The sequence below is a fragment of the Dipodomys merriami genome, unplaced genomic scaffold, assembly GCF_024711535.1.
Source record: "Dipodomys merriami isolate MVZ:Mamm:240054 unplaced genomic scaffold, mDipMer1.0.p SCAF_3, whole genome shotgun sequence".
Taxonomy (NCBI): Eukaryota; Metazoa; Chordata; class Mammalia; order Rodentia; family Heteromyidae; genus Dipodomys; species Dipodomys merriami.
In genome coordinates, this window is record NW_027204492.1 from 70,413,006 (window position 1) to 70,485,094 (window position 72,089).

Below are 72,089 nucleotides of genomic sequence, written 5' to 3' on the forward strand. Positions count from 1 at the left end.
CCGGGGAGTGTTGTTTCCTGGTTTTCTCCCCTCTGTTGAGGCGTATGCTCAGCTTTTTACTTCAGTTGGGAGGAGTTGGTTGTGTTGTTCAGGTGCCGGATCCCCGGGCCTGGTTCCGGCCCCAGCCTGGAGCGCACTTGTTAGGCCTGTGCTGATGTGTGTACCACCTAGGTTATGCAGCCTGGAGCGCACTCGTTAGGCCTGTGCTGATGTGTATACCACCTAGGTTATACAGCCTGTGGGATACAGTTCAAATTTCTTCTACTGTTGGTAGTCTTGACCCAGGGGCGCTGTTCCTGGCTTGGGCATTTAAGCTCCCTTCCAGGGGTGCTCTTGCTCTAGCCTGGCCAGCTGAGTGTGCTCCACGGGCTGGTGGAGCTCTCAAACAGTTCCCAGTTTTAGTGGGTCCTGTGGTCCGGGTGTTGGGGTAAGGGAGTCTAGGTCAGGGTCTGGGGATTCCCTCCAGCTCTGGTCTCCCTTGAGGGATACACTTCCCCTGTGGGGTACTCACCCTGGAGCTAGTTGTTTCTGTGTGGTGTAGGTCATCAGTTGTTGTTGCAATCCGGGCTGGGTTGGGCGGTGGTGGCTCTGTGTGATTCTTTTCTGTCTCTGCCTCTGTCGAAGCTGGTGATCTGAAAGCGGCCCCCTGTGTCTCTGCTGTGACTCTGGGGCTCCCGCAGCCCCCGCCGGGCTCATTTTTAAAAATCATTTTCAACATAGTGTCTAGTGAGTACCACTGCTGCCTTTGTTACCCTTTGTCCCTCCATTTCTGTGCCCCCTTTAAAATTCATTTCAATAAATATTATTTTATATATAAGATGCACATAGGCATTGCATCTTTGTGCTCTCCCCTAAGAGTATCCTCCTTTTGTCTCACTGTGTGAATGCCTAGAGTCCTGTTTAATTTATCAGATCCCAGTGTATTTTAGATTTCGCTTCCATATATGAGCATGTACAGTTTGTTTCTGAGATTGAGTTATCTCACTTGACATGATTTGTTCTAGGTCCATCCATTTCCCTGAAAAATCACATTTTAGATGGATGGAGGGAAAAAGAGAGAGAGAGAGGAGAGAGAGAGAGAGAGAGAGAGAGAGAGAGAGAGAGAGAGAGAGAGAGAGAGAGAGAGAGAGAGAGAGAGAGAGATTTTTGTGAGCCAAGGAACTTGAACTCAGGGAGGCTGGGAAGGTGGCTCAGTGGTAGAGCACTTGCCTTGCATGCTCGAGGCCCTGGGTTTGATTCCTCAGCACCACATAAGAAAAAAGCTGGAAGTGGCGCTGTGGCTCAAGTGGTAGAGTGCTAGCCTTGAGCTGAAGAGCTGAGGGACAGCCCCAGGCCCAAAGTTCAGGCCCCACGACCGGACCCCGCCCCAAAAAAAGGAACTTGAACTCAGGGCCTGGGTACTGTCCTTGTGCTCTTTTGCTCAAGGTTAGCACTCTACCACTTTAAACCTCAGGGACACTTCAAGTTTTCTGGTGGTCAATTGGAGGTAAATCTCAGGGACTTTCCTGCATAAGCTGGCTTTGAACTTTGATCCTCAGATCTCAGCCTCCTGAGTAGCTAAGAGTATAGGCATAAGCCACCAGTGCTTGGCATATTATTCTTTCTAATGTCTGTGTAAAATTTCATTATGTATAGATTCCACAGTTTTTAATCCATGCATCTATTGTAGGACATCTGTGTTGTTTCCATAATTTAGGTATTATGAACAGTACAACAATGAACATGGATGTGCAAGTGTCTTTATGGTATCCTGGCTTGTGATATTCTAGGTAGACGCCCAGGAGCGGTATGGCTGGGTCATACAGACAATCTATGTTTAGTGTTTGCTTGCAGAACCTCCAGATGCTGTCCAGAGTGGTTGTATTACTTTACATTCCCAACAGTGTATTAGGTTTCCTTTTCCCCCCACATCCTCGTGAACATTTGTGGTTTGAATACCTTAATGTATTTTGGAGGGGGGGGGTCCAGTCATGGGCCTGAACTCTGGGCCTGGGTGCTGTCCCTCAGCTCTTCAGCTCAAGGCTAGTGCTCTACCACTTTAGCCACAGCACCACTTCTGGCTTTTTTCTTTTTCCTTATGTGATGCTAAGGAATCGAACCCAGGGCCTCATGCATGCAAGGCAAGCGCTCTACCACTGAGCCACCTTCCCAGCCCTTAATGTATTTTTATTCTTGAAAATCTACTATTGCTCACCATCCTGAATTTCTCTTCAATAAAAATATGTTCATAAATGGAAATTAAATTTTTATTGTGAGAATACTGTACAGAATTTTAAAAAGAAATTAAATTTTGATTTACTTGTGGCTATAAACCACCAAGTATAAAAAACTGAGTTGTGCTATAATTGCAATTATGAATATAAAATATAAAATAGTTTTCTTTGCCAGTCCTGAGGCTTGAACTCAGGGCCTGGGTACTGTCTCTAAGCTTTGTTTGCTCAAGGCTAGCACTCTAGTATTTGAGCTACAGAGCACCACTTTTGGTTTTTTCTGTGTATGTGGTACTGAGGAATCAAACCCAGGGCTTCATGCATGGTGGCAAGCATTCTATCACTAAGCCACATTCCTAGCCCATAAAATAGGTTTTTAAGGGATGAAAATATTTATATATTATGATTCTTATCATCAATAGGCTTTACAAAGGGTTTCATTTTAATATGTATATAATGCATCTTGATCAGTCACAGACTCCATCTTTCTCCTTCCTCCCTCTTCTTTTTATTAAACATAAATTTTTATTGGAAATGCAATTATTAGAGAGATGAAGGAAGATAAAGTTTACAGGCCCTGAGTTAAGAGAATGATCATTCACATCAATACTTGAGGTCTTCTTTCACTTTGTTTAGCCCAAGGTTTTTATTAAAAATTATTTTTATTGTTAATATAAAGGTGATGTATTGAGGGGTTACAGTTACATGTCAGGTAATGAATAATTTCTTTTTGAACAATGTCACCCCTTCCCTTGTTCTCTCCCAGTTTTTCACTCTGGTCTCCACCCACAAGTTGTATAGTTCATTGTAAACATAGTGTCTAGTGATTGGTCCAAGCGTTTTTAATACCTATCCTAAAACTACCAACATTTGACAGGTGAAATTTCCTTCTGAGAGGCTCACAACACTATGTAGGAAACGAACCCACAGAAGCTCCCGGGCAATTTTTTTCCTTTTCTCTTTTTCTTCTCTTTTTCTTTCTCTCTCACTTCCTCTCTTTCTTCCTTTCTTTTTTAGTTGCCGGTACTAAAGTTTAAACTGATGACCTGGACACTGTCCTTGAGCTTCTTTTGCTCAAGGCTTGTGCTCTGTCACTTGAGCCACATTTCCACTTCCACCCTTTTGTTGGTTAATTGGATATATAAGCCTGTTATAGACTTTTTTTTCTGGGCGGGTTTGAACTGCAATCCTTAGATATCAGTCTTCTGAGTAGCTAAGATTATAGGCGCAAGCTCGTGGTGTCTGAACCTGGAAAATCATTTTTAAGAACAGTTCCAAAGGAATGTTAGGATTTGCGAACTGATTCCCTCCAAGTTATAATGATCGGATAGTCTTAGGAAAGTGAAGCTTGCTAAGGAATGATGCATCCCTCCCTCCCCGAAAAAAGTCCTAGGCAAATACTACTGCAACAATTAGGTAAAAGGCCACTGTCCCTTTAAATGAGTGTGAGCACCAAGAAGTGCCTCAAAAGTTTCTTTTAGGTGCAAATAAGGTCCTCCACAGAAATTTATGAACAGCCAGTAAAAGTGTTGGCAAGGTGACTCAGTTGTAGAGTGCTTGCCTTGCATACATGAGGCCCTAGGTAGATTCCTCAGCACCACATAAAGCAGAAAAGCTGGAAATAGCACTGTGGCTCAAGTGGTAGAGTGCTAGTCTTGAGCTGAAGAGCTTGAGCTGAAGAACTGAATGACAGCGCCCAGGCCCAGAGTTCAGGCCACAGGATTGACACAAAAAGAAAAAAAAAAGCCCTACCCTTTCTAGGTGACTATTATTATAATAGTAAATCTCCTGCCATGGGACTGGCTCTACTCCCTTCCATTCCCATTTTGATCAGCAATGCTTGAAGCGTGATTTGAACTGAGCAAACTCAAAACTGCCTACCACTACTTAAGATGGAAAAAATTACATTAAGTGAAGTAAGCCAGGCCCAAAGAAACATAGGTCCCATGGTTTCTCTTATTTGCAATAACTAGTAAACGTCTGGGACAAGTAGAAAAGGTCAAAAGCTGTATACATATGACCAGATAAGATGAAGTTAAGCAAAATGAACCTCAAGATAGGGACACAAGTGTTTTTTTTTCTTGCTTGCTATTGTTTCTAACATATTTATAAGATGATTTTTTGTTGCTTTGTATGCCCCTCCCCCACTCTCACTGTATTTGATTTTGGTATAATTTGTGGAGGGGAAGGGAAAAAACAAAATGTTTAAACAGGGATACAGGTGGACCCATTACAACAATGAGATGTACAAGACACTATGTCGAAAAACTAACTTTACAATTTAGGAGGGGGTAGGGGGAGTGTAGTTGTGGAGATGGGAGGGAAGGGATGGTAGGGGAAAAACAAAGGAGGAGGCAACAATGGTTGATAAGAAATGTACAGTATTTTCACAATAAAATACTTATTTTAAAAAAATGACAAGTCTTTGGTTCATCGTTGCAGCAAGACCTACATGGGGTTTTTGTTTGTTTTTGTCTTATTAGGTCCTGCCATATAAACTAGAGTAGCCGTGAACATCCTTGTGCCTCTCAGCCTCCTCAGTGCTGGGATTATAGTGCTGGGATTATTATGTCTACCTAAACTGGACATTCAAAAAATTTTGACATTGAGCGGAACAAAAAGATTGCTTCATTTATTGCCTAGAGTTTAAGAAGCTGCATGAGTGGGACTCCAGTGGCTCATTCTTGTAATCCTAAGTACTTAAGAGGCTAAGATCTGAGGATAACAGTTTGAAGTCAGCTGGAACCAGAAAGTCTGTAAGACTCATCTCCATTTGACCACCAAAAAGCCACAAGTGGACCCATGGTCAAGTAGTAGAATGCCAGCTTTAAGCAAAAAAAAGCACAGGGACAGTGGTACAGGAACTGGGTTCAAGCCAGAGAGAGAGAGGAGACCAATATTGGAGGTAGAATTAGAAAAGGCTTTATACATACTTCTTCAGAGAGCCCTAGGAGGCTAGGGATGCAACTCAGCAGGATACTTTTGCCTGGGAAGTACAAAGCCATAGATTTGCCCCCTAGCACCACACACACACACACACACACACACACACACACACACACACACACACACACACACACACACACACACAGAGAGAGAGAGAGAGAGAGAGAGGAACATGCACAAGAATGACTCAATTTTAATTTACTATGTCAGTTTCAGCTGTGCCTCTGCATTTGAAACCACTGCTAATTTCTCTTATTTCTTGCAAAACTAGTTAATCATACACTCTTTTCCATATGGAACAAGGGTGTCACATAAAAGCAACTGGTCTGGCTAGAAAGAAAAGGTAAAATTTGAAATGTCACATTTTTTCTTCAGCAATCTATCAAGTGTGTTAGAAAAGCTATGTATTCTTCACATATGAAATATTTTCAGGTGTGTGTAGAGGGGGGAGGGGGTGCTGCTAACTGGGCTTAGGCTACGAGAAATCAATAATGAACAAGAACCTCAACATTGAAACCCAGGTGTCAATATTTTCCCCATTGCATTTACCATGCCTGCCAGCTTGACACATCAGTCTGGATTTTTCCTACTTTTGTGGCTGTACATACTTGAAACTTGAATATGGAAAATCTAGTCCATGGTCATTTTTTAGTAACCATAGCAAATGATTTTACATTATCCCAGGCTGAGTATTAGTGAAGGCTTTCCTGTTGGACTTTGCTAAGGAGCTGGCTGACAAGACTGGCACTCAGGCATGGCTTAAGTATAACTGCAGACTTCTGCTGTGTGGGATGGAAAAAGTGCAGAAAAGCCCTCAGCACCCCATGTTGCTAGTCCTACCCTTAGATCAAGCCTGGCTTCAGTCCTTTACTACAGTTGGCATCCTTCCCAGTTCCACTCTTGGCTCAGGTCCCTTCTTTGCTTTGACTGCACTTGGCCTAGTTTCTTTCCTCAGCCAAAGCCAAGATTTAAAAAGTTTTCAAAGTTAGAAATAGTGAATGTTTGGAGGAAGAAAAAAATCCTCTTCTATAATCCTCTGTAGATCAAACTGTCCACTGACACTTTTCCTTCAAGTTTCTTCTTACATTGTTTTTGGGTGAAAAAAGAGATCTGTTTATAGGTTTGGAAATTCATCTCTTAACTTGTCATGGTGGTACATGCATAGAATCCTAGTCATCAGGAAGCTGAGGCCTGAAGATTTGGAGTCCAAAGCCAGCACAATCTATATAGTAAGATTCTGCTTCAAAAGGAAAAAAAATCATGGCTTTGATCAAGAGATTAAGGCCAGAAAATAGCTTGGGCACAGGAATTTGACATTAGCCCAGAAACATACCCAAACTAATGCATCTGTTTTCATCTATGTGAATATATATCCACCAAAATACTGGGGAAGTGTTGTTTTCTGTCTTTGTTTTGGGGGGTACGAATGCATACAGTTGTGTGTGCCAATACTAAGGTTTGAAATTAGGGCCTCCAACTTGCTCAGTTTACTCATTCTCATTGAGCCGATGCTCTACCACCTGAATCACACCTCTAGCCTGGGTTCTTTTGTACTGATAATGAAGCTTAAATTCAGGAAATGTAAGCTGTTGCTGAGCTCTGTTGTTCAAGGTTAGTGCTCTACCACTTGAGACACAGCTCCACTTCCAGCTTTTCATATTTAGGGTTAAGAGTCTCTGGCCAGGTGCCAGTGGCTAATGCCCGTAATCCTAGCTACTCAAGAGGCTGAGATCTGAGGATTGTGGTTCAAAGCCAGCCCAGGCAGGTAAGTCGCTGAGACTCTAATTCTCCAGTAAACCACCAGAAAAATGGAAGTGACGCTGTGGTTCAACTGGTAGAGTGCTCTTCTTGAGCTGTAAGAGCTGAGAGACAGCACTCAGGCCCAGAGTTCAAGCCCCACAGCCGACAAAACAAAACAAAAAAACAGTCTCACTGACTTTCCTGCCTGGGCTAGCTTTGAATCACAATCTTCAAATCTCAGCCTCCTGAGTAGCTAGGATTACAGGCTACTTGTAATGAGCTACCTGTGCCTCATTGTGTGTGTGTGTGTGTGTGTGTGTGTGTGTGTGTGTGTGTGTGTGTGTGTGTGTGTGTGTGTGCCAGTCCTGGGGCTTGAACTCAGGGCCTGGGCACTATCCCTGAGTCTTTGTGTTCAAGGGTAGTACTCTACCACTTGAGCCACAGTGCGACTTCCAGCTTTTTCTGAGCTCATTGAAGTTATTGAAAGTCTCACAGACTTTCCTGCCTGGCTTGACTTCAAACCATAATCCTCAGATTTCAGCCTCCTGAGTAGCTAGGATAATAGGCATGAGCCATCCGTACCCAGCTTCCAGCCTAATTTTTTTGCTGGCTGTTTTAGAGATGGATTTTTGAGCACTTCTCTGGCAAGGCTGACTTGAAACCATGATCCTCAGAATCACAGCCACTTGGCTTTTGTTATCTGATGCTAGGGACAGAACCCAGGGTTTGCATATGCCACGTAGGCGCTCTAACCATTTAGCTAACTTCCTCTGCTCTCAGCCCTTTATCGAAAGTATTTGTTTGGCTTATTTTGGTTTGGTTTGGTTTTGAGTACTGGAGATTACACGCAGGGTATTGAGTTTACAAACCAAGTGTTCTACCAAGTAAGTCACGCCTACAGTCCCAATTCCTGTATGTATTCAAAGATTACCACTTTCAGCACATTTTCCTATCAGCAGGACCAATATCCAAAGTACCTAATGAGCAAGGTGCCAGTGGTTCATGCCTCTGAAGGCTGGGATCAAAAGGATCAAAGTTTGATGCTAGTCTGATCATGAAAGTCCATGAGACTCCCATCTCCAATGAACTAGCAAAAAACTAGATGGGGGGCATGGTTCAAATAGTAGCGTCCAGCTTTAAGCAAGCTAGCGAGCTTGTTACCTTATCTGATAGAGTCTTATAAGGCAGTATGATATATAGAAAAAAAAACAGAATCTTCTAAGCAGTGCCGGGGGCTCCTACTGAAGAGTAGAAACTAAATGATAATATTCTATTAATGATTCTTGAAATTCATTTTGCAAAAAGAACTTTTTGATGTGCTTGTTGGAGGGGAGACTTCCTTGGGCTCCTCTCTCCTAGATTCTGATGTTATGATATCCATGGGATAAGGCCAGAAAAGAACAGACACAGAAAATGGGATACTGGTTCTTGGTAGCCTTAAGTCACTGATTCTAGCTACTCAGGAGGCTGAGGCCAGAGGACCACAAATTTGAAGTCAACTTAGAGAGACCATATCTCAGAAAAGAAAGAAGGGAAGAGGGTAGAAGAAAAGAGAAAGGAAAGTGGGGAGGAGAGAGAAGAGGTAAGGCCTTGGGAAACCTGATATTTTTGGGGGGGTACCAGTCCTGGAACTTGAACTCAGTGTCTGGGTGCTAACCCTGAGCTTGTTTCTCTGAAGGCTAGCATTCTACCACTTGAGCCACAGATCTGCTTCTAGCTTTTTGGTGGTTACTTGGAGATTAGAGTCTCATGGACTTTCCTGCCTGGGCTGGTTTCCAACCTTGATCCTCAGATCTCAGTCTCCTGAGTAGCTAGGATTACAGGTGTGAGCCATCAGCATATGGCTGAAAATCTGAAATTTTAAAAAGACATTATTTAGGACTGGGAGATCATGAGGAAAGGGGTAATTATTTTTCCTAAAAGAAATGTGAGTTTTAGCCGGGCACCAGTGGCTCACACCCGTAATCCTAGCTACTCAGGAGGCTGAGATCTGAGGATCACGGTTCAAAGACAGCCCAGGCAGAAATGTGATTTTTACCTGACTTATGTAACTGTAACCCCTCTGTACATCACCTTTATAGTAACAATAAATAAATTTTAAAAGCTTGATTTAGGGCCAGGCACTGGTGGCTCACGCCTGTAATCCTACCTACTCAGGAGGCTGCGATCTGAGGATGGATCATGGTTCAAAGCTAGCTCAGGCAGGAAAGCCTGAGAGGCTCCTATCTCTAATTAGCCGCCAATAAGTTGGAAGCAGGTCTGTGGCTCAAAATGACAGTGCCTAGGCCCTGAGTTCAAGACCTAAGACCAACATACACACACATACACACACACACACACACACACACACACACACACACACACACACACACTTTGGATTAATTTTTTTTTCATTGAAGTGCTGAGCCTTGAACCCAGGATGTGTTAGACAAGTACTCTACCACTGACTCAACCTCCCAGGTTTAGCCTCCTCAATTTTTAACAAGAAACTGAGATGATAATGAAAGATGTCCATGAGCCAAACAAACATGCAGACTTATGTAGTCATACAAGTTTTATCTACTAAAAAGCAGCTGAGAGTATGATTTTCATATATATTTTTTGTGGTACTGGTGATGGATCCCATACCCTTGTGCTTGTGTTAGGCAAGTACTCTACCATTTGAGCTACACCATCAGCTCTTTTGGTTTATGTTTTTGAAATGAAGAATCATTAACTTTGCCCAGGCTGCCTCCATCTCCCGAAGAGCTGGGATTATAGGCATTTGCCACAACACCTGGCTACAAAAAAGGTTTTGATTAATAACATGAGGGAAAGTTTCCATTCCTTGAAAACAGCTAGGTTTTCTGTTTTCCATAATAGTTCATCTTACATCTGACTCTAGGCTAATAATTAAATAAATGTGATTAAATAGCTAGACTTTACATGATATTTTATATTAGGTCACTTCTATTATAAATAATCTGAAATACTTTCCAATGGGTCTGTAGCCCTAGGATAGGAAGATAAAAATTCTTAAAACATCTAAACCTAGAAAAATCTCTTTTAGTTTTTTTGTTGTTGTTGTTTTTTAGCCAGTCCTGGGGTTTGGACTGAGCACTGTCCCTGAGCTTCTTTTGCTCAAGGCTAGCACTCTCCCACTTGACCAACAGTGCCACTTCCAGATTTTTCTGTGTATGTGAGGCTGAGGAATCAAATCCAGGGCTTCATGCATGCGAGGCAAGCACTCTACCACTAAGCCACATTCTTAGCCCCTTTCCCAACTCTTTTAATTGATTAGTTTTAATTGATGTTGGTCTTGGGGTTTCACCTCAGGGCCTGGGCACTGTCCCTTGGCTTTTTTGCTTAAAACTAGCACTCTACCAGTTGAACCACAGCCCCATTTCCAGCTTTTTGCTGGTTACTTGGAGTTAAGAATCTCATAAATTTGTCTGCCTGCACTGGGCTGGTTTTGAACTATAATCTGCAGAGCTCAGCCTCCTGAGTAGCTAAGATTACAGGTGTAAGCCACTGGGCCCAGCTCCATCACTACCTTTGATGTAGGTATTGTTTGGTCATGCTCATTCTCATTTTCCAGATGAGGAAATCAAAGCTTAGATCAGTGAAGCAAGTGGTCCAAAGCCACACAGCTTGAAAACAATTGTAGTGGGAATCAAACTTTGTGCCTGGGACAGAGGACCTCATTTTTAAGTACTGTGCTAACCTCCTAGACTCTGCACTGAATTACTATTTTCTTTTGCCAGACAAGGTTTAGAAATTTGCTAGAAACTGATCAGGACATGAAAAAGAGCAACTCACCAAGGCAGGACAGTAGTGGAATAGGAAGTGGTATGGATATATTGGAGATTCATTGTTGTCAGTGTACCTCTTGACCCGTCAGTTATGATTTCGAGGATTTGTGCTGCAGATTTCAGTCCAGAACCGTACCCACAGGACAAGTAACTGGTGACAGCAAGGCTCTGTAATAGCAAACCCATTTTTTAGAAGACCATTTGTACAAATGATGGATATCCATAGAATGGAACATTACACACACACGGAAAATGATTTAATGTAAAAAATACATCCAACCATGCAAGTACACAAAGTCATCTGAAAAAAAAATGCTCGTACATTAATTAGATCTAGATTAGAATTATCTTGGTATATTTGTAAGATACAATACTTTAAAAAGCAAAATGAAGGTGGGCACTGGTGTCTCATAGAATCCTAGCTATTTAAGAAACTGAGATCTGAGGATCATGGTTCAAAGCCGGCTGAGGCAGAAAAGCCCCAGTCTTCGGGCTTGAACTCAGGGCTTGGGCACTGTCCCTGAGTTTCTTTTGCTCAAGGCTAACACTCTACCACTTGAGCCACAGAGTCACAAAACTTCCAGTTTTTATTTTCTGTTTATGTGGTACTAAAGAATAGAACCCAGGGCTTCAGGCATACTAGGCAAGCACTCTACCACTAGGCCACATCCCACACCCTCCTTTATCTCCAATTAACCACTTGAGGAAAACCAGAAGTGGGGCTGTGACTCAAATGGTAGAGTGCTAGCCTTGAGCACAAAGAGGCTCAAAGACAGTGCCCAGACATAGATTTCAAGCCCTACAACTGATTAAAAAAAAAAAAAAAGCTGAATTCTGGTGGCTCACGCATAACTACTCAAGAGCAAAAAAAAAAAAAAAAAAAAGCTGGAAAGTGCCAAAGGAAAAGGGGAATGATTCCCTGAGTGAGTTCAAACCTCAGTACTGACAAAGTAAATAAAACTAAAATGGAATTTTAAAATATATATGTGTAAACATATTTCTTTGGGAGTTACTGGAATGATTCTGATTTGAGGAGCAAAACTAGGATAGATTTTACTTTACTTCCTTCCAAGTTGTTTGAATTTTTTATGATTAGCATGTTTTGCCTGCATATTAAGAACAAAAATAAGATAGTGATGTAGCTTATTGGTAGAGAAATTTGTTCACTAAATTCTGAATTGTTAGCCTTTAATTTATAATTTATCAATTTTTTTATGACATGCAGTTTGATAAACATTTGAAGGAAATTAACAGAGAACTAAAATCAGGTGGCATTTAATCCAGCACTTCCATTTTCACCCCAGATACTACCAGTACATTACCAATTTCTGATTTTGAGATTCCAGTAAATCCAAAGATATTATATTATGTACTTATATATTGTTGTTGATACACAACTTTATTTTTTAAGTCAGAGTGTCACTAGATACTCCAGGTGACAATCCTCCTGCCTTAGCCTCTAAAGAGCTGGGATTATAGACATAAGCTGTGTTGCTTGGTTTGATGTGAGCTTTCAGAAAACTATTCTTCCCTCTATCCCCCATCCTCCCTCCCTTCCTCTTTTTCTTCCTCCCTTCATTCTTCCCTATCTTGCTTGCTTCCTTTCTCTCCCTTTCTAATCCCTTCTCTTTTTTCTTTCTTTCCTTTTCTTCCTTTCATTCTCTTTCTTTCAGTACTGATTTTATTTTATTTTATTTTTTTTAATTTTATTTTATTTTATTTGAGAACATACTGTACAGAGGGGCTACAATTACATGGGCAGGATAATGCATACATTTCTTACCAAGCATTGCAGCCTCCTCCTTTGTTTACCCTTCACCTCCCTTCCCAGCCTCCCCCCTCCCCCCTCAGTACTGATTTTAAACTCAGGGTTTCACACTTGTTAGGCAGTTGCTCTACCACTTGAGCCACACCCCCTAGCTCTCATAAAACTTCTTTCTTAAACTATATTAGAAAAGCAAAAAATAAGCCGGGCGCTGGTGGCTCACGCCTGTAATCCTAGCTACTCAGGAGGCTGAGATCTGAGGATCGCGGTTCAAAGCCAGCCCGGGCAGGAGAGACCGTGAGACTCTTATCTCCAATAAACCACCAGAAAACCGGAAGTGGCACTGTAGCTCAAGTGGTTGAGCGCTCGCCTTGAGCTGAAGAGCTGAGGGACAGCGCTCAGGCCCAGAGTTCAAGGCCCATGACCGACCAAAAAAAAAAAGAAAAGCAAAAAATAAATCAGGTGACATTGTCCATAAAAAGAAATGTACTCATTACCTGATTTATGAAATGGTAACCCCTCTATACAACACCTTAATAATAACAATAAAATTACATTTTAAAAATCAGTAGAAATTGAGAAAAATGGAAAATATTTTATTTTTAGCCTTTTTAAAGATCAATCTACAGTAAGCTGAAACGAAGTTAAAATAAATATGCTTTCACTCTTTACAAACTAATAACCATTTTAGAGGAGAACTGAAAATCTGCCACTCTCATGTCTAATGGATACTTTACTGCAACAACCTAAGACTGTTTTATGATACAACTTTACTGAGATATGCTTTGTATGGTGTATAATAAACCCCTTGAAAATGTACAACTGAATTGTTTCAGTATATCCACAAAACTAAGCAACTATTTCCACCATAATACATTTTACACCATTTTTTTTATCACTTCCAGTCCCTATTATAATAATTAAGTATCGTACTACATTTTCCCCAAACTCTTCTTTCTCAGTCAATTTCTCATAAGTACTAATCCTCTTTTGGTCTCTAGATACATGACAGTCTTGGCATTTCTTCTTTTAATAGGGCTTGAATTCAAGGCCTCATACATTCATTTAGCTTTTTTTTTTTTTTGCTTAAGATTAGTCTAACACTTGAGTGAGTCACATCTCCACTTCCAGGTTTTTAATGGTTAACTGGAGATAAAAGTCTCACAGACTTTCCTGACCAGGCTGGTTTTGAACCCTGATCTTCAGATCTCAGCCTCCTGGTAGCTAGAATTACAGGCATGAGCCACTGGCACTTGACTTTTTTATGGTGCTAAGGACTGAAACATGGGTCTTGCACTCTCCAAGTATTTTAAATGTACATGTTTGTAGTTGAGACACTAGTGAATCATGTCATTCCTAGAGCCAACAGGTCTAGGAAAATCAGAGGTTTCTGCACCCTTTGTTAGGCTCACTCACCCTATTTGCCCTTTCAGTTTTATTATAAAGCAAATTTACTTTAAAACAAACTCTATATAGTGTTTTTAAGTCCAAATCTATTTAAGCTGAGTGTGGTGGTGCATCCCTGTAATACCAGTAACTTGGTAGGACATGGGTTTCTTGAATTGAGACTTGACTGGTCAAAGTTAGCAAAATCCTATCTCAAAAACAAAAATTAGGGGCTGGGAAGGTGGCTCAGTGGTAGAGTCCTTGCCTTGCATGCATGAGGCCCTGGGTTCGATTCCTCAGCACCACATAAGCAGAAAAAGCCAGAAGTGGTGCTGTGGCTTAAGGGGTAGAGAGCTAGCCTTGAGCTGAAGAGCTGAGGGACAGCACCCAGGCCCAGAGTTCAGACCTACCACATCTGTAATCCTAGCTATTCAGGAGGCTGAGATCTGAAGATCATGGTTCAAAGCCAGCCCAGGAAATTTGTGAGACTCTTTTTTTTTGTCAGTCATGGGGCTTGAACTCAGGGCCTAGATACTGCCCCTGAGCTCTTTTGCTCAAAGCTAGCACTCTACCACTTTTTGAGTCACAGCACTACCTCTAGTTTTCTGGTGGTTAATTGGGAATAAGGTGCTCACCGACGTTCCTGCCAGGTCTGGCTTCGAACCATGATCTTCAGATCTCAGCGGCCCAGAGTAGTTAGAATTACAGGCATGAGCCACCTGAGCCCAGCCTGCTGTGTGACTTTTTAATCTCCAAATTAACCATCAAAAAGCCAAAATTAGAGCAGTGGCTCAAGTGGTAGAATGCTAGCCCTAAGGAACAAACAAACAAAACCCTCTGGGTCAGCGCATAGGTCCTGAGCTCAAACTCCAGAACCAGTAAAAATTACAATCTAGCCAGGAGGCTGAGATGTGAGAATTGCAGATTGAAGCCAGCCTGGGCAAGTAAGTTCATGAGACACGTATCTCTAATTAACCAAAAGAAAACTGGAAGTAGAACTGTGGCTCAAAGTTGTAGGGTGTTAGCCCTGAGCAGAAAAGCACAGGGACAGTGCCCAGGCCCTGAGTTCAAGCTCCATAACTAACAAAAAATAAGTTACAACCTAAAGGGCTGGGGACATAGCTCAAATAGTAGAGCACTCACCTACTATGTATGAGTAAGGAAGGCTTTGGAGAAGGAGAAGGAAAAGGAGAAGGAGAAGGAGAAGGAAAAGGAAAAGGAGAAGGTGGAGAAGGAGAAGGAGAAGGAGAAGAAGGAGAAGTCTCAACGACAATGCGGTCAGGGTGGGGAGCAGGGGTGTGTAGTACATTGCTCTTTGCTCTGTATGTAATTTTAATGACAATCCAATTGCATAGGTTTTGTTTGGTTTTCCATATGTGCACAAATATTGACCACACAAGTTCTATATTTTTTGTTCTTTCTGTTGACCGAGTGAAGGAATTCTTCCTCAGTGGCTCTTTCATGATTACAAAGGAGAAGAATATGGGTGCTAAGCAGGTGGTAAACTAGAATAAGAGGCAGAAGAAACAACCAAAGAAGGGGAAGAAAAAACTCCTGGCTGGATATCTTCTGGTCTGCTCCTCAGCTCCCTTCCTTTTTTAATTTGGCAGTACTGGGTTAATACTTAGGGCCTTGCACTTCATACACCAGTGCTATAGTACTTAAGCCATGCTCCCAGATCTTTTTGTTTTTTTAAATAGGGTTTCATTGTTTGTCCAGGGTGGTCTGGACTTTGATCCTACTATTTATGCATTATTGTAGCTGGGATGACATGTGCTTACCACTACACAGAGGTTTTTATTGGTTTAGATAGGATATGGTGAACACTTTTTTCCTCAAGCTGGCCTGATCTCATACTTTCAAGTAGCTAGGATTATAAGCGTGAGCTACTGTCTCTGGCCTAGGGATGAAGTGTGTATGTGTGTTTGTATGTGTGTGTGTGTGTGTGTGTGTGTGTGTGTGTGTGTGTGTATGAGTTCGTGTGCTCTAGTACTGGGGCTTGAACTCTGGGCCTTGGTGCTTTTCTTTGTGGTGCTTCACCACTTGTGCCACAACTTTACCTATGGCTTTTGCTAGTTAATTGGAGATAAGAGTCTCTCAAGTGTGTCTGCCCGGGCAGACTTTGAACCATGATCCTCAGATCTAAGCCTCCTGAGTAGCTAGGAATACAAATGTGAGCCACCAGCAATCAGTGTAATTTGTTGTTGTTGTACCACGGTTTGAGTTTAAGGCCTAGTGCTCACTATTTCTGCATCCCACTATTCCTATAAGTACTTTTTTTTGATTGGTATCAGTATGTAGGTCAGGCTGGCCTTCAACTTGTGATCCTTCTTCCTCAATATCCCAAATGCTGGGATTACAAATGTATACTACCACACCTGGCTTCAATTGTGAATATTAATGACTAACAATTCATTTTATTTTTTTGTTTTTTTGTTTGGTCCGGTTGTGGGGCTCTACCACTTGAGCCACAGCGCCACTTCCGGCCTTTTTTTTCTGTTTATGTGGTGCTGAGGAATCGAACCCAGGGCCTCATGCATGCAAGGCAAGCGCTCTACCACTGAGCCACCTTCCCAGCCCTAACAATTCATTTTAATATTCAAAATTGTTATTATATGCCAGGTGCCAGTAGCACATGCCTGTAATATTAGCTACTCAGGAGGCTGAGATCTGAGGATTGAAGCCAGTCTGGGCAGAAAAGTCCTTGTGAGTCTCTTTTTTTTTTTTTTGTCGGTCGTGGGGCTTGAACTCTGGGCCTGGGCGCTGTCCCTCAGCTCTTCAGCTCAAGGCGAGCGCTCTACCACTTGAGCTACAGCGCCACTTCCGGTTTTCTGGTGGTTTATTGGAGATAGGAGTCTCACGGTCTCTCCTGCCCGGGCTGGCTTTGAACCGCGATCCTCAGATCTCAGCCTCCTGAGTAGCTAGGATTACAGGCGTGAGCCACCAGCGCCCGGCTCTTGTGAGTCTCTTATCTCCAATTAACCACTAAAAAACTGGAAGTGGAGCTATGCCTCAAAACGGTAAAACACTAGCCTTGAGCAAAACAGCACAGGGATAGCACTTAGGCCCTGAGTTCAAGTTCCCATCACTAACAAAAAAAATTGTTTATATTACTTGAAAGATGATGGAAAAAGACATAGGCAGAGCAATGAGACAAAAATCACACAATTTAACTAATGATGAAATGGAACTTCAAGCCCAGATATTCTAATTTCGGAGTTTATGTGCTTATTCATTTTTCAGCTACTTCTCCTTTATTATTATTATTATTAATTATAAAGATGATGTACAGAGGGGCTACCATTTCATGTCAGTAATGAGTGCATTCTTTTGGGACAATGTCACCCCTTCCCTCACTATCTCCTAATTTTTCCCTCCAGTCCCCACCCACAAGTTGTATAGTTCATTTTCAGCATAGCATCTAGTGAGTACCACTGCTGCATTTGGCTACCCTTTGTCCCTCCATTTCTATGCCCCCTTCCTTTAATTATTGTAAATTCAAAAAGTCAAGTGAAGCTAGGGCTTGTGACTCAGTGGAAGAGTACTTTCCTAGCATGAATGAGAACTGACCTGAACCCTCACACCACAAAATGTAGGTAAAATAAGTGGGATAAATTCTTGCATTCTGTAGGGCAATAGGATATCTGTACTTCACAATCATTTTTTAAAAATCTTTATTAATATATATTTTTGTACAAGGTTGCATTGTGAAATAAGCATAGAATGCACCCTGATCACCTTCACCCCTTCCATCTCGCTCCCTCACCCTACTCCTGCTTTTTAAAACACTTACAACAGGGTTCGTTTTTCTGTGTTTGTAACAGGCATTTAAGGTACTTTGACTATAGTCACCTTCATTCACCCTCTGTGTTGCCCTTTCTCCCTGTTCCTACTGGTAACTGCTCCCAGCAGTCTGTTCTACTCTTATCATTTGTTTTTGCCAATATATACTAATTGAACAAAGGGGTTTCACCATAATAATTCACAAGAGCATATATTATAAAGTTGTTAGATTAACCTTATCTACTGTTCTCCTTTCCTAAACCCTACTCCTCTATTGTTCAATAGCTTTCAGCAAGTTTCCTTATGCTATCTTCAAACATAGACACCATATATTTCAATATTATTCATCGTCTAGTCTCTTTTTCCCCTCGAATCCACCCAGACAGTACAGTTACACATTTATAGTTACAATTATGTTTTCATATGTAACTATATAATATATGTTTATATACTCATATTCATGTTATATACATAATATAATTTATATATAAGGTGTATGTATATCTTTTAAATCTAGATTCTGCAAATAATTGAAAATATGCAAAATTTGGCTTTAGGGACTTGGCTTATGTAGCTCAACATAATGATTTGCAGTTTCACCCATTTTTCTGCAAATGACATTTTATTTTTCTTCATTGCTAAGCAAATATTCTATGGTGTATATGCATCATGCTTTATACATTCACTTGCTGTTGTATACCTTATCTATTGTGAACAACACTGCAATAAATATAGATATGCAGGTATCTTCCTTGTATATTGATTGACACTACTTTGCATATAGGCTCAAAATGATATGATAGAGCCATAAAGTAGATCAATTTTTAGTTTTTTGAGGAATCTCCATACTGATTTCCATAGTGATGTAATGGTTGCACTAGTTTACATTCCCACAGTGGATGAGTGACTTTTTCTGTGTGTGTGTGTGTGTGTGTGTGTGTGTGTGTGTGTGTGTGTGTGTGTGTGTGTGTGTGTGTGTGTTTAAGCTCCTGGAACTGAGGCTTGAACTTGAGATCTGGGCACTGTCCCTTAGCTTTTTTACTCAAGGCTAGTGCTCTATCACTTGAGCCACAGCCCAATTCTAGATTTTTGGTGGATAGTTGGAGATGAGTCTCTCAGATTTGTCTGCCTGGAATGGTTTTGAATCGTGATCCTAGAATTGCAACCTCGTGAGTAGCTAGGATGATAGATGTAAGCCACCAGTGCCCAGCTTGTGTTCTTCATGATGAGCATTCTGACTGGAATTTTTTAAGTTTCATTTCCTTTATGACTAAGTATGTTTAATGTTTCTTTATGTATTCAAAAATATTTTTGTGAACTTGGGTGTGCCAACATTTGGTGCATATGTTAATGATCATTGATTCCTCTTCTAATTTTGCATTACAATTTATTTTTTATAAAATACAAGTGTGGCTATTCCTGCTTGCTCTTGGGACACTTGTTTAGAGAAAATCATTTTCCATCTTTTCACCCTAAGCCTATATTTGTCTTTGTTAGTGCAAGGTTTTCTTACAGACAATACATGGCGGGTCTTATTTTTTTAATCCAATTTGCTGTCTCTTCTGATTAGAAGTTATAATCTTTAACATTCAGTGCCAATATTGAAAAGTATGTCATATTTCCTGTCATTTTGTTATTTTTATGGTTTACTCTTTTCCTATTTGTTCTTTGCTACTTTACTTGGGTAGTAGGGTTTATTCTTTCCTGGTTTCATTTGTCTTCCTATTCTATTTGTAATATTTCTTTTTTTTTTTTTTTTTGTCGGTCATGGGGCTTGAACTCTGGGCCTGGATGCTGTCCCTCAGCTCTTCAGCTCAAGGCGAGCACTCTACCACTTGAGCTACAGCGCCACTTCCTAATATTTCTTTTTAAAAAACTATTTCTTTAAGCATTTTCTATACTGCTGATTTGTAGTCATGAGTTAGTTATGGTTTTAATTTCTACCTCAATAATGAAAGATAATTTTGTTAAATACAATAATCTAAGTTGGCAATTATTATCTTTCAGGGCTTGAATTAGATACTTTTATTCACAGCTTGTATTTTGAGTTTGTATTCAGAAATATGCTGTAACTCTAATGGGCTTGGTGTTCTATGTTTGTTTGTTTGGTGCCGGTACTGGGGGCTCAAACTTAGGGCAACCATCTCTCATTTGATTTTTTTAATTTAAGACTGGCATTGTATCAATTAAATCATACCTCCAGGTTTTGCCTTTTGGTGATTAACTGGAGATAAAGAGTCTCATGGACTTTCCTTTCCCACACTGGCTTTGAATGGCAATTCTCAGAACTCAGCCTGTTATGTAGCCAGGATTATAGGCATGGGCCACTAGCACACAGCATTTTATACATGGCCTGTCACTTCTTGCAGCTTTCAATATTTTTCTTTATCTTGTATATTTAGTGTTTTAACTATAGTACATCTGAAGGTACTCAAGATGAACCCATTGGTTTTCTATTCTGCTAGTGTTCACACTGCCATTACAGTTCCCTACAGCTTAAACTTCTCTGTGGGGACCTGTAAGATCTTCTCCCTCTCTTCAACTAACTTTTGTGACTGTCACAGACCCAGATTCTATAGCAACATGTCCTAAATATCCTTGAGGTATAATTGTGCCTTGTTCTTCCCACCCCCAAAGTAACTGCACTTCCAACAATAAGCCCTCTCCAAGTATGACATCTTACTGTAGTCCTCTGAGGTATGGAAAACCACAGAATCAATTTCTTCACCAAGGTTACCTTCCCACACCAGAATAGTCACTGTCTCACAAGTCCTTTTCCTGGAGTTAAGGCTTGTGGGATGTCTGGGCTGATCCTGCTGCTAGAGTTCATAGTCTATTGCCAGGGCTCACTCATTTACCCTGTAATGGAGTCTTAGCTTCCTCTCCTCCTCCAAGAGAGTCAAGGATGAGCTGGACACTCACTGCTTTTCACCTGTAGGCTTGGTTTTTCTGTTGTTCCTTCTTTGCCACTGTCTCTATCATGGTTCCTGATTCTCCCTTTCTCTTTCTCTCTTCAGAATCAAGTCTCATTTGTTTTTACCATAATCTTCTTACTCACAGAGTCAAAATAATAGATGTTCCTAATCTGCCATCATCCCTGCCTCAGTAAAATGTGACATAATAACTTTTTCTGTTTTATGAAAACAATGTTAGTCAACTTTCTATTCCTGTACCAAAATACCTGAGGAAATAAAAAAAATTTTTTTTGTCGGTCATGGGGCTTGAACTCTGGGCTTGGGTGCTGTCCCTGTGCTCTTCAGCTCAAGGCGAGTGCTCTACTGCTTGAGCCACAGTGCCATTCCAGTTTTCTAGTGGTTTATTGGAGATAAGTGTCTCATGGACTTTCCTGCCTGGGCTGGCTTTGAACCGTGATCCTCAGATCTCAGCCTCCTGAGTAGCTAGGATTACAGGCCTGAGCCACCGGCGCCCGGCTGGAAATCAATTTTAATTTTTAATTTTATTTTTTTTTCAGGTAAGGGGTAGGTTTATTCATCGTTCTGGCTGGGACCAGGCCATCTTGGTCCTCCAGGCGGTGGGGAAAGGCCTGGGAGAGCTGGGAAAGAGAGAGAGCTGGGAAAGAGGGAGAAAAGAGCTAGAAAAGAGAGCTGGGAAAGGTGTGAAAGAGAGAGCTAGGAAAGAGAAGGGAGCTGGGAAAGAGAAGAGAAGGAAAGAGCTGAGAAAGAGCTAGAAAAGAGCAGAGAGAGGGTTTCTGGGCCTGGGCTAGGCCTTATCTAGGGTATGGGCGGAGAAAGGTGTGGCCACATCAAATTCAGATGTGACCTCAGGGGATGCAGATGTGACCTCTTCCAGGTGTCCCAGTTGCCTAGGTAACGCAGGTACTGGGTGGAGACTTTGCTGCGAGGAGGGTGGAGTCTGCTAGCCATCCAGGAGCAGACCTTACATTCCAGCCTTTTAATAATCATGAAATAGGGCGCGGATTCTCTCTGGCTACTTCCTGCTGACAAGGGGCGTTAACAATAGGGGTAAAAGGCTGGAATTTGGTCCCCTCCCACAGAAGGCAGCAAGAAGCAGCTGTCCCTTGGTGGCGTGAGTCCTTAGATGAAGTCTGGAGAAGTCTCATGAACATTGAGGGGCTGGAAAAAATACTAGAGAGCAAACAAATGGCAAGAGGAAGGACTTGGGGCTGAAAATGTTGGTAGAAATGTTCCTAGCTACTTCTGACATCTGGCGACTAGGTAGAGAAGTCAGGTGACAAAGGCAAGAATATAAATTCCTGTTCAGTTAATAGGTAGACAGGTATAGACATTGGATGGGCAGGCTTCTTACTTCTACTGACCTCCCGGCTCTGGTTAATTTTGAAAGGGCAGGCACTAAGTGGCTGATGTGACATCATCTCCTCTTACTCCTCTCCATGTTCCCTTGTTCCCCAGACTGGCTGAGTCTAGGTGCTCGTTGCTGGGATGGCTTGTCCCAGTTGGTATTCAAGGAGGATTGAACTCAAGGCCTGGGCATTGTCCCTGAGCACTTCTGCTCAAGGCTAGTGCTATACTACGTTGAGTTACAATAGCACTTCCAGTGTTTGGCTGGTTAGAGATAAGTCTTGAGCCATGCTTCCAGCCTGGCTCTTTGCAGGTTAGTTGGGAGATGGAGTCTTAGGGATTTTTCAGCCTGGGTTGGCTTTGAACTGAAATTTTTGCCATGGAAATCAATTTTAAAAGAGTAAAGATTTTTTAAAGAATCAAAATGGAATAGTCCTCTTTAATATTTTTAAATTTTGTATTAATAATGTATTAGCATACATTAATTGTACATATTTATAGAGTCTGTGTATTTCCGTACGTGTAGGCAGCATGCATTGAACAAATGTTACAAATGTAAAATGTGACAAATTTTCTCTAAATTGCAATGCAATTAACCTCTGAGAAACCACCCCTTCTTGGGCTTTGATGTGGCTAGCTACAGAAGAGAATATTAATTCACCAATCTGAAAAGGCTGTTTTAAAGCCATTTTCTACAACCTTCCATACTAAAGCTATTTTTATTTTATTTACTTCAATTAATAAATAATAATAACTTGAATGCACAAGGAGACGTGTTATTTATCCAATTATCCTACTTAAGCCAAATATTAGAGCTATGTAAAAATGTAAAAAAAAAAATTAAGTCAGACATCACTGGGTTAGAAAGGCTTATTTTGGCTCAGTGTTTTTAGAAGTTTAATTTCATGTTTGATTAGCCCACTTCTTTTGGATCTATGGCAAGACAACACATCAAAGTAGGAATATATGTCAGAGAGAGGGGGATTTGTGGCTTTAACATTCTACTCAAGAGCATGCTTCCAATGATCTAACTTCCTCCCATTAGGTTCAACCACCGAAAGGTTCTATCACCTTCCAATAGTGTTACAGCTGAGCACAAATTCTTGAATCATCAGCCTTTGAGTGGCAGTTAATACTTAAATATAGCAAACTAGAAGAAAGGAACTGAAAGGCTCCAACCAGAAAGAAATTATAAGAAAAGCCAGGCATGGTGGTACACACCAGTAATCCCAACACTTGGGAAGTTGAAGCAAGAGATCACACGTGGGAGGGAGGTCAGTCTGAGTTATATAGTGTGTTCCAGACAAGCCTGAGCTACAGGGCAGTATCGTGTCTTGAAAAAAAAAGTGCCCTGATGAGTGCATGCTGTATGTATATGTTGAAATTTTATCACACTTTTAATATATAAATAATTATTACATGTGAATCATTTTTTTTGTTGGTTATAGGGCTTGAATTCAGGGCCTGGACACTATCCCTGAGCTTTTCTGCTTAAGGCTAGCACTCTACCACTGAACCATAGCTCCACTTCTGATTTTTTAGTGGCTAACTGGAGATGAAAGTTTCATAAATTTTCCTTCTTGGACTGGCTTCGAGCCATGATCCTCAGTCTCAGCCTCCTAAGTAGCTAGGATTACAGGTGTGAGCCACCAACATCCAGCAATGAATCAAAAATTTAAAAGAACAGGCCCTGGGAAGGTAGCTCCATGGTAGAGTGCTTGCCTTGCATGTATGAGGCCCTCAGTTCGATTCCTCAGCACCACATAAGCAGAAAAAGCCAGAAGTGGGGCTGAGGCTCAAGTGGTAGAATGCTGGTCTACAGCTGAAGAGCTGGGGGACAGTGCCAAGGCCCCACAACCAACAAAAAAAAATTTTTAAGAACAAAAGTAAAAGTATTTCCTTGATACTTCTACTGCCACACTATTTTTTTGAGACAACTATCACCTTGGGTTTAAACACAGCATTGAACACCTTTCAGGTCTACATTCTGCCAGCCCATCATTTGTTAAGCAAGTGAAATCTGAGAATTCATGACTACCCTACATCACAGCTCACTTTCTGTTGCAGTGCTTCTTACCAGTAGGAAGCTACCTGATCTGCCTTTCTGAAGTATACTCAAGTCTGGACATACATGAGAATTAATATTCTCTGTAGCAACCCCTGACCAATGGTATATGGCAACTGTGGGGGGGGGGGGGGAGGGAAAGATTACCTTCAATCCCTAGTGGAAAATTCAGAGTCACATTCCATATAATAGGTTTGGCACTCCTCTCCATAATAGCTCAGCTGGAAAAAACTTCTAATGACTTTCCTCCTCTCCCTCTGTCCCTCTGTCCCTCTGTCCCTCTGCCCCTCTGTCCCTCTGTCCCTCTCTCTCTCTCTCTCTCTCTCTCTCTCTCTCTCTCTCTCTCTCTCTCTCTCTCTCCCTCCCTCTCTCCCTCTCTCTCCCTCCTCCCTCCCCACCTCTCCCTCTCTCCCTCCTCTCCTCTCTCTCTCTCTCTCTCTCTCTCTCTCTCTCTCTCTCTCTCTCTCTCTCTCTCTCTCTCTCTTTCCCTCCTTCCCTCCTTCCTCTGTCTGTATATCTCTCTCTCCTGTATAGCCCAAGATTTCCTCCAACTCATGATACTTCTGCCCCAACCTCCCAAGGACTGGAATTATAGGTATATACCACCATGCCTGGTTTTATATTACCCTTACAAGACCATGCATGCTGAAGTTTTTACAAGTGAAATTGTCCTAATGTCTGCAATTTAAAAACAAACTAGGAGCAAAGAGCAAATCAGTGGACTGATGTATTGATAGATCATTAAGATATAATAAAGGAGAGTGAAAAGTGAACCATGGAATTTAGGCACTATGTACAATGGGAATTCCTTGTCTTTTCATGTTACCCTACTATTCTTTCAATTTTACATACTTTTGAATATTTCTATAGTAAAATGTTGGAATCAAATTATGGTTAGAATGGAATTAATGAAACTGAAAAATTGTACATGTAAATCTATCAGTATAAAAAAATCATTGGAAGTCATTGGAAAATGATCTTTTTGCTGTAAAATTAGAATTGTGACACATATCAAGTTTGTATCATTTTATGGATTAAAAAAGCAAATATCTTGGGGTTCATTTTGCAAGATATTTGCTTTTTTAATTTCATGAAATGGACACAAGAATTTGTTGTTGTTGTTGTTTTTCATGTTCTATGTGAATTTTTTGTTTCTTTTGTATGTTCTTCCCCCTGTGATATATCCCCTGTTGTCACTGTATTTGATTTTGGCACCCTGCATTTTATATATACATGTATCTAATTTGGTGAGGAGAAGGGGAATAACAAAATGCTGAAACAAGGACACAGGATGACCCATTGCAACCATGATACTCACAAGAAATGAATTTTACAACTTTGGGGGCAGGGAGGAGTGAGGGAGGTGGGGGAAGGAAGGGATAGTAGGAGAAAAACAAAAGAGGGGGTAACAAAGCTCAACAAAAAATGCACTCATTAACTTACTCATGTATCTGTAACCCCTCTGTACAGCATCTTTACAATAAAATAAAATTTTAAGAAAGCAAATATCACAGGATGCCTGTGGCTCACGCCTGTAATCCTAGCTATTCAGGAGGCTAAGATCTGAGAATAGCGGTTCAAAGCCAGCCTGGGCAGGAAAGTCCATGAGACTCTCATCTCCAATTAACCACCAGAAAACTGGAAGTGGTGCTGTGGCTCAAGTGGCAGAGCACTGGCCTTGAGCTGAAGAGCTCAGGGATAGGCCCCAGGCCCAGAGTTCAAGCCCCATGACCACCACAACCAACAACAACAACAAAGGCAAATATCAAATATGGATATGCATAATTATAAATGTTCCTGGATATATTTGTAATTGAAAAAGTATCATGATCCTACTCGATTTGTTCATTATTGGTGCATGAAGTTTTTGTGGAATACCTCTGTGAAAATATGTTAGGTGCCCGTGGCTCACACCTGTAGTCCTACCTACTCAGGAGGCTGAGATCTGAGGGTGACAGTTCAAAGACAGCCCAGGCAGGAAGTCTGTGAGACTCTTATCTCCAATTACCTAATAAAAAGCCAGAAGTGGGCTGGGATGTAGCTCAGTGGCAAAGCGCTTGCCTAGCAAGTGACAACGTCCTGGGTTCGGTCCCCAGTACCAAAAAAAATAAAATAAAATAAAAAAAATAAAAAGCCAGAAGTGGGGCCGTGGTTCAAGTTATAAAGTGATAACTTTGAGCAAAAAGGCTCAAAGATAGCATTCAGATCCTGATTTTAGGTCCTAGGTGTCCCTCCCCCCCACACACACATACCCTGATATCTATCTTCTACCGTGTTGTTAAACAACGATCAGGTGTATGCAGACTAGAAGGGCACCCAGGTAATCTGAACACCAACTACACTCACAATTGCTTTATGCTTTATAACCCGACCTCCTAGCCCAGTGAAGTGCAGTTTTGAGCCAGAAGTGTTAAGAAAGTTCTTGCATGACATGGTTACGTAAATGGTAGACAGATTAGGGAGACCGATTAGTTTGGAGATTGATGTGGAAATTGAAGTTATAAAGCCTAAGGGAAATGGACAAGGACTAGGGAATAGGGTAAAGAGAGGGCAAGGCCAGAGCAGGAATGAAGGCAAAGACATGAAAGCAAACTGAGAAGAGGTTAGGGAAGGGTTTGTCATTAATTCTTTGAGACTGAAGAGAGGCTATGTTTACATCAGGAAGGGTGGAATGTTTGCACAAAGAAATGTGAGACTATTGGAAAGGCAAAGATGTGTGGAGTTCCTAGGACTAGAGGGTTGCTTGTGTGTTAGAGAAAGTTAAACTAGTATTAAATGGTGAGAGTATTTTGTGGATTCAATGGCCATAGAAATCATGGACTAGGCTAGACCTGGCCCCAAGAAGACAAAGAAATGTCTTTCCCAAGAATTTCCGAAGAAATTTCCCAAGCAATGCTAAGTAATAGATGGAACAGTAGGCACTCTTTTTCATGGAAAAAAGAATGCCTTAATATGAGAAATTGTTACTAATTGAATGCCTTCTAATAAGTTGGTATATATAATTTAAAGAAATGGAGGCAAGACAGGATCATGGTAAACTTTTAAACAGGAATTCAGAGACAAACATTGCATTAAGGCATAGTCTAAAGGCACAAAAGCACAGTTTTGGTGTTAAGCCTTACATAGCTACAATATTTAGTAAAAAGACAAAAAGTATAGATTTTACCCTATTCACACTAGCCAATCAGATTGTGAACCTGAGCTTAGCCAATCTGAGCATAGGGGCAGAGCCCACTGTATTAGGTATAACTAAGAGCCAGCCTGTTTGCTCTATGTGCTTGCTTGCCAAATTTTTGGCTGATGGCCCAGCCCTTCTGCAGAAGTAAACTTTGCCTTGCTGAGACAAAAGAGAGAGATTGAGAAGAAAAGAGTGTGGTGGGGAGAGCAGCTCTCTCCCTCTCACATTGCGTACATGCTCAGCTGATTAGTATGCTCTAAAATTGAACAAAGGAAAGATACTATTGGACACCCTCAGCTCATGCCTGTAATCCTAGCTACTCAGGAGGCTGAGATCTGAGCCCTGTAGTTCAAAGCCAGCCCTGGCAAGAAAGTCCATGAGACTCTTATCTTTAATTATGCACCAATAAGCTAGAAGTAGAGCTGTGGCTTCAGAGGCAGAGCACTAGCCTTGAGCAAAAAAGCTTAGACAGCTCTCAGGCCCTGAGTTTGAGTTCCAGTACCTGCACACACACACACACACACACACACACACACACACACACACACACACACACACACACACACACACACTAAATAAAGAAAAGACTTATTCTGGAAAAATGACTACTTTGGACACAAAAAGTGTTTGCTCAGAAAAAATATTTAGCTCAGGAATGGACACCTGTCCTGAAAGCAAAGTATGGCAACATCCATTCTTTTTTTTTTTCCGGTCAGAATAGTTTATTCACAGTTAAAGAAGTTCAGTTCCAGAAACAAAGGAGGGGTTGACAATGCTTGATAGGAAACGTACTCATACCTTACTTATGTAACTGTAATCCCTATCATCCATTCTTTGTCTGGAGAAAAGTCCAGCTACCCATGACTCAAGTTGAGAGAAAAGGGGAGGGTTTCGGCTGCCCGCGGAGCCCGCGATGACCAAAATAAAGGCCGATCCGGACGGCCCGGAGGCTCCGGCGGAGGCGAGCGGCGGGGAGCGAACTTATCAGGAGCTGCTGGTCAACCTGAACCCCATCGCGCAGCCCCTGGCTTCCCGCCGCCTCACGCGCAAGCTGTACAAATGTATCAAGAAAGCGGTGAAGCAGAAGCAGATCCGGCGCGGGGTAAAGGAAGTTCAGAAATTTGTCAACAAAGGCGAGAAAGGGATCATGGTTTTGGCAGGAGACACATTACCAATTGAGGTATACTGCCATCTCCCGGTTATGTGTGAGGACCGTAATTTGCCCTATGTCTATATCCCCTCCAAGACGGACCTAGGTGCCGCTGCAGGCTCCAAGCGCCCCACCTGCGTGATCATGGTGAAGCCCCATGAAGAATACCAGGAGGCCTACGACGAGTGCCTGGAGGAGGTGCAGGCCCTGCCACCACTCTTGTGAAGGACACAGGCACAACCTCAGCACCTGCTCCCGAAGCTGCTGGGCTGATGATAGGGGGGGCTGCTCGCCTTCTCAGCATCTGCCCAATCCCGAGACACAGATTCTTCCCAGGCAGGTCCAACAGCTGTCCTTGGAGGTAGAGCCAGCAGAGACAATGCCAGTGCTATTTCCTGTTGAGGAGCTGTCTTCAATGCAGACAGTTCCAAGACTGTGGGATAAGGGAAGTAAATGCTAAGACTAAATAAAATGTGCTGAGCCTGAAAAAAAAAAAAAAAAGTTGAGAGAAAAATCCAAACTATATCAGTTTAGCAGGCTAACTTGAGGTCTCTAGGCCCAATTGATAAAATAGTGTAAGAGCAACAATAATGAGATATGCTGTATGCTAGAACCAAAAGAAGCACTTATATCTTAAGGTGATTTTGACCCAAACTCCAAACTAATTTTCTACCAGAAACACCCATGATGTCAAAGTATTCCTTGCACCTTTCATCAGATGTAGATGCATTCAGCTTTGGGGTGTGTACCATCTTTCTAACTTTCTTTTACTAGCAAACTTTCTTGGTTTCTGACACAATGTGTTCCCAAATTTGTTTTGAAGAAAAAGATCAAGAACTTGATACCCACAGGCCAAAGATAGGCCTCCTCCCTTTTGTAGGCTGCATTCTGGAGTATCCTCAGTTGGGTCAATTAGGTAATAAAACCAAGGTAATCTTTCAGTAAAAGCTCTTCCACTGCTTTTTGTCACACCTTTGGTTTATCTCCCCAGAGGCAATCAGTTACTAATATGTTATATAACCTCCTGCAGTAGTTCATATTCAAGTTTATGGATATAGATATATGTATGTATGTATGCATGTATATCTCCACTGTACTTACGTTTTCACCCAGGTAACAGCACACTATACAAATTGCTCTGCAGCTTGTTTCCTATATAAAATCTTCTTCCGAGTTTTTCCTCAGTTGTGGGACTTGAACTCAGAGCCTGAGCACTGTCCCTGAGCTTTTTCATTTAAGGCTAGTGCTCTACCACTTTGAACCACAGCACCATTTCTGGTTTTCTGGTGGTTAACTGGAGATAAGAGTCTCACAGACTTTCCTGCCCAGGATGGGTTGGAACCATGATCCTCAGATTTCAACATCCTGAGTAGCTAGGAATACAGGCATGAGCCGGTGGTGCCTGGCCCAATGTTTTATTCTAATGGAATTTCCTACCTTTTGAATCAATGTTGACTATTTTCAGGAAACACTTTCCCTAGACTTTTCCAGTTATCTTAATCAAGTTGTGTATTACATTGTGTTAAAATATAAAACCAAGGACATTCTTCTTTTAGCTTAAAGATTAATCAGATTTGGACCACTTACAAAGTTTGTAAACAATTTTGGACACTTCCCATAAGTCTTACAAGTGTGCATGTTCTCCATGTTCTCACAGAACATGACTTGTAAGTTGGTTTGGCAATTTTCATTTAAAATGAAAAACAGACTAATTCCTATTTCAGGAGTTTGTCTCTATTCCATGCCCTTCCTTTACCTCCCTTGTTTCTTCCATATATACAACTCACCCAACCTGTAACTAACCTATTAAATGAAGAAAATGGGCAGTCAGTCTGAAATCATGTTGAAGTGTCTTGTTTTATGACAGACAGGTTGTTTTTATGGCTTGTCCCCCTCTCAACTTAGTATCAAAACTATCTTTAAAGAGTAGATAAGAAGTAGAAAGGGCTGGGAAGGTGGCTCAGTGGTAGAGCGCTTGCCTTGCATGCCTGAGGCCTTGGGTTTGATTCCTCAGCACCACAGAAGCAAAAAGAAAAAAGCCAGAAGTGGAGCTGTGGCTTAAGTGGTAGAGTGCTAGCTGTGAGTTGAAGAGCTGAGGGACAGCGCCCAGTCCCAGAGTTCAGGCCCCATGATCGGAACCAAAAAAAAAAAAGAAAAAGAAAAAAAGTAGAAAGATGAGGTTAAGGATAGTAGTTGGGAGCTTCATGGTTAGGAAGAGATAACTAATTTTGGAGGCGCGGAAGGAAATAGAAGTTATCAGTGGCTTCAGAAAAGTGGGAGAGTAGTTGGTGTTGGGACAAGTGTGGGAAGTTAGGGAGGTGGGAGGCTCAGTTTCCAGTGAAAGCTGCAGATGATAGTCTCTTGTCATTTTAAATAAAGTTTCATATCTCTTGGCCTTACTATTTTTTGTGGCAGTACTGGGGCTTGAGGTAGGGGTCTGAGTATAGTCCCTGAGTTTCTTTTTGTTCAAGCTAGCCCTATACCACTTGAGCCACAGCTCCACTTCTGGCTTTTTTTTGGGGGGGGAGGGGAGGCAGTTTATTAGCGATAAGTGTCTCAAAGATTTCCTACCTGGGCTGCTTTCAAACTTCGATCCTCAGATCTCAGCCTCCTGAGTGGCCTTACTTTTTTAAATACCGGTTTCGAAGGAAGTACTAGAAAATGTGCGTGGTCTGAAGAACTATTCTAACAATATTTAAGCCAAACAAAATGAGTACAACCTCCTGAAAAAGCTCCATTACTTTGAGAATTTTGTTCCTCTACATTCCATATTTTACCTAGTTCTTTTTTTTTTTTTTTTTTTTTTTTTTTGGGTCCGGACGTGGGGCCTGAACTCTGGGCCTGGGCGCTGTCCCTCAGCTCTTCAGCTCAAGGCTAGCGCTCTACCATTTTACCTAGTTCTTATGTTTACCACCTGGATACATGTAGTTTGCCAAAAAGTAAAAAGTACCTCATCTCATACCCATTTCCTAGCCTGTTGGCTACTTCAATAGCCCCAAAAGGCACCCGTGGAATGGTGACACTGTTAGAATCAACAATGGCTCTCTTGTTGACATCATTTCAGAAGGGTGGGTCTGTGCAGTCATTGGTAAGAACTTCTAAGAAAGCCCCAGTATGAGGTAGGGGGAAAGAGGTTGGGCCATGTGGCTTTTCATTTACCCCTACTTTTTTTGTTTTTTCTTTTTTTGTTTTTGTAGTAGAACATGAACACTTCCAGTTCTGGCCCCAATTTGCTTGGCTATTTTTGATGTCACGGAGAAGTCTGCCTACTGGCGGTCTACTTGTCCTCTTCAGGGGTGAGCAACGAATCCCTTGAGAGGAGGGGTGCCAGCCAGCCGGAAACATTACCGGTGTGGGAATGTGAGTCAGAAGACAAGGGGTCCGCGGGGCCGGAGCGGGGGGTGGTGGTGGTGGTGGCGGCGGAGGGGGGATGCTGCGGATCCGAGACAGACCGGAGACCGATGAGTTCTTTCCGGGGAAGATAGTGCTGAGGGCAGGTCCGCGGAGCCCACTCCCGGCAAAGGGAACGGATGCATCGGGGGAGTTGGCGGGTTGGAAAACCCGGAGCCCGACCCCGGTTGCACCAGGGTTGCGTGCAAAAGGGCGAGCGAGTGACCCACAAGCCGCGGACCTGAAGAAGCGAGGCTACGTGGAGGCCCGGCCCACGCTCGGAACAGCCGGCTCCGCTGGCTGGGACTGGATCCATCAGCAACGACTGGGCGCCTTTCGGTGACGCAACGTCGGCGCGCTGACGCACTGACCGCCCGCGACCTCCACGTCTCAGGTTCCGCAAAGAGTTGTGGGAGCAACCCGGATCTTGGAGAAGGAGCGCCAAGATGGCGGAGGCGACGGAGTCTCCCGGAGACCAGGAGACAGCATCGCCCAGGCCCCTGGTGAGCTTGGGAACTGCGACCAAAGGGACCGAGGGTGAGGCAGAGTGCCCCCTAAAAGAAAAGTTGGGGGACGGGCTCATGACTTGACCAAGCCTGAGCTCCTCTGCCTGGAGGACCCAATGATAGCACCAGTCCCAACATTGCACCTCTGATCTGAGAGCTACTCTCATTCCCTGCCCTGCTTGCTCGTTCCAGCCTCCTGGTGAAAGTCTTCTCCCCTCCCAAATCCTCGGGGCGCTTCCTCGGTCCTCTACACTGTGCCCAGTTCCCACTGTCGCCGCCCCCTCCCGCAGATTCAAGACCTATCACCAGCCCATGGAGTAGCAGGATTCTCCATAGAAGGAGAAATTGCATCCATGGATGATAGCTTGTTGCTGCTTGTAACTAAAGGCTTTCCTTCTGGAATGACCCCCCCACCCTGTGGCATAGTAGTTGCTCAATAAATGAAACTTGCATTTTTTTGTTGTTGGAGATCGGCAATTAAGCAGATTAAGGATTGAGTTTAGAAACAAGTGAATTTGTTTGTACTCCTAGTTCTGCTTAGGCGCTTAATCTGTTAACCTCCATTCAGCAAGTATTCATCGAGCACCATCCGTGTTGTAGGCACCTCAGTAAGGCACTTGGGACACAGCAATAAAAAAGTGAATTTTTAGGATTTGGAATGGAGTTCATGGGTAGAATGCTCATCACATGCAATGCTGTGAGTTCCATATCTAGCGTAGAGAAAAGAAATAAAAGAGGAAAGAAAGTAAACTGATTTATTTGAGCCACGTTTACAAGTATTTATGGAGCAGTTGTAACCTTGAGTAAAATCACTATATACCCCAGTTTAATCATTTGGAGAGGGTAGAAACATCACAGGAATCATGAAAGGACAGAATGAGCTAACATACCCATAATGCCTACTGTGTCAGAGTTAGAGATCCTTAGCTGTTAAGCTTTTTAGATTTTTTTTAAAGTTCCTGTTTTATATCCAAACTGGCCCTCCCCATTCCATGAAGGTTTTCTGCCCCCCTAAACTTTCATATAGCCCAACAGGCTGTTAATTAAACTCCTGCAGGGTGTAATGTATTATGCTAGTTACCTCAGGGAATTCAAAGGGCCTAACCCTATGGTTAGGCCTATTGTCTAGGCCTATTAGTCCCTATTGTCTAATTTGTAAGGACATTACAAACACACACTGCTAAAAATAAAGCAGTACAGAAGTGGAAGTTTAAAATATTAGGGGGATTTAAAAGAAGATGTACTGTTGGTTCATACCTGTAATCCTAGTTAAGCAGGAGGCCCAGATCTGAAGATCATGATTTAAAGCCAGCGTAGGCAGGAAAGTCCATCAGATGATCTCCAGTTAACCACCAAAAAGCCAGAAGTGGAGGTATGGATCAAGTGGTACGGTGCCATACATCAGCAGACAAACAGTGAATGCAAGGGATCCTGACTTCCAAGACCCAGTACACACACACACACACACACACGCACACACAGAGATGATATTGTGTTCACTTGCAGTTATCAAGCAAGATACAGGGAAGAAGTTATGTTTGAGAGACAAGCCTCCAAGGATTGGGAATATTTCAAATTTCAGGTGAATGAGTGTAAGAGTTCTCAGTGACTGCACACCTGCTATGTAATGGGTATATTTCTTACTTCAGTTACCTGCTGTTTAATTGCAAAAATGCAGGCCGAAAAATGAGAAAATGACTGGAAAAGAGACTTGATTTTTTTTTACCCCCTAAGATCTACATCCAGTTAGTGGCCAGACAGCACATACCACACCTTGGGTTTTATTCTCTGTACTACAAACAGAAAAACAAGGATCAATTATTGGTCACCAGTGGCTCACACCTGCAATCCTCACCAGGCTGAGATCTGAGTCTGAGATCTGAGGATCACAGTTCAAAGCCAATTGGGGCAGGAAAATCCCCATGAGACTCTTATCTCCAATTAACCATCAGAAAACCAGAAGTGGTGCTGTAACTCAAACTGGCAGAGCACTAGCCTTGAGCAGAAGAACTCAGGGATAATGCACAAGCCCTGAGTTCAAGCCCCACAACTGAGAGAGAGGGAGGGAGAGAGAAAGAGGAAGGGAGAGAGAGAGAGGAAAGGAAGGAGAGAGAAGGAAAGAAAGAGGGAGAGAAGAAGAGGGATGGAGAGAAGGAGAGAGAGGGAAGGAGGGAGAGAAGGAGAGAGAGAGAGAAGAGGGAGATTGGGAGGAGAAGGAAAGGGAGAGAAATCTTTGTGGTATTGGATATTGAATTTGGGGCCTCACAGATGGCACAGAGCTACATTCCCAGCCCTAAAGCACTCCTTTTTGAATTATTTTCTATGTACTGCTATGACACCATTCTTCCAAACTCTAGAATTGCTTGTTTTGTGTTTCTTTCCTGCCTGCTACAGGTAGCAGAAGCAGAGCAGTATAGTAGAAGGAACAAGCTCTGAAGCCAAAAGGAGCTTGTTCCCATTGGAAACAACACTCCTATAAGATTTAGTTGAGGAAAACAAAGAATTAGTGGCTCTGGTGCAGTGGTTCATACTAGTACTCCAGTTATTGTAGTTTGAGGGCAGCCCCAGCAAGAAGCTAGTGAGACTCCATCTTAGCCAACAATATATGAATAGTGCCTTATGAATTCAATTCGATCTATGTAGGAAGCCATAGCTAAGAGGATCACAGTGAAAGGCCAGTACTAAGCAAAATCTTGTCACCCTGTTTAAGAACTAAAGCAAAAACAAACAAACTAGGGGTGTGTGGCTTAATTGGAGGAGCACTAGCTTTGCAAGTGCTAGGTACTGAGTTCAAACTCTAGCACTACCAAAACAATTTGAGTGACATACACATAGCACACAGTCAACCTTCAACATGTGAATTCAAGCCAAATACCTTGGGCTCCATCTTTTATTGCTAGTGTAACATTTTTTTGTGCACTGGTACTAGGTCTTGATCTTTTCACTTTGAACTCTCATTCAGCATTTTTGTTCATTCAAGTGCATTCTGCCACTTGAGCCACACCTTCAGTTCTGGATTCTTGCTGATTAGTTGGAGATGAAAAGTTTTGGATTTGTTTCTTCAGGTAGGCTTTGAACTTTTATTCTCAGATCTCATCCTCCTGAGAAGCTAGGATTACAGACATGAGCAGCCAGTGCCTGGCTCTGTGTCACTTTTGAGCAGATGACTTACATATTTAGGCTTTATTTTGCTCTGGGCAAAATTATGATAAAGGTACTAACATGGCAAAGTTGCTGTAAGGAAGAAATGTGTTAACACATGTAAAACACATAGTATCAGGTACATAGCAGGAGCCAGAGACTCAGTTCTGCTTCTGTCCCGGTGGTACAGTAACAATCTTGACTACACTCTGCTCTAGTTCCTAGGAGGTGGCCTTTAGATGCTTAGAACTCCCTGAGTGGTAGGATTTACAGTATTCATTGTGGGCCCTGGTAGTCTTTGCTAACAGGCTCCCTAGATTGAAATGTTTACATGTTTAGTGTAGTGTGTATCTCAGCTTATTCATTTATGAAAAAATGCTTATTTTCCCTTTATGCTTGACAACTGTCTTTGCCAGTTCAGAATAGTTTATCCTTCAGCACTCTCAAAGTGTCCTTCTGGCTGGTGTGATTTTAGTGAGATAGCAGTGATTCTTATTTCTGTCCTAATGCTTTCTCTGGCAGCCTTTGAGATTTTCTCTTAATCCTTGGTGTCTTGTAGTTTGAAGGTTTAGCTTTGTGGATTTAAAAAAAAAAAAAAAATTGGCTTTGAGTGTTTATCTGTTGTGTGTGTATACCAGTACTGGGACTTGAACTCAGCCTGGGCGCTGTCCCTGAGTTTCTATGCTCAAGGCCAGCACTCAACCACTTAAGCCATAGCTCTACTTCTGGATTTTTTTGGTAATGAATTGGAAATAAGCTCAAACTGGCTTTGCACCAAGATCCTCATATCTTAGTCTCCTGACTAGATAGGTTTATAGCCATGGAGTTACTGGGGCCTGGCATTGGGTGTTTATCTTGATTGCAGCTCTCTAGGCTTAGATATGTCATTAAAAACATTTCAGGGCTGGGAATGTGGCTTAGTGGTAAAGTGCTTGTCTACCATGCATGAAACCCTGGGTTCAATTCCTCAGTACCAAATAAGCAGAAAAAGCCAGAAGTCGTGCTGTGGTTCAAGTGGTCAAGTGCTAGCCTTGAGCTAAAGAAGCTCAGGGGCAGTACTCAGGCCCTAAGTTCAAGCCCCAGGACTGGCAAAAAAAATCAGAGCTGGGCACCAGTGCCTCATGCCTGTAATCCTAGCTACTCAGGAGGCTGAAATCTTAGGATCACGATTCAAAGCCAGCCTCGGCAGTAAAGTCCCTGTGATACTTTTATCTCCAATTAACCACTCAAAAACTGGAAGTAGAGCTATGGCTCAAAGTGGTAGAGTGCTTGCTTTGAGCAAAGAGCTCAGGGACAGCTCCCAGGACCTGAGTTCAAGCCCTATGACAAAAACAATTTTCCATCATTATAATTTCAAACATTTCTTCAGGCTGCTACATCTCTCTTCTCATTCTAGAATTCTAAGTTTATAAGTAGACAGATGATAGATGCTCTATTCTATCCCCCCTAAAAATAAAAAGAGCTCTTTTTTTTTGTTAGTGTTAGTGTTGCCCAAGTGGACTTCAAACTTTGTGTTCCTTATCATCTGTTACTATTTTAATTTTTATTAGTGCTACTCTGTGTAGGTGTGCTCATGTACATACATACTGCTCTAGGGTTTGAACTCAGGGTCTGGACAGATTCTCAACTTTTTCACTCTAGGTTAGGGTGCTACCACTGGAACCACAGCTCCAGGTCAGTTCCAGCTTTTTCCTGATTAATTGGAGATAATAGTCTCCTGGACATTCCTGCTCAGTCCGGCTTCAAACAGGGATTTTCAGATCTCAGCCTTCTAAGTCTGTAGGATCACAGGCACAAACTACCCGCTCTGGTTAGTGTTGCATTCTGATTCTTAGGCTTTTCATCTTCTTGCATTCACCAACATTCCTGCATTTATTTTCCTTCTGGAGCACCTAGCATATTCATTATAATCCTCTTAATTTCTTTTCTGATCACTCCAACATGTGGGTTGTATCCAAGCCTGGTTTTTGGTGGGGAGAATTTAATAGAGCTCTATATTTTTCTCAGAGAATTAGTTGCTCCCTTTTCTATATCTGCAACCCATACTGTCCTCCCTCTCATCTTTCTGTGGGGAGCCTGCAAGTGGCTGCAAGTGAATATTCCTTCAGAGTATTGTTGTGAGGAGTTTGATACTTTCCTGTTAGCTTTCTAATCCCTGTGATGCCTGGTATTGGTGTTTTATGCTAAGCCAGTGCTAATGTCCTGTGTCTTTTTAGATTTTACATTCTGACCACTTGATTGCCTATTGTGGGTTCAAGGACAGTTAGGATTTTGTAGTTTCTGTAGTTTTTTCTTGTTCTAGTAGGGAGTATGTCCTTCTAAGCCTTCTAGATCTTAGAAGTTAAAATATAGTATTACCATGACCTAGGTACTTACAGTTGTTCTTGCCTGGACACTGATGGCTCATGCATGTTATCTTAGCTATTTGGAAGGTTGAGAATGGTAGGATCATGGTTTAAGGATAATCTGGCTGAAAAGTATGCAAAACCCTTTTCAAACCATGCCTGAGTGCAGTGATGCACACCTGTTATCCTAAGTTATGTGGACAGCTGAGATTGATTAAATTATGGTTCAAGACCAGCCTGGACAGAAGTCTATGAGAACCCAACTCAATGGAGAGAAGCTGGATGAGATGGCACTGCCTGTCATCCTAATGATAAGAAGCCGAAAGTAGGTGGATCATGGTCCAGGTGCATGCTCAGAGAGGAAAGCAAGATCCTACCTCAAAAAATAAGCAGTGAAAAACAGAGCTGGAGGTATGGCTCAGTTGTAGAGTGCTTGACTAGCAGGTGAATAAGCACTGAGTTCAAACCCAGTAGTACCCAAAACTAATTACTCTCTTTGTGGTTTTGTATCTAATTTGATATACAGCAAGTTCATTTGTTTATTTTTACTGTTTTCTTAACTATGTGAACCAGTTAAGTACTTTAAAGTAACATACAGAGAAAAACATTTGAGAAAGGCTAGCTTCTCTCCCAGTATGCTCCATCACCCAATTCCCTCCTTTCCTTTGGGAAGACATAAAAGATCATATAGCCTATTCCTTGATCATACAAAACAGAGTGGCTAGGAAGTTTTCCATTAGTTGTCTGAACAACCTCATTCTTCATAAAGTTTCATCATACTGTCTTGTGTCTCATTTATCTACAATCGTGGCTTACTAGGTTGAAATTGTATGAGAAGGGATTACTTCTGTTTTCTTAGGAATGTATAGATTCCAGATCTTGGGTCATAATAATCAAGTTCAGCAAATGAACATAGTTTCAAACTGCTGGGCGTTGGTGGGTCATATCTGTAACCGTACTACACAGGAGGCTGAGATCTGAGGATCACGGTTTAAAGCCAGCCTGGGGAAGAAAGTCCATGAGACTCATCTCCTATTAACCATCAGAAAACTGGAAGTGGTGCTGTGACGAGTAAAAGAGCTTCAGGGACAGTGCCCAGGCCTTGAATTCAAGCCCCATGACCTACCAAAAAAAAGTTTCAAACTGTATTATTTTTGTTGTTGTTGTTGTTGGTCATGGGGCTTGACCTCTGGGCCTGGGCACCGTCCCTGAGCTCTTCAGCTCAAGGTGAGTGCTCTACCACTTGAACCATAGCTCTATTTCTGGTTTTCTGGTGGTTAATTGGAGATGAGTCTCACAGACTTTCCTGCCTGGGCTGGCTTTGAACTGTGATCCTCAGATCTCAGCCTCCTGAGTAGCTAGGATTACAGGCGTGAGCCACCGGAGCCCAGATCAAACTATTCTTTATTCACTGGGAGTGTTTGATTGTATGTCTAATGTCCAGGAAATTTGGTAAAAAGAAGGCCAAATGAGACTTATTTTGCTGTCTCCCTGTTCCTCCCATTTCCCATTATGTCTCATGCAATGCTTTATCTCAGCCAGCAGAGGGCACTACCCCCTATAAGAAGCATAGCTGTTTAAATTTCACTTCTTTGTTGGACTGTGAGTTACCTTTCTGAGGACTTAGGTCATTTGAGTTCTCCCCAAGTCTACCATATTTAGGTTAATACACTGGTGCATACTTGGATACCAACCCAAAGTGTATATTTATATATTTATAGATTCAATTCTAGCTTTCACATATGAGGGAAAACATGGTGTTTTTTTTTTTTTTTTGTCTCTCTGTGCCTAGATTTTAACCATTTTTTTCCCCAAGTCTTTCCATTTCTTTACAAATAGCACAATATCATTCTTTCTAATGGATGAGTAAAATTGGATTGTATACCATTGTGTGTATGCGTGTGTGTGTGTGTGTGTGTGTGTATATATATATATATACACACACACACACACACACACATACATATACACACACACATATCCTGGTTTGTAATTTTTTGGATAAATTCCCAAGAGTGGAATTGCTGGATCATAGGATAGGAATCGGGTATTCAAAAGTGGGGGGGGGGGTAGGACCAAGGGGAGGAGGGTAGACAAAGAAGAGGGGGGAAATACAACCATAAAAATCAATGCAAATTCTACAAAATTAAGAAAATTGAGGGAAAAGGTGGGTTAGGAGAGATGGGAGAGAATGATGGAAAGGAGTGACATGGATTAAGATTAATCAAATTCATTCATATACTAGTTTGTTGATTAGTAACTCCTTTGTACAATTAAAGATAAAAATAAAAATTTTAAAAGATCACTTTTTATTTAATAGTTGCAGCTCTTATCTCAGTGTTGCTAATTTTTATCATGTAGACGTTTAATCTTGAAAGAAAGGAAATGTATGAGAGAAAGTGTCTGTGGCGTTTACTTTTAGTACTTTTTATTACATGCCATCTCCTTAAATTGAAAGGCGTGCTAGAGAATTATAGTTTAGCTTTATTGGTTAATGTTGTTGACCTAACATGTCCATTCACCCAGAAATAATTGGTCCCCACTCTAGGAAATGATGTGTTTGATGAATGCTACAGTTGATTGTAGGCTTAAATTTTTCTTAATTCTTCTTAGTTTGCAGGACTTTCAGATATATCCATCTCTCAAGACATCCCAATAGAGGGAGAAATCACCATTCCTATGAAATCTCGAATCCGAGAACGTGACAGCTCCACTTTAAATGAATCTGTTCAGAATACTATTGTAAGTTCGACTGATTGATAGAAAAGTTCTGTTCTTAGCATCATGAGAATAAATAGCTAGTATGATTTTGCAGTAGTATTTTTGATTGACTGAATTTCAGTATATTTTATTTATTGAAATTTAATATTTTCTCCTGATAGTCTTTCTGGGAGAGCAGTTGGGCTACAACTGATACTCAGCTGAGCTCTTTATTATAGGATATTATATTATAATATTATAGCTAGTATTATAGGCATAAGGAAGCTGATGTCTGGGGATCATAGTTTAAAGGCAGACTAGGCAGGAAAGCCCAGTTCCATTAAACACCAAAAAATCAAAACTGGAGGCATGGCTCAAATGGTAGAGTATTTGCCTTGAGCAGAAAAGCTCAGGGACAACATCCAGGCTCTGAGTTCAAGCTCCACAACTATTATATACACACACGTGCACACACACACACACACACACACACACACACACACAAGAATTTTTAAATGCTCAGAGTATTATTGCTTCTCTAAATGTAATACAATGGCAAAACAATTTTAAAGATTTTAACACAAAATATTTAGTATACAGAGTTCATTATAACATTTTTTTTGTAACACAGGAACACTGAAAATACACCAACAACACATGAAATACTGCTTGAATAAATCATGTTACATACAAGTGGTGAAATGCAAAAAAATCATCAAAAATTAAAAACTTGAGTTGGGCACAGTGGTTTACACCTATAATCCCAGCACTTTGGAGGGTCAGTCAGGGGAATAGCAAGTTTGAGGCCAGACTAAACTATATGAGACCTTGCCTCAAGAAAAAGTAGGATAGAATTATTTGTACTCTATTTTGAAAAGTTATATTTGCCTACAGTAATATATTGATTAATTTGCCAATTCAACTGTAAATATTGGAAGCCAGTTTAACTGTTACAAAGAATACCTTGTCACCAGGTGCCAGTTGTTCATGCCTATAATCCTAGCTGCTTAGAGGCTGAGATCTGAGTATCATGGTTCAAAACTATCCCAGGCAGAAACATTTGAGACTATCTCCACTTAATCACAAAAAAAGCAAAAGTGGAGGTATGGCTCAAGTCTTAATACACTAATCCTGAGTACAAAGCTCAGGGACAGTGCCCAAGCCCTGAGTTTAAGCCCAAGGACTGGCATACACATGCACATTAACACATGAGAATGCCATGTCTAGAAAGCAGGATAATTGTCCTGGAGGACCTCATGTATCAACTGCATGTCACATGCTATGTTTGGCTGAGCAGCTTTTCTTAGTGGTATATATTTACTTTCCCTAGGCATGGATATGTTTCTCTTTTTCAGAGTTTTCAAATTTGGAGCAGAACTGGGTAGATGGGCCTGAAGGCATAGTTCATTTGGTTTAGTGCTTTGAGGACTGGCTTTGACTGCAAACCCTGTTGGTGAAAAAAAAAAAAGGAAAAGTGTTGGATGTTGGCTTAAGGAGTTACTAGAGAAAATATCCCCTTCCTCCCTAGTTTTCTGGAATTAGCTCTGAAATTCAATGAAGAGCTCTGAGGAGATTAAAATAAATTTTAGCAAATTAAGCGAAGTGATTATCTTGTAGCCTTGTTTATTACAAGTTGTTTATATCTTTCAGATGCGTGATCTGAAAGCTGTTGGAAAAAAATTCATGCATGTGTTGTACCCAAGGAAAAGTAACACTCTTCTGCGGGACTGTAAGTATTTGTGGTTTTGTGAGGGTTTGCTGCATAACATTGTACCTTAGTATTATAGAGGTCATTTTGTCCATGGAAGAAATATGTAGATGGAAGTTTTAGAAGAAATTTTACAAAGTATCTGAGGTTGAAAGGGATTGCTTATTTTATCAATTGATATAGATTGTCTACCCTTATCTAGAAAATGCCATAGTAGACACTACAAAGCAATACTGCTACATGTTCAAGAGAAGGCAGGTGTGTGCACCAGTGGCTTATAGCTGTAATATTAGCCACTCAGGAGACTGAAATCTGAGGATCCTGGTTCAGAGCCAACAAGACAGAAAGGTCTTTGAGACTTTCATCTCCAAATAACCAGCAAAAAAGAATGAGTGGAGCTGTGGCTCAAGTGGTAGGGCACCAGTCTTGAACAAAAAATCTAAGGGACAGCACCTGGGCCCTGAGTTCAAGCCCCAGTATCAACACAAAACAAAAAGAATATTGAAAAAAAAAAGAATATTGATAAAATACTCAGTAATGATCCACGGGTTGATAGTACCTTTATGTGCATTTCTATCATTTCATCAAGACATTTTTCTGGGTGAAATAAGTTGTAAGAAAAAAAAAAAGAATTGTCTGAAGAGTCCAATGATTGTGCTCTTAGATTTTGTTTTCTTAAAATTATTGGGCTATTTGTTTTTGTTTTAAAGCAGTCTTCATTTTGTTACTATGTTGTTTGGTTTTTTTTTTTTTTGAGACAGTCTCTCCATGCATCCCATATTGACTCATTCTATTCAAAAAAATAAAATCAGAGCCAGCTGGTGTGGCTCATACCTTTAATTCCTTCCCTATATGGGAGGCAAAGCCAACCTGAGCAAAGTTAGCAGGACCACGTCTCAACAAAATAAGCTGGCATAGTGCTATACATTTATCATTTGAATTGTGCAAGAGACCATTAGGTCATAATCCAGGTCGACCCAGGGCAAAGATATTAGGCTCTATCCAAAAAATGACTATGGCAAAGAAATGAGGAGGCCTTCAGTTTAAACTCCAATACGGTATCATCACAAAGAAAAGCTAGAGCAGTCCTACATTGGAGACTGGATGCAGCAACAGGATCATTGGGTGCTGAGGGTTGCAGCTAACAAAGGCCTGGACATAGACTTCTTGTAGGGGAATCAGTGTGGGTAAATATGGATTTCCATAGTAGTTCCCTCAGCAGGGTGTGATCTTGGATAAGATAGTTAACTTTTCCAGGGCTCTAGATTCTTCATGTTACAGTGGAGATAATAGCATAATCCTTGCCAGTGTAGATTAGAGACTCTAAATCTGTAGATCATGTGGCACAGCACCTGGTACTTAGTAGGCATGCCACCGATGGCAACGAGAACAATGAAATTGTGTCACTTACAGAATGGATAAAACGAGATTAGTATGTTAAGCAAAATAAGCTGGAATGAATGTGACATGAGTATAAAAAGGAGACTATTTTCAAGGAACCAGCACGAGGGTAGAAGAAGGGGAGGCTATGGTGATGGAGTGTGAATGTGATTAAAGTACTTATTATGAGCATGTATGAAAAATCACCATGAAACCACTCAAACCCCTCACTTCACTCAATGACTGTACACTAATAAAACACCAGGGAGAACATTTTCCACTTACGTATTTAGGTTGATTATTTATGCTTATTATTTATGTTAAATATAATCAATTTATTAATTTTATAAATTTATATATTATAACAGCAATTTATGTATACAATGCATCTGGCATTCAAACAGTCATAAGTAAGTTAACTGAAGTATAATAGGCTCTATAAGAGCACAAATATACTGGACTGTGGGAGGTGGGGGAGGGAAGGGATAGTGGGACAACAACAAAGGAAGGGGTAACAATGATCGACAAGTAATGCACTCTTTGCCTTACTCATGTAACTGTAACCCCGCTGTACAGCATCTTTACAATAAAATAAAAAAGAGCACAAATAGTATAATTTTTTTAGAAAGACTAAGTCAAATCCCAACAAAATAAGTACCAGGAAATGGGTAGGGGAGCGGTATAGAAGAACGAATGGGAGAAATGAGTAAAATACAGGAAGAAATGCATTGTTTATGTCACAGAACTGAGAAAAAAAAGGGCAGGGGGTGGATCAAATGAGGGGGTAAAGATACTGAAGGGATGTCAGTTTTTTACAGTGCTTTCTTATGCACTTTTCTGTTCTTGCTTGCCTTGTAGGGGATCTGTGGGGCCCTTTGATCCTCTGTGTGACACTGGCACTGTAAGTACCACATGTCCTTCTATATGTGAGCTATGCTATGCACTTTTGTGCAATTTCAGAATTCAGGGTAAAACGGGGGAGTGAAGGAAGGGGTGACATTGTCCAAAAAGAAATGTACTCTTTACCTGAACTAAGTAAGTGTAACCTACCTTTCTTTCTTTCTTTTCTTTTTCTGTTGGTGTGGGTTTGAACTTCTGGGCCTGGGCTCTGACCCTGAGCTCTTTGGCTCAAGGCCAGCGTTCTACCACTTGAACTACAACACCACTTCCGATTTTCTGGCGGTTAACTAGAGATAAGAGTCTCACAGACGTTCCTGCCTGGGCTGGCTTTGAACCATGATCCTCAAATCTCAGCATCCTGAGTAGGATTACAGGCGTGAGCCACCAGCGCCCCGCAGCGTAACCTTTCTGTACATCACCTCTATAATAACAATATATATATATATATATATAATATATATATATATTTTTTTTTTTTTTTGGTAAGTCATGGGGCTTGAACTCTGGGCCTGGATGCTGTCTCAGCTCTTCAGTTCAAGGCTAGCACTTTACCATATGAGCCACAGCACCACTTCTGGTGTTCTTGTGGTTTATTGGAGATGTGTCTCACAGACTTTCCTGCCCTGGCTGGCTTTGAACTGCCATCCTCAGATCTCAGACTCTCGAGTAGCTAGGATTACAGGTATGAGCCACCGGCTCCCGGCAACAATAAATTTTTTTTTTTAAAGAATTGAGAGTAATTTTGATACAATATATCCTTTAGGACTTATTTTTGAGTCAGGATCTTATTATATATAGCCCAGGCAAGCCTAGAACTCATGATTTTCCTGCCTCAGCCTCCTGAGTGGTGGAATTGCAGGTGTACACTACCACACTTGGCTCATTGAGGACTTTGATGGCTTTTCTCCTACTAACTTTTGTTGTGGTTTTTGTGCAGCTGAGGATGGGACCCAGGGCCACCTGCATGTCAGCCAAGTGCTCTGCCGATCTGTGCTCTATCACCAAAACCTCTTCTAATTTGTTTTGAGTGCTGCTGGTGATTGAATCCAGAGCCTTGCAAATGCTAGGAAAGTGCTCTACCAACTGAATTATGCTCCCAGAGAATATGGGAATATTGAATATGCTCATTCACATCATAATGTAATTATTCTATATAACTTTACAGACATATCAAGGAAAGGTTAACCTTAAATATTATGTAGCTGAACCCCACTTTGTTGCAGAGAAGATGAGTCCTACATATGACATATTTAGTGACTGAACTTGGATGAACGTGTGGGTGTTCTGCCTTCCAGACTAGGCAGGACTGTTTTTCCATCTATATAGAAGCAATAGGAGGACATGCAGAAAACAAACCTCATATGCATCCTACTGTCAGAACTGGAGCTGGAGCATGTGCAGCCAGAGACATAAAAGCCCACATGTACTGGCAGACAGCATTGTGTGCAAGAACTACTGTGTGCCTTCTCTGGACTCTATAGGAGGAACGGATTATGAGCTTGCTGTTTTTTTTGTAGATAATGTAATACCAAATCCAAGTATTATAAGCCCAGAATTTGAAACTTTTGACAAAGAATATTTATGTTAGCTATCTCATTCCTTTACAAAGCAACCTCTTAGTAATCAAAGCATACACACACATATATATATAAGTACATATGTGTATATATATACATATATGTGTGTGTATATATATATATATATAAACAGCTTATTATATATATAGACTGTTTCCATTTTTAAGCATCTGAACTAAATCCAAATGTGCCTAATAGCTAGAGAATAACTTAGCACAGAGTAGTGTCCTAGTGACTCATGAAGCCCTTGATGCTCTGTCAGCAGCAGATGACTGCTGGCCCCATTGTGACATATTTTGGCTTTTCAAGGACATCCAGCCAGGCTGCATGCCAGTGGTTCATTGCTGTGATTCTAGCTACTCAGGAGGCTGGGGATCACGGTTTGAAACCAGCCTGGGCAGGGAAGTCTATGAGACTCTTTTTTTTTTTTTTTTTGCTGGTTGTGTGGCCTGAACTCTGGGCCTGGGTGCTGTGTCCCTGTGCTCTTCAGCTCAAGGTGAGCACTCTACTGCTTGAGCCACAGCGCCACTTCTGGTTTTCTAGCGGTTTATTGGAGTGGTTTATTGGAGTCTCGGAGTTTCCTACCTGGGCTAGCTTTGAACCATGATCCTCAGATCTCAGCCTCCTGAGTAGCTAGGGTTACAGGTGTGAACCACCGGCACCTGGCCTAAGCCATTTTTGACTACATGGCAAGCGCTAGGCCAGCTTGGTATATGTATTGAGACCTCCCACCCCACCTCCACCCCACCAAACAAAAATGAGACCCAACGATGGTGACACACAGCTGTTATCCTAGCTATTTTAGGAGCAGAGATTGAGAGAATCATGGTTCAAGGCCAGCCTAGGCAAAAAGTTAGCAGAAAGATTGCATTTCAAGCAACAATCTGGATATTATGGTATATATCTGTAATTACAGCATTTTAGAAGCTACAGGTAAGAAGATCATGCCCCTGATCCTTATTTATTTATTTATTTACTTACTTACTTACTTATTTGATGGTACTGCAGTTTAAACTCAGCATCTTATGCTTGCTAGTTAGTCATTCTGCCATTTGAGCCACGACCTCTCTTTTAAATTATTAAATTATACGCAAGTGCATGTGCACACTGGTTCTACAGTTTGAACTCAGGGCCTGGACACTGTCACTGAGCTTCTTTTGCTCAAGGATAGCACTCTATCACTTGAGCCACAACTCCACTTGCAACTTTTTTTAAAATTTTTTTATTTTTTATTTTTATTTTTATTTTTAGGTCCAGTTGTGGGGCCTGAACTCTGGGCCTGGGCGCTGTCCCTCAGCTCTTCAGCTCAAGGCTAGCGCTCTACCACTTGAGCCACAGCGCCACTTCTGGCTTTTTTCTTTTTGCTTATGTGGTGCTGAGGAATCGAACCCAGGGCCTCAGGCATGCAAGGCAAGTGCTTTACCACTGAGCCACCTTCCAAGCCCCGCAACTTTTTTTTTTTAAAGTGGTTCATTGGTGTCTCACAGACATCCTGCCCAGGCTGGCTTCAAACCTTGATCCTTAGTTCTTTTTTTTCTGAATAGCTAGTATTACAGGCATAAGCTACTGGCACCCAGCTATCTTTTTTTTTTCTTTTAAATTAGGATCATACTCTGTAGTCTAGGCTGGTATCAATTCCCAATCTGGCCTCTGCCTCCCAAGCACTGGAACTACATTACTCTTAGGTGAAATTATCCGATTTTAAAATGCTGTTAAAATACATTTAAAATGGCTTTAAGTTAATTGTATGAACCCAAAGCCTCACGGCTGTGAGCCACATTCAGCCCTTTATAACCTGTGCCAGAATGAAAAGGGCTTCAGTAATCCATTTAAACTTTGTAGTAAGCTCAAATACTGTTTTGAGGCATTTGTCATTTGAAGAAAGGGAGCCTTGCCAAATACGTACAGTATCTTTATTCCAGCAAGACCTATGTATTCCAAGTACCATACCTCCACATGAGATATGACAATACAATCTGGTTCAAAGTTTGAGAATCTGTGCTTTAACTTTGTTCTTCTGTGTAAAACAAACAGTTCTCATGCTGTATCATTGTCTTAGAATGCTGCAAAGAAGCTCTTTGGATGGTGAAGAAGATGGAGGGCCCCAATTTGCCGAAGTATTTGTCATTGTCTGGTTTGGAGCAGTTATTATTACCCTTAACTCAAAACTTCTTGGAGGAAACATGTGAGTACCATACCTTCAATTTTAACCTTAGATTTTTAAGGAAGCCATGCCACTTAGATATCTCTTAATGAAAATCAAACTAAGAACCAAACAAAAACTTCACTTTGAATAAGCCAGGCTCAAGTATGTAGTCTTAGCTACTTTGCTGTTGAAGATTCAAAGATTATAGTTGGAGGCCATCCTGGGAAAGACTGGTTGAGTTTGTATCTCAATCAGTGGTTGCATGTGGTGGTGCACATGTTATCATCCCAGCAAAGATGTGAGGCACAAATAAGAGGATTCCATTCCAGGCTGGCCTGTGTATAAAGTAAGACTCTCTCAAAAAATAAATGCAAAAAGGGCTAGAGGAGTGGTTCAAGTGGTAAAACATCTGCCTAGCAAGCATGAGACTGAGTTCAAACCCCAGTACCATGAAAAAAAATGAACCAACCAAACAAAAAACAACTACTGAGTAGAAAGATAACTTAGTAGAATTAAAATATATTATTTTGGGGTCCTTTAAAATATATTATTTTGGGGTCCTTTAATAATCTGCAGATCTTCTTTGTAGCCCTTGGAGGCACAATATATATTTGGGGAATTAATGGTACATAGTTTTAAACAAATTCTCAAATAGTTCCCTGAGCCTGAAAAGGATAAGAAGCACCATGTAAGAAGTTCAGCGGGGGTGGTGGGGGGGGTGGGGGGGGGGTGAAGAAGTTCAGCGGAAAAAGGAGATGTTTAGAGTTCTCTGTGTAGTGTGTGTCTGCATGGGCATGCACATGCCAGTCCTGGGGCTGCTTTTTGCTGAAGGCTAGTGCTCTACCACTTGAGCCACAGCTCCACTTCCAGCTTTTTTCGAATACTTTACTGGAGATAAGAGTCTCATGGCCTTTTCTGCCTAGGCTGGCTTTGAACCATGATCCTCAGATCTTAGCCTCCTGAATAGCTATGATTATGGACATAAGCCACCGCTGCCCAGCTAGAGTCAACTCCTAAGGAAGAGCATGGGAAGAGAAAATGAAAGTTCATGCTTTAACCCACAGGAAGTTAATGTTAGGGTGTAGCTATAATGTATGCACGGAGACAAGATCTATGGTATAAATACGCTATGCCACAATCAATTATACTAATGATCTTTGTGGATGCCTGTTGTTTGTAGATCTTTTTTTCAGAGCCTCTGTGTGCTGGGTTACTGTATACTTCCCCTAACAGTGGCAATGGTAATCTGTCGCCTGGTACTTCTGACAGAACCTGGACCAGTAAACTTCATGATTCGACTTTTTGTAGTGACCCTGATGTTTGCTTGGTCTGTAGTTGGTATGTATTTAGCTCTGTAGAATGGATTAAGAGCAATGATATTCCAATGTCTGACGTGAGTGTTATGATTCCTGCCAGTAATATCCTCTTCTAAATGAGTTCTGATTAGAGTGGGGTCCAATGTGTCTCAGTCATGTATCTGCACTTATAAAATACGGAGAATCATTGAGTGTGGTGGTCCCTGCCCATAATCCCAGTTCCTTGGGAAGTTGAGTCAGGAGGATTGTGAGTTCAAGGGCAATTTAGTAATACTGTTTCAAGATAATTTTTTTTTAAAAAAGGTCTGGAGATGCAGTATAACTGATAGAGCACTTGCCTGACATGTATAAGGCCCCAGTACACCCCCCCCCCAAATGAGATGACAAGTCACATTTTTTTTTCTTTTTGAGGCAGTCTTGCCATAAAGTCCACACTAGCCTTCAATTTGCTGTCCTCCTGCCTTAGCCTTCTGAGTGTGGGATTAAGGTATGTCTCACCAAGCCCAGCCAAGAATCATACCTTTCCTTAAATAATGTTTGCACTAGATTCTACTCAATCCTAGTATATACAAGGCATAAGTTACTTGTGAAATTGATTCGGACCTTTTCTTGACAAAGTCAGTTATTATAAAAGTAATACCATCTACAGATTGTTTATTATGGGCCAGGCACAAATTATCTACTTTACCTCTCACAACAACCTATTAGACAAATGCTAGTCTTAGTCCCATCTTATGGGCAAGGCTCCTTTCCCTAGGACATATGCTGAGGTTCAAACACAAGACTTTGCCCTTGGTAGGCAAGTTTTCTACCACTTGAGCTATGCACCCAGCCCCTAAAATTCTTAAAGCTTAAAGTAGCATTTCATTGGCTTAGTATGCAATATTTTTAATACTTAATATTTTTGAGTGAGATTATATGTCATTACTCTGAAACATGGATTAAAAACTAAGAAATAGCCTTGGACACTGGTGGCTCACGCCTGTAATCCTAGCTACGCAGCAGGCTTAGATCTGAGAATCACGGTTCAAAGCCAGCCCGGGCAGGAAAGCCCATGACACTCTTATTTCCAATTAACAACCAGAAAACTTGAAGTGGCACTGTGGCTCAAGTGGTAGAGTGCTCACCTTGAGCTGAAGAGCTTAGGACAGCACCCAAGCCAAGTTCAAGCCCCATAACCGACAAAAACAAAACCTAAGAAGTAATCTAAGAAAACCCCAAAGAATTGATTTTTATCGAAGACTGTATATTAAGTTTGGATGCTTTCCCCTTCATTCTTTCACTTAGAGTCTGTTAATTATATGGTTATTATATATACTATATATTAGTAGTACTCTCTGTATATTTGTTATTTTATATATAGTTATATATTAGCCCATTAAATAGATGCAATATAAAATATATAATAATATATTGTATATCATATATAGTTATATAGTACAGTCTGTTAAATGTGTGTGTGTGTGTGTGTGTGTGTGTGTGTGTGTGTGTGTGTGTGTGTATGCATTTTTATTAGCTTTGTTATTTGGTGTCCGGGCCCACAGATCAGAAACCAGGATCTTGGGCTGGGAAGGTGGCTCAGTGGTAGAGCGCTTGCCTTGCAAGCATGAGGCCCTGGGTTCAATTCCTCAGCACCACATAAGCAAAAAGAAAAAAGCCGGAAGTGGCGCTGTGGCTCAAGTGGTAGAGCGCTAGCCTTGAACTGAAGAGCTGAGGGACAGCGCCCAGTCCCAGAGTTCAGGCCCCATGACTGGACACAAAAAACAAAAAATAAAAAAACGAAACCAGGATCTTAAGTCAGATGTGTATGGTGTTACACAATCTGTAGTCCCAGCACTTGGGAGGCTAAAGCTGGAGGGTAGCAAGTATGAGGCCAGCCTATTCCACAGAGTGACATCCTGTCTCAAAACATGTAGAATCTTAGGAGAGAGAGGCTTTAATTCAATAACTCCAAGCCATGTGCAGACACTGTGCTGGAGCATGGTCCTTGGAGTACACAGTGATAAAACAGGCACCCATGTAGACATGTAGAGTCATAGTGTTGAAGTAGGAACTGGAAGTCTGTTCCAGTCACAGGAAGGACACAGAAGACAGAAGTGGGTACTTCTACCTAGAGGATGCTAGGTGGTTGTCCAGGGAAGATTTCCTAGAGTTGTTACTCATGATTAGTAAAAAGATAAGTGGGTTTTTCACGGATGTACAGGGGGATACCATTCAGAAGAGCATGTAACTTCAGAAAAAGAACTGAAAAAAATGCCACACTACTATAGGAACAAAGAGACTTACCTATCTTATAAATCTGTGTAATATAGCCCAATAACTTTCCACAGAAGAATAAGAAATGTCTTCTAGAAAGCTTCCTCTCCAAGTGATTGAAAACTTTTGAAAGCTTAGTACTTGGAACCACAAGCCCTCAGCTGTCTAGAGATCACAGTATTTAAGTGGACTTTCTTCTATTTTGTTTTTTGTGATGCTGGGAATGGAGCCTAGGGCCCTCTGTGCGTGCTAGGCAAGCACTCTACCTCCAGCCCACTAGCCCACTTACTAAAGTTTTACTGTGATTCTTTGAGGATCACAAATATAAGAGAACCTTGGTGTAGTTCTACATTCCAAATTGTGCCCAGTGCATTAAACTTGTCTGTGTTTGTGGTTGTGACGATATTGTACTAAGTATTGCTTTTGTTTTTGCCTTGTCTTGTTTAGCTTCTACTGCTTTCCTGGCTGATAGCCAGCCTCCAAACCGCAAAGCCCTCGCTGTGTACCCTGTCTTCCTCTTCTACTTCGTCATCAGTTGGATGATTCTCACCTTCATCCCTTAGGAAAAGAGGACAGAGTTAAAAGCAATGAACTGAAGGCTTGTTGGAATGATCCAGTTTACTACATAGCTTTGACTCCAGTCCTCTGTTATCTGAATTGGAGGTATGAAGAGGGAGCCATACAGCATACGGCACTGCTGTCACTTGTGTAAGGAATTGATATTTGCAAGGCTGTCCTTTTCCCCTTATTACTCCTTTCCAATGCACATAGTATGATACCTCCTTCAGGCAGCATGGTGTCACTGTGATTCAGGTAACAAGCAGACTCTGGAAGCACATGGACACACCCTACAAGTTGAATCAAGTTGGGAACTATTATAAGCTTTGGGAATGCCAGTTTAGGTGCAGCTCTTAAACACATTGCCTTATGACTATTAGAATATGCCTCTTTTTTCCTAAATAAGAATGGATAGTCTGTATCAATTTTCTTTTTCTCTGAAGTTTAAAAAGGCAATGAAGGGTTGGGAAAGGGTTTGTAGATGTGGGAGGAGCAAACATGCATTAATCAATGTTCTGTGTCTGTTGCTATTTTTTTTGTTCTGTCATGGGGTTTGAACTCTGTGCCTGGATGCTGTCCCTGAGCTTTTCAGCTCAAGGTGAGCACTCTACACTTGAGCCACAGCCCCACTTCTGGTTTTCTGAGTGGTTTATTGGAGATAAGAGTCTCACGGACTTTCCTGCCCAGGTGGCTTTGAACCACGATTCTCAGATCTCAGCCTCCTGAGATCTGAGGCATGAGCCATTGATGCCCGGCTCTGTATCTGTTGCTTTAAAAAACAAACAAACAAGAGCATAGGAAATGTAAATAAATTGGTCTTTTTGCAGTGACCTTTCTGTTGTGCTTACCAGAACCTTAGATTTCGGTCTTGCTCCCCCAAGTTCTAATAATGCCATGTTACCAGTCGATGTGTAATTTTCCTTTGTCTGAAATTCCCAGTGATCTGATGTTGGAGCTTATCCACATGGCTATCTCAGAAGTTTTGATTGGTAAGGTTTGTAATATGTGTGATCATGTTGCTACCTTCTGTTAGGTGCAGTTTCCATGCAGCATAGCTGTAAGGAAGTCTTTATTATTTTGTGCATTCCAGCCATTGTCTAGGAAGAAATACTGAATGGCCAGTCTATTTTGACAAGCAAATGAACATAAAAGGATTAAGGATCCTGACGGCTGCTAAACAGAGTAGGTACTACAGCTACACATGCCAAGTTGTGCTGTAACTGCCACCTTTCCATAGGAGGCCTAGTAGATTTTTCATTAGATGTGACTACTAGGCTGGGGACGAGCAATTTCTTTTCTGGGTTTTCACCTTCCTTTGGCAAAAGACAATTAGCTCCTCTCTTAGACAAGTACGTCTTGCATATGTGTGCCTCCTTGTACTCTGACATATTTGTGCACACAGTGCAAAGGCTTTTCAGGTAGCAGAGCATCTGGGACAGGCTAGTCTCAGCTCAGAGAGCTCCATTAAGGTAGCTTTTGCCTTCTTGCACATTGAGGAACTTGAGTAGATAAAGATGAGGAGTCAGGCAGGAAATGTCCCTTGTATATATGCCATTAACATATAAAAGGAATTTCTTATTCCACATGTTTCCTGATTATATTAGATTTAAGTATTTATTTGTTTTGTATTTAAAGATTACTTACATAGATATATGAGTCTAAAATGTAATTTCTCCATCCCCAGATTAAGTAATGAACAATTTAGGCCAAATGGTTTGTTGGAATGATCGTCAAGAACAGAACATTAGAGAGCTGGTCCCCTCTGTCCCATCTCCAGAGTTTAGGGTTATGTGTGTTTCTTTTTTTCTTTTCTTTTTTTTTTTTTTTTGGATCAGTTGTGGGGCCTGAACTCTGGGCCTGGGTGCTGTCCCCAAGCTCTTTAGCTTAAGGCTAGTGCTTTACCAATTGAGCCACAGCGCCACCTCCAGCTTTTTCTGTTTATGTGGTGCTGAGGGATTGAACCCAGGGCTTCATCCATGCAAGACAAGCACTCTACCACTGAGCCACCTTCCCAGCCCCAGAGTTAGTGTTTGTACTTATACAATTTAGCTTTTAAACTATAATGTAAAATCCTTGTGACAACAGACCCAGTGTTTCATTCCTAAGTTGATAAAATGGTTGGAAATTGGGCCTAAATTACCCTCCATTTCCCTTATCTGAAAAAAAAAATCTCACTTGCCACTAAAATATCTCCCTCCCAAAGTTACTTGTAAGATATCCCAGTGATTATAATGTAAAATAAAGGAGTAACTATACTTCTCAAATGAAGTCTTTACTAGATTTTACTCAGGTGAAACATTTGGTCAGAAATTCCTAAGGCCACACTTGGTGGGGGTATGTGTGCATGCGGGGGTTATATATATTGGGTGTTAAGGCAACTTAGTCTATTAATCTGTTGCTCTTGGGAAATTTGGTAAATGTTTTTATATGTTTAAAATGAAGGTGTAGGGTTTAAGTGGAACTGAATGATCAGTTAGAAAGTATAAATACTTTAATATATGTAAAAAAGTGCATTGCTTCCTGTAACAGAAGACCTGGGTGTCTGGAAATTGTCAGCACAGCTTTTCTGGATTTGCTGCAAAGACGTGGCTAAGCATAGAAAGGAGGATGAGTTAGGGCAGGGCTTCCGGCACTGGAAACATGTTTCATGCCTCAGCTGAGATTCAGGCACATGAGCATCTGTGGAAGAACATGGGGCCTTGTCTGTATTTGCTGCTCCCACTTGTGATACCAAGACTGCTTATATTCTTTAGCAATAGAAGCATGAAAATTTGATTCAATGATTGTTCAGATGATAAAGACTGAATTGATGACAGCATGCTTAAGTTTGCAGGAGAATGGTCTTATTTTTTTTTTTGGAGGGTCCAGTCGTGGGGCCTGAACTCTGGGCCTGGACGCTGTCCCTCAGCTCTTCAGCTCAAGGCTAGCGCTCTACCACTTGAGCCACAGCACCACTTCCGGCTTTTTTCCTTTTGCTTATGTGGTGCTGAGGAATCGAACCCAGGGCCTCAGGCTTGCAAGGCAAGCGCTTCTACCACTGAGCCAACTTCCCAGCCCAGGAGTATGGTCTTAAAAGTAATCATGAATCATTAAGTCTGATTTGCCTCTTAAGTTGTTTATGGCTTAAGGTGATTTGATGTTTTCAGTGGGATTTTTCTTTCATTGGGCAAAGATTATGGGCAGAAAACTGGTAAACATTTCACTGTTGATTTGTCTGTCTTTTAAAAACAGTGTCCCCGAAAATGTGATTAGAAAGCTATCAAGCTTGTGATTGGAGAGGTCTGAAATGTACAAACTTGCTGTATGTGAACTGCCTATTTAATTGTGGAGATGAAAATGAAAATATGTCAGCTGAAGTTCTTGAATAATATCAAGTCATTGGGATTTATCAAAAGCTTATCATGAATAAATAAGACATTAATTTGCATGCAGCTATTTTAGTCTAGTTTAAACCACTGAAATTGTGATTCTTGACTATTAGTTTCTGAGACATTTAGAGGAAAATAAATGTATGAATGTTAATACATATATGTAAGTTAGAAACACTTTTCTAGATTCGGTGGGCTTTTATTAAAAATGCAGAATTTGTAGGGATTCACTTAGGCTATAGAATGGCCAAAATAATAATGACAATAATATCACTATGAATAATAGCTAACATTTAATGGGCACATGCTGTGTGCCAGGCACTATTCTATTTTTTTAAGAATTTTTTATAACAGTTTTATTAAGATACACTTTACCTTGAAAGTCACCAATATTCAAGTGTACAACTTAGTAGTTTTAAGTAGTCACAAAGTCACACAACCATCACCAAACTAATTTGAGAACATGTCCATCACTGCAAAGAAACCTGGTGTCAATTAGCAGTCAAGCTTCCTATCAGCCCCAGTCTGCTTTCTGTCTCTGCTCACCTGACCAAGTGGCTGCTTTTCCATGCTTGGAATGTCACCTCTATTCCTTCACAGAAAATGCTACAATTCTCATTTTATAAAGTAGAAAATTTAGCCAGGCATAGTGGAATCCTAGCTACTCAGGAGGCTGAGATCTGATGATGATGGCTTGAAGTTATCCCATTAACCAAACCAGAAGTGGCACTGTGGTGTGAAAAAAACTCAAGGACAAAGCCCAGGTCCCCACGACTAACCCAGAAAAAGGTAAAAAATTAAAATATAGAAAGGTTAAGTCAATTAATTTGCACTGGATGAGAGCAGGTAGGACTCAGTTGTAAATTGCACAGTTGTGTACATGAAAGAAATAGACCGCTTTCTGGGCTGCTTCCTGGTTACTTGCTTCTGGCCCCACATCTGACTGCACGCCCATGATTGGTTCTTTTCTCTACTAAGTGGCCTCTGACAACATAGGAGCAGCTGAACATGGGGAGAGGACTGGACCCAAACCTTTCCTCCAGCCCCTTTGTTCTCCCTTCCCTTTCCACATACATCCCTGTTTCTCAAAGTCTTTTTTTTTTTTTTTGTCGGTCGTGGGGCTTGAACTCTGGGCCTGGGCGCTGTCCTTCAGCTCTTCAGCTCAAGGCGAGCACTCTACCACTTGAGCTACAGCGCCACTTCCGGTTTTCTGGTAGTTTATTGGAGATAGGAGTCTCACAGTCTTTCCTGCCTGGGCTGGCTTTGAACCGTGATCCTTAGATCTCAGCCTCCTGAGTAGCTAGGATTACAGGTGTGAGCCACCAGTGCCCGGCTGTTTCTCAAAGTCTTAAGAATCAAATTCTGCCAGAGGCATTGTTAATGCCTCAAAATGTTCTTGTATCTTCCAATGTTCAAAGACAGGGCATGCATCTGGTAACTCACAATAGTGGTTATGTTCTGAAGACCTGAGCACAGGGCTGGCAACAGCATGTCTTTCTGTTTGAGCTAAACTAGGTGAGAGCAACGAGTGACAGCAAAGGCAGCCTCATTGGTCTCTGTCTTCTGCTAGGAGGTGGCCCCACGCTCTTGGCATGGTTGTCCTGTTTGTAGCCTTGATATGCCATCAACAATGCTGCTAACCCTGGGTTTGTTCATACACCATTTTCATCCTGATCTTTGTTAGAAATGGAAACTTGTGCAAAGAAGAGACCTGGAAAATGGTTTGTGAATGTCAAGTATGTAAATAAAAACACTGGAAAAGGAGAATGTGTGTGCCTGTCCTTTAGCCAAGAGTACTGTTAGTAGTTCCATGTATTCTCATAGACAGTTTAGCTGAGAGCTGATTAGGGGTTGCAGAGAGCACAGCAGAAAGGGAAGGCCTATATACAGAGCAAATATTATATGCTAGGACCTTTCTTAGGACTTTATAAACAGTCTCTCTCACAAAAGAAGCCTTTTTAAAACTGAAGTGCAATGCATAACCTGGAGATTTAAGAGTGGGCAAAGGTTTCTTTTTTTTTTTTTTGCCGGTTGGGAACCTGAACTCTGGGGCTAGGTGCTGTCCCTCAGCTGTTCAGATCAAGGCGAGCGCTTGACTGCTTGAGCCCACAGCGCCACTTCTGGCTTTTTCTGTTTATGTGGTGCTGAGGAATCGAACCCAGGGCCTCATGCATGCAAGACAAGCACTCTACCACTGAGCCACCTTCCCAGCCTGGGCAAAGGTTTCTTATTTGCAGCTAGTAAGGAAAATGCCAGGGATAATTCCCAAAGCAGTGTTTTCTCTCTCCGCAAAGAAAGCAAGAGGCTTTTGTTGGGAAAACTCATACATATTTATAAAGGCAATGAGCATGCTCAGTTCTTAGACATGTTTCTTTGTACAGCAGGTGTTCAAAAAATGGCAGATGAGAGCACCTCTGAGGGGAGAATTCATATTATGAGCAGTTTACTCCATGTCACCTAAAAGGGATGGGTCAGAGTGACAGATTTTGGTATTCTTTATTCTCTCCCTTTCTCCCTCCCTCTCTGTTGCTGGAGTTTGAAGTTGGCCTCAATTGCTAGGCAGGAACTCTACCACTTAAGCAATGTTCACAGCCTTTTCTTCTGCAGTTATTTTTTGATAGATTCTTGAGTTGCTTGGGGCTGACCTTTACTGTGATCCTTCTATCTATAATTCACACGTAGCTGAGATTACAGATGGACACAATCATGTCCAGCTTGTTGAGATGGGATAGGTTCCACTAACTTTTTTCCTGGGTTGGTTTGGAAACAGATTCTTCCTGTCTCCACCTCCAGGGTAGCTGGCATGCACTATCATACTCAGCACTTATTTTCTTGTAAATATCTTTGAAAGGTCTTGTCTGAAACCAAACATCAACTTTAGAGGCATCCTTACAGTCATTTAAAGAGGCAGTATTAGCTGGGCATGGTAGTTTCTACCTATAATTCCAGCACTGAAGAGGCCTTAGGGGAAACTGTCTAAAAAAGTAGTACCTGGGCACTTGTGTCTCATGCCTGTAATCCTAGCTACTCAGGAGGCTGAGATCTGAGAATCACGGTTCAAAGCCAGCCGGGGCAGGAAAGTCCATGAGACTCTTATCTCCAATTAACCACTAGAAAACTGGAAATGGTGCTGTGACTCAAATGGTAGAGCTCTAGCCTTGACCTGAAGAGCTGAGGGACAGCACCCAGGCCCAGAGTTCAAGCCCCAGGACCAACCAAAAAAAAAAATAAATAAATTCCCCAGCCAATAAGCATTAGGTGATTGTCAAAAACTAGGTGCCTAGGCTGAGAAAAGCCATCTTTTGTATTAAAAAAAATGAGCTTATTTTCTAGCCAGCATGCCCGGAGATAGAAGCCAGATGCTCAAGAGAGCTCATCTGCTTTGAGAATATACTGTGGGCTGAGACTTGATTATAGTGGGATGCTTAGAACTTACTCTGCTGGGGGGAATGGAGTGGCTTCTGTGGACTGACTAGCTGAAAGTAATTTCAAAGGACCAAATTGGAACATGATAAGGAATGGTTCTGGGAGAAAGGTGGGGAGAAGAAAGTGCCAGTATATTTCTCTTTTTTTTTTTTCATTTGAATAGTTGTACAAAGAAGTTTCAATTTGATGTGAGTATAATACATCATTTTTTTTTTTCGGTTGTGGGGCCTGAACACTGGGCCTGGGCACTGTGCCTCAGCTCTTCAGCTAAAGGCTACTTATGTGGTGATAAGGAATTGAACCCAGGGTCTCATGCATGCAAGGCAAGCACTCTACCACCAAGCCACCTACCCAGCCCCGTAATACATCTTTTTTAACCAAAAAAAACCCCCAATAAAACCTCAAACCAAAAACCTTTTCATTTCCTGGAGTTCATTTCTAGGTATAGATAGAGATATGTATGTATATTATCTCTATCTATATCTCTGTGTGCCCAGTCCTGGCACTTGAACTCTAGGCCTGGGCATTGCCCAGGATCTTTTTTTATTCAAGGTGAGTACTCTACCACTTGAGCCACAGCACCACTTCTGACTTTTTTTTTGTCCGTTGTGGGGCTTCAACTCAGATCCTGGGAACTGTCTCTGAGCCTCTTTGTACTCAAGGCTAGCACTATACCACTTGAGCCACAGTGCCACCTCCAGTTTTTGAAAGGTTAATTGGAAATGAATCTCACGGGGACTTTTCTGTCCAGGCTTGCTTGAAACCATAATCCTCAGATCTCAGCCTCCTGAGTAGCTAGGATTATAGGCATGAACCATCTGTGCCCAGCTAACTTCTGGCTTTTTAAAAATAGTTTATTGGAGATGAGTCTTTTGGAGTTTTCTGCCCGAGCTGGCTTTGAGCCATGATTCTTAGAGCTCAGCCTCCTGAGTAACTAGGATTACAGGCATAAGCCACCAGCACCCAGCTTTGAGACAGATATAGATATAGATACAGATATAGATAGAGATTGTCAGTTGTGGGGATTGAACTCAGGCCACCAGTGCCTGGCTACAATATATCAGATGCACATAGGCATTGTACCTTTGTGTTGAGTATAATACATCTTGATCAATGTCACCCCTTCCATCATTCTCCCCCATTTCTCTCAACCCTACTCATGCCCTCCAGTTCCTGGACCCGTTTTTTGCATATGTACATTGAGGATTATGATTATTTACCCACCTTTCTTTGCATTTGACTGTTTCCATCCCCTGAGGCTCCAATCACCTCAGACAGTGTTTCAACTTCCTGGTATCCAGTCTTTTCAACTGTTAATTGTTCAAAGGGGTTACACATAACAACCCACCCATGCATATGCCATACTTTAGTCAGTTTATGCATAGTGCCAATGCACTTGTCATTTGTAAGCTGGAAGCCTGGTAGGGTGGTTGCTTCTGGGAAGAGCTGGGTAGGCCTTGGCAATGGCCAGCAAAGTGGACCACTGTAAAGAGTCTAGGGTAATAGTGACAGCTTACAGAACATGGTATCACCGACAGCCTGGATGACAACAATTGTGATGTAGACAGTGGAACCCAGGGCCCTGTGCATGCTGAGCAAGCTCTCCATCACTGAGCTTTGTCTTCAGCAACTGGTTTCTTGAGACAACCCAGGTTGGCCTCTGACTCCCAATCCCCCTGTCTTATTCTTCAGAGTGCTAGGATTAAAGGTGTGTGCTACCATGCCTGTCTGTGATTGTCATTTTACTTTTCAGAGGAGGAAGTTTAGAGTCAAGTCTATGTCTCACAGTACGCGAGAGAGCCCAGCAGAGTACTTCTGCTTGTGCCTCATTGCGAGGGAGCTTGCTCAGATGAGCGGCAACAGCTGCAGCAAGAGCCCGAAAAATGGGCTTTTGGTGATTGCCATTGTTGCCTTGAATAAACTTGGAGTATTAAGGAGGAAGGGGAACTGGATGTTGAGTGCAGAGGGCATTTTCCATAGAGCTTTCTTTAAATCAGTTTTTGTTATATGTTAATCCTAGGGCTTGAACTCAGTCTGAGTGTTGTCCCTTAGCTTTTTTGCTCAAGGCTGGCACTCTGCCACTTGAGTCAACAGCTCCATTTCTGTTTTTTTTTTTTTTTTGGTTAATTAGATATATGTCTCATGAATTTTCCTGCCCGAGCTGGCTTTGAACCATGATCCTCAGATCTCAGCCTCCTGAGTAGCTAGGATTACAGGCATGATCCACCAGCACCTTACTGTTGCTTAATGAGCCACAGCTCCACTTTGGCTTTTTTTTTTCCCTTTTTTTCCCTCCTCCTCCTCCTCCTCCTCCTCCTGCTCCTCCTCCTCCTCCTGCTCCTCCTCCTCCTCCTGCTCCTCCTCCTCCTCCTCCTCCTCCTCCTCCTCCTCCTCCTCCTCCTCCTCCTCCTCCTCCTCCTCCTCCTCCTCCTCCTCCTCCTCCTCCTCCTCCTCCTCCTCCTCCTCCTCCTCCTCCTCCTTTTTTAAACCAGTTCTAGGGCGTGAACTCAGGGCTTGGGTACTGTCCCTGAGCTGCTTTTGCTCAAGGCTAGCACTCTACCACTAAGCCACATTCCCCAGCTACTCAACTTTTTTTTTTTCTCGTTATTTAGAAATGAGTCTCACAGACTTTCCTTCTCTGGGTTTCGAACTTTGATCCTCAGATCTCAGCCTCCTGAATAGCAAGGATTACAGGTTTGAGCAAACAGCTCCTGGCAGAGCTGTTTTAATTTCTGCAAGATATTTTCAACACCTCTGTCACCCAAGGTGCATCTGTTAGATTTTTTTCCCTTGTAAATTTTCTCCTGGTTCTTCATATGCTCAGTAACCTTGGAATATATTCCAGATGTTTTAAATGATGAAAGTTAATCTTTTTGGCAGGCAACTGCCAGGTGGCTTCTGACCAACCAGCCTTTTGTGTTTTATTGTGTTGGTGTTGATTGAATCTATGGCCTTGCATATGCAAAGGAAGCACTCCACCATTGAGCTACAACCCCAGTAACAGCCTTTTGTGGTTTACAGCTTTCCTGTGCATTGTTTTCAGTTTTTGCAATGCTGTTCAGATGTGTATGTGTGCGCCACCCAGTGGCCAGCCTGGGACATGGCAGTGTTGTCTCCTTTTCGACTCTCAAGCCACACACAGACATGTTTTCTCCTTATGTGAAAACTAAAAAAAGTAAGCCCGGTGCCAGCGGACATCCAGGCTCACACCTGTGGAGGTTGAGAGCTGAGGTGCAAGATGTAGAAACATTATCCTGAAACCCACTGATGTGTGCAATAAATATCTGCATTAAAAATAAAACCTTAAATTAAGAAAATCTGTGTATATTCATGTGAGTCAGATCCATCATATACAGCTTGAGATTTAAGCTAGGAGTTCAGAAAAGTTAGCAGAAACTCTGCTTGCAACTCTGCTCACCTTTGGACCCAGCTGAAAGATGAACAAGAGAGACAAAATGCAAAGGAGATCTCTTTGGTGATCTAGGACTACAGGAACCCATATGGCCTGGGGAACCTGGAAATGGGAAAGAGAAAACTAAAGGAAAGCAATTGAAATGGATCAATCCTGCATTGCATGTGAATGCTAAGAGACCTCTTTTCAGCTCTCAGCACCAGAACTAGAGGCCTTCCCCAGGACTTTGTTCTCCACAATACCCACCCCTGGTTGAGAGGCTGTACTGAATACAGGCTGGGAGCCCTAGAGGGAAGAAAAGGGTCACATGCCTCATGCATGTGAGGCAAGCTCTCTACCACTGAGCCACCTTCCCAGCTCCCTGGTCTGGCTTTGAACTGTGATCCTCTGATCTCAGCCCCCTTAGTAGCTAAGATTACAGGCAAGAGCTGCTACATTTCTGGTTTGTTAGTTTTGCCTGTAAGGAAGAATCAGTACTTAAAGTGATTGATATTGCCATATCAGAAAGAAACATGACAATTATTATTACTGTGTCCTAAGCATAGATTCAAGTTTTTCAATTAGGGACAAAATATCATCCAGATTGCTCCCTGAAGCCCCAGACCTCCTGGTACTTGTGGTTCTTTTGGGAATGTCTATGACGGTTCTACCTGAAAGATGATGGCAGCTGGGTGCTGTCATCAGACCTGTGATCTTAGCTATTCACGAGGCTGGGGTCTATGGATGTTAGTTCAAAGCTCGCCCTTGCAGAGAAGTCCATGAGACTCTTATCTCCAAATAACCAGGCAAAAGCTTGAGCTGTGGCTCAAGAGGAATGGAGAGCCAAGAGTAAAAACGCCAAGGGTGTTCAAGTACCAGCATCAAACAAAAACTAAAATATACTTCCACAAACTCTTTGATGCTCCTTCTGTCAAAGGTAGACTCTTCATCCCCTTCCTCTTAACGCTTGCTCCTAATAAAAAGCATATACAGAAGTGACAGTCATTTCAGAGAGTAGGTCATTAGAGGCAGTGTGGCATCTGCTGAGGTTTCTCTCCTAGTTATCATTTGTTTTCCCAAGGTGCTGGGGACTGAAATAGCATGGGTCTTGTACATGTGTCACAAGCTCTCTACTATTTGAGCTACGCTTACAGCCCTTCCCCCCAGCTCCCCCCCACCCCGCTCCCTGACTTTTTTACATGGTCTTGCTAACCTATGTGGACCCTGGGACTATAGGTGTATACTATAGTACTCAACCACAGTTTCTCTTCTAGATGAGTCACTCTGCAGGAATTTAGTTACCATGTCATCAGGAGATTCCAACTGCCTAAAGAGGGGCCTATGGGATGAGCAGTTGAGTCTTTTACCCTCAGCAATGTGAAGCATGATCTATCACCAAGCCTTTGGATGACAGCAACCTGGTTCAGAATTTCTATATGAGTTATTCCTAAATTCAAGAACAATGGAGACAATGACATAGAAAATGTTGGTTTGGGAGACTAGGAGAATAGCAGCATTGTCTTAGCATGAGCCAGCTCGTGAGTCTCCCAATACTACACACACATCCATACACACACACACACACACACCCAAATGCTTGTTTCATGCCACTGAGTTTTAGAATAATTTGTTACTCAGTAATGGATAGCAAATAGCAATTTTGGTAGCTAGAAGTGGGATATTATAATAAATATCTAAACATATGAGAGTACCTTAGGCCTTCAGAGACTGTTCATGAAAGCCATTTTTTGAGACACCATTTTTTTTTTGGGGTCCGGTCATGGGGCCTGAACTCTGGGCCTGGGCGCTGTCCCTCAGCTCTTCAGCTCAAGGCTAGTGCTCTACCACTTGAGACACAGCGCCACTTCCAGTTTTTTCTGCTTATGTGGTGCTGAGGAATTGAACCCAGGGCCTCATGCCTGCAACACAAGCACTCTACCACTGAGCCACTTTCCTAGCCCTGAGACACCATTTTTTGAGATAGTTTTGTTACATAGCCATGGCTAGCCCCATCTTTCTGCCTCAGCCTTCTGAATGTCGGGATTACAGATTTATCACAAAGCTTTTTTTTTTTTTTTTTCTTGTCCGTCATAGGGCTTTAACTCTAGGCCTGGGCACTATCCCTCTATCCCCACTATCCCTCTTCAGCTCAAGGCTAGCACTTTACCACTTGAGCCACAGCACCACTTCCAGTTTTCTGGTGGTTAATTGGAGATAAGAGTCTCATGGACTTCCTGCATGGGCTGGCTTCTAACCTTGAGCCTCAGATCTCAGCCTCCTGAGTAGCTAGGATGACAGCTGCTGTGAGCCACCAACACCTGGCCCACAAAGCTATTTTTGAGCAAACCTCTCTAATAAAGCAAACCTTAATAAGTTTCACAGGAATGTGGCTCAGTGGTAGAGTGCTTGCCTAACATGCATGAAGCCCTGTGTTCGATTCCTCAGTACCACAATGCCTGAAGTGGCATTGCGACTCAAGTGGTAGAGAGCTAGCCTTGAGCAAAAGAAGCTCAGGGACAGTGCCCATGCCCTGAGTTTAAGCCCCAGGACTGGCGAAAGTAAAGAGTCACAGAAGCCACGTGGTAGTGGGTCGCACCCATAATATTAGCTACTTAGGAGGTTAAGATCTGGAAGATCACATTTTTAGTGCCAGTCAGGGCAGAAAAGTCAGAGAGACTCCATCTCTAAAAATAACCCACAAAAAGCCACTCTGGAGACATGGTTCAAGTGGAAGAGTTCCAGTCAGGTAAAAAAAAAAAAAGCTGAGCAAGTTCAGGGCCCTGAGTTCAAACTCCAGTCATGGTAAGAAAAAAAGAGATTCACAAGCTGGGTGCTGATTTGTCACACCTGTAGTCCTAGCTACTCAGGAGGCTGAGATCTGAGGATTGAGGTTCAAAGCCAGCTTGGGCAGGAAAGTCCGTGAGACTCTTTTTTTGGGGGGGGGTCCGGTCGTGGGGCCTGAACTCTGGGCCTGGGGGCTGTCCCTCAGCTGTTCAGATCAAGGCCAGCACTCTACCACTTGAGCCACAGCGCCACTTCCAGCTTTTTTCTTTTTGCTTATATGGTGCTGAGGAATCGAACCCAGGGCCTCATGCATGCAAGGCAAGTGCTCTACCACTGAGCCAACTTCCCAGCCCTCCATGAGACTGTTATCTCCAATTAATCACAGTAAATGCTGGAAGTGGCCCAGGATGGCAAAAAAAAAGATTCACAGAAGAGTTGCAAAGTTTTAAATGAATTCCATGTACATCGCCATGCATGGAAAGGGGCATAAACTGTACAAAACTTGGAAACGCCTTTGGGCCTACAGAACTCAACTGGCTGCCAAAGGAAGATAATAAAACCAAACAAAATCAAACAGTCCCATGCAGCTGCAAGTGCAGATTAGCTTGATGGGAGAGGAGAGCTGAGCCATAGGTATACAACTAGGAACCCAGGGGGTGGGGCCAACAGCCTGGAAAATTATTCCCAGGCTTCAAGGAGCTTTTAGCATCTCCCTGGATTGTTTAGAACAGTTTCTGAAAGACTCCTTTGTGTCTTGTTTTCTGTGTTGCACAGTACCATTTGTAGAAGTCATCTACACTTTCCAAAGGTTGTGTATTGATGTGGGGATGTGGGAGGTCAAATGGACTCACAGATAAGGTTGAGAACATTACCTAAGGCATTTTACTTATAAAACTGTGTGTGAGGATCCTCAGTGATATGCTTGTGTACCTCATAAGGATGATAAGAATCTGCACTTTGGCTTGGCGCAGTGGTACATGCCAGTAATCCCAGCTACTTGTGAGAGGAGGATGGCAGTTAAGGACAGTCTAGGCAAAAATGAGTGAGATCCTAACATCTCAACAAATGAGCTAGGTAAATGATATCTGATATCCAACCTATATGGGAAGTATAGGTAGGAGGATCACTAACTGAGGCCAGCCCCTGGCAAAAATGTAGGGCCTTATCTGAAAAAATATTAAAAGGATCCCTAGCTCCACATGCTAGGATTACATGTTTGTAATCCTAGGTACTCTGGAGGCTGAGATCTGAGGATCACAGTTCAAAGCAGCCTGATGAGAAAGTCTGTCAGATTCTTCATCTCTAACCACCAAAAAAAGCCAGAAGTGGAGCTGTAGCTCAAGTGATAGAGTGCCAACCTTGAGCACCAAAATTTAGAGGCAGCACCCCGGCCCTAAATTCATGGGCTAGGGATGGCACAAGAAAAATACTACAAAAGAAAAAAAAAAGAATCTGTGCTTGGCACTGATGGGAGAAGGCCATTATGAGCCTTAGGAATGGTGAATCTATTTTGCATGTTGGAGAGATACCAGCCAATGTGGACAGAGGGACAGATGTGGAAGTTTTGTTTTTTCCCACAATGGGTGGGGCTACAATTCAGGCTTGAGCACTGCCCCTTGTTTTTTTGTTTTTGTTTTTGTTTTTAGCCACACTTTCACTCCCATTTTTTGGTAGTTAATAGATCAGAGTCTCTTAGACTTTCCTGCCCAGTCTGGCTTTAAACTGCAATTCTCAGATCGCAGCATCCTGAGTAGATAGGAATACAACCATGAGCACTGATACCCTGCTAGCTGTTGAAAATTTTGAAATACAGCCACAATTTCTTTTTTTTTAATTATAAGTTTTTTACTGTGGAAATACTGTACAGAGGGGTTACAATTACATGAGCAAGGTAATGAGTACATTTCTTATCAAGCATTGATGCCTCCTCCTTTGTTTTTCTCCTATCATCCCCTCCCTCCCATCTCCACAACTACACTCACCTCCCCACCCATAAATTGTAAAGTTTGTTGTTCAATAGTGTCTTGTACATCTCATTATTACAATGGGCCAACCTGTATCCCTATTTAAATATTTTGTTTTTTCCCTTCCCCTCCCCAAATTATACCAACATCAAATACAGTGAAAACAGGGGTTATACTGTGGGGAGGAACAAAAAAAGCAACAAAAAAATCACACGATACCCCATAAATACGTTAGAAACAATCGCAAGAAAGAAAAAACCACTTGTGTCCCTATCACAAACAAGACCATACTAAAGCTACCAGCACAACTATGTTTATTGCAGCATTATTTACCATAGTTTAGATATGGAACCAACCCAGATGCCCCTCAGTAGATGAATGGATCAAGAAAATATTATATATATATATATATATATATATATATATATATATATATGGGAATTCTATGCCTCCATCAGAAAGAATGGCATCACCCCATTTGTTAGGAAATAGAAAGACTTGGAAAAAATTATATTAAGTGAAGTAAGCCAGGCCCAAAGAAACATAAGTCCTATTATTTCCTTTATTTGCAACAACTAGTATATGTCTGGGACAAGCAGGAAAGGTCAAAAGCTATGTACATATGACCAGATAAGATGATGTTACAGCCACAATTTCTTCACCATTTCACCTACCCAAAGGCAGACACTAATTCCTCTGTTCTGGAAAGAAAGAACTTGTAGGTCTTGCTTCTAATGATTAATGGATGCCCTGTAATAAATAGAAAAAATGGAGGACTGTGTGTAGTAAGATTCCTGGGCACAAGAAGGTGGTGCAGTCCCTTGTGATGATATCTCTGGTTCTTGGTGAAGCACTGAACCATCACCCAAGCCTTCAGATGAATGCAGACCCAGCCCATACCCTCACTAATTGTGGGCGGCACCTTAATGCACAGAAAGTATGAGATAATATGATGTGTGTATGTGTGTGTGTGTGTGTATGTGTATGTGTGTGTGTGTGTGTGTGTGTGTGTGTGTGTGTGTGTGTGTGTGTTTACTTGACAATACTGATGAGTGAACTTAGGGTCTGAGTATTGTCCCTGAGCTTCTTTTGCTCAAGGCTTGCGCTCTACCGCTTGAGCCACAGCGCTACTTCCCAGCTCTTCTGGTAGTTTATCATAGGTAAGAATCTCACTGACTTTCCTGTCCAGGCTGGCCTTGAACCTCCGATCCTCAGATCTCAGTCTCCTGAGTAGCTAGGTTTATAGGTGTGAGCCACCAGTGCCTTGCTTGCATTTGCTTTTCAAACTCACTACAAATTGAGGAAGGGGGAGGTGTCGTTTGTTATATAGTGATACATAACTAATACAGGGACTGAGATGAGATGGAGGAGTGGAAGTTGTAAGGTTCACCCTGGGAATGCGAGGCAAGCTCCTCATTCCTCTTGGCTAAGTCTCTGCCCAGTACCTGTGTCACCTAGGTAACGGCACACCTGGAGGTCACATCCTGGGCTCTCCCCCCCACTCTTCCCCTTAGACCAGGGGAGGGTCCCAGGCCCTGAGGTCACGTCTGCATCAAGTGTGGTTGCACCTTCCCTCACCTGGCTGTACCTTTTCCCCTCCCCTTCCACTTAAACCCAGGTCAGACCTCAGCCTGCCCCTTCCTCTGGTTATGTGGTCTCTACCTTGCCTGGTGGGGGCAAGCAGTTCGGTAAAATAAACTTCTCTTCCTGCCTGAAAGCGTGTGGTGTTCCTTTTACCAGCTACCTAATTAAACTACCTATTTAAATACCTAACGGAAGACTTCAGCGAATATAGAGAAGTAGGAAATGAATGGAGAACCTTCTGGGCATTCTCTCACAACTTGCAGAACTGCAGTTACTATACCTGCCTAAGATGGTGTTAAGGGAAGATCCTGATTCTCTGCTGGGCTTCTAGTTGCAAATCACCGCCCCCCCCCCACATACACACATACACACATATACACATACACACATACACACTCTCTACAACACCATGCCCTTGCTGCTTCTGCCCAAATGGCTTGAGGTGAAGCATGCTTCCTCATCCAGTTGTAAAATTTTGTAGAAGCAGGCCTTACAGTCCCTCAGAGGCGACAAAAGTAATGTTCAATAAGAGAAACTTCTTTTTAAAAGAGGCAGGCTGGCCAAGTTCCAGTGGCTCTCAGGAGTCTGAGATCCAAGGATTGCGGTTCAAAGCCAGCTTAGGCAGGAAAGTCACTGTGAGACTCTTATCGCCAATTAACCACCAGAAAACCTGAAGTGGCACTGTGGCTCAAATGGTAGAGCACTAGCCTTGAGCTGAAGAGCTCAGGGACAGCGTCTAGGCCCAGAGTTCAAGCCCCATGACTGACAAAAAAAGAGGCAGTCTGGCTCCTTGTTCTGAAATGAGTCTGTGCTTCCTGGCAGCTCTGTGTATGGTGATTAGACCTGGGACAGAGTGGCTAGACATCTGCTGGTCTGGGCATAGGCTCCAGTATCCCTAGATCTCCTCTCCCTTCCTCCCTCCCCATACTCTCTCCCTTCCTCTCTCTCTTCCACCTCCCTTCCTTCTTTCCATTCTTTTTCAGTGCTGAGATTGAACCCAGGGCCTTGTACATGCTAACCAAGTGCTCTACCACTGAGCTATATCTCCATTCCTCTAACCACTCCTCTTTTTTTTTTTTTTTTTTACTTGGGGGAGACATTCTTGCTGTGTAGCCCAGGCAGACCTGGAATTCCTCATTCTCCTGACTGCTGGGATTGCAGAGGTGTGTCACTAAGCCTGGAAGCATTTCCCACCTGTGTGAACTAAATTCTATTTCAATAGATTCTAGGTCAACTCTTTGAGATCACAGCAAGTCTGATTGGGTGAGATTAGCAGACATCTGCTGCTGGAAAGAGCCTGGAAAGCCCTGCCTACATTTGCAGGTCAGAACAGAGCCACAGGTGCTATACGTTAGCAGGCACCCATGATGCTGTACATTGACACCCATGACATAGAAGAACCTTCACCTGCAGCAACCTGTGAACTCTACCTGCATTTGTCATGCTGCATACTAGTAAATAAGCATCTTCAAAAAGAATTGGTAAGGGGGTGGGGAGGAGTTGCTCCATCCTGTAACCAGAAGCACTCCATGAATCTTTCCTGAGCCCTTGCAAAAGATGCTGCAATGTCAAACAGCATGTGCACAGATTCAGCCTTTGCTTATTTCCTGGGTTGAAAATACTCCCACGAAAGCAGCTTTCAAACTAATATATATTACACGTATGAGCCACTGGCACCCTACTTCCAATCACTGAGGTTTTTTGTTCAAGACTAGTGTTCAACTCTTGAGCACAGATCCACTTATAGCTCTTTGGTGCTTAATTGGAGGTAAGAGTCTCACAACTTTCCTGCTCAGGCTGGCTTTGGACCACGATCCTTAGATTGTGACTTTTAGGCATGAGCCACTGGTGCCCAGCAACTTGGTGAGTTGTTGGGTTTTTGTTTTTGTTGTTGTTTTTATCCTGGGGCTTGAACTCAGGGCCTGGGCTGTCCCTGAGCCTTTTTGCGCTCAAGGCTAGTACTCTACTACTTGATACACAGCACCACTTCCAGCCTTTTCGGAATAGTTTAATGGAGACAAGAGCCTCATGGATTTTGTTGCCTGGGCTGGTTTTGAACCATGATCCTCAAATCTCAGCCTCCTGAGTAGCTAGTATTACATGTGTGAGCCATTGGCACCTGGCTTGGTGAAGTTTTTGATGGGGTTGCATGTGACCCAATATTCCAAAGAACACAAAATCAAATTGGACCCAGGATATAGACTAGGAAAATCTCTGACAGGCAGTAATCTAATGTTATGTTTCTCCTTTGTTCCTCCCTTCCTGGTAGGCCATATACTGGGAGGCAATCACCTGACCAAGAGGTCCACTTCCTGCCCCATGACATCATTATCTGTTGCCCTGTTGTTCACTGACTGAGACAAATGTTTGTTATTTGACTAACACAATCACACTAGTAGATTAAGATGCCCCAATTTGGGCTTTACCCATTCTCCCTGTCCCCCTGCTTCCATTCCTCAGAAGGTTGTGGAGGGAGGTCCTCAGATAGTAGTCCTGACAGTTGGCCTGGTAGGATGGCAGGCCTCTCCAGCCCTCTGGCTTTCCACATAGCTAAGTTCTTTTTTTTTTTTTTTTTTGGTCCGGTTGTGGGGCCTGAACTCTGGGCCTGGGCACTGTCCCTCAGCTCTTCAGCTCAAGGCTAGCGCTCTACCACTTGAGCCATAGCGCCACTTCCGGCTTTTTTCTTTTTGCTTATGTGGTGCTGAGGAATCGAACCCGGGGCCTCAGGCATGCAAGGCAAGCACTCTACCACTGAGCCACCTTCCCAGCCCCCATAGCTAAGTTCTTTAAAAAAATTGTTATTATAAAGACGATGAACAGAGGAGTTACAGTTACATAAGTCAAATAATAAGTACATTTCTTTTTGGACAATATCACCCCACCTCGCTTTCTTCCAATTCTACAAAGCCAACTTTAACATATCCTACACTTTACTCAGAAGCTTGGATCATTTCTGTCATATATGACACTGTCTCTGCTACTTATCTGCACTCCCTTCCCAATATTTGAGTTGATACCTTTGAGACTTCACCCCTACCAACAGATACTGAGTCAATGGGACAGGGAGGGGGAGGGGCTGCTGGCCCCATGGGAATCTAACCTGACTTCCCTCCAGTCTAACTTCTACCTCACCTCTCCCACAGCAATCCTAATACAACCTGAGGGTGCGTTCCTGGCCCTGCCCATTCCAGGTCTCTGAAATCATGAGCTTCTTCACACTGTTAGAACTTCTCCAATGTCCAATGGGCACTTGGCTCCCTTTTGTCACAGGGCTGCCAAGACACTTCCACACACAAGAGAGTTTAGTAAGACTTCTTCACTCAACAAATGTTTATTAGACATCAATTTGGCAGGT

The 72,089-nt window shown here is 42.2% G+C and overlaps 1 protein-coding gene and 1 pseudogene across 2 annotated transcripts; both read left to right on the forward strand.

Annotated features, from left to right (window-relative positions):
• The first annotated feature begins 28,032 nt into the window (after nucleotides 1-28,032).
• LOC138839554 (H/ACA ribonucleoprotein complex subunit 2 pseudogene) lies at nucleotides 28,033-28,766 on the forward strand (annotated as a pseudogene). The gene has a single exon (XR_011375990.1). The product of XR_011375990.1 is annotated as an H/ACA ribonucleoprotein complex subunit 2 pseudogene (transcript).
• Nucleotides 28,767-31,804: 3,038 nt separating this feature from the next.
• On the forward strand, nucleotides 31,805-54,472 carry Yipf6 (Yip1 domain family member 6). The gene is made up of 7 exons (XM_070040240.1): nucleotides 31,805-32,187; nucleotides 40,290-40,418; nucleotides 42,027-42,105; nucleotides 44,323-44,365; nucleotides 48,001-48,126; nucleotides 49,268-49,425; nucleotides 52,107-54,472. The coding sequence occupies exons 1-7, from the start codon at nucleotides 32,131-32,133 to the stop codon at nucleotides 52,220-52,222; spliced, it is 708 nt and encodes a 235-aa protein (XP_069896341.1). The 5' UTR covers nucleotides 31,805-32,130; the 3' UTR covers nucleotides 52,223-54,472.
• Nucleotides 54,473-72,089: the final 17,617 nt, after the last annotated feature.

Excerpts from the sequence above, each read along its gene's own strand:
- Yipf6 (XM_070040240.1), top strand. The coding sequence starts at position 32,131 with ATGGCGGAGGCGACGGAGTCTCCCGGAGACCAGGAGACAGCATCGCCC. Across the intron at positions 42,106-44,322 it reads TAACACTCTTCTGCGGGACT|GGGATCTGTGGGGCCCTTTG; the intron begins GTAAGTATTTGT and ends CTTGCCTTGTAG. Across the intron at positions 44,366-48,000 it reads CTCTGTGTGACACTGGCACT|AATGCTGCAAAGAAGCTCTT; the intron begins GTAAGTACCACA and ends TCATTGTCTTAG.